Source organism: Chanodichthys erythropterus, chromosome 4, assembly GCF_024489055.1.
Source record: "Chanodichthys erythropterus isolate Z2021 chromosome 4, ASM2448905v1, whole genome shotgun sequence".
Classification (NCBI taxonomy): Eukaryota; Metazoa; Chordata; class Actinopteri; order Cypriniformes; family Xenocyprididae; genus Chanodichthys; species Chanodichthys erythropterus.
The window spans coordinates 19,803,690-19,875,778 of NC_090224.1; the positions used below are offsets into that span (position 1 = coordinate 19,803,690).

The 72,089-nt window shown below is 36.1% G+C and overlaps 3 protein-coding genes across 3 annotated transcripts; 2 read left to right on the plus strand and 1 right to left on the minus strand.

Moving 5' to 3' along the window:
• Nucleotides 1-433: 433 nt before the first annotated feature.
• On the plus strand, nucleotides 434-1,854 carry nkx2.2b (NK2 homeobox 2b). Its single transcript, XM_067383295.1, has 2 exons — nucleotides 434-623; nucleotides 1,346-1,854. Exons 1-2 carry the CDS (start codon nucleotides 434-436, stop codon nucleotides 1,852-1,854), a joined length of 699 nt encoding a protein of 232 aa, XP_067239396.1.
• A 10,775-nt stretch (nucleotides 1,855-12,629) lies between these two features.
• On the plus strand, nucleotides 12,630-14,311 carry nkx2.4b (NK2 homeobox 4b). The gene is made up of 2 exons (XM_067383296.1): nucleotides 12,630-12,972; nucleotides 13,731-14,311. The coding sequence occupies exons 1-2, from the start codon at nucleotides 12,630-12,632 to the stop codon at nucleotides 14,309-14,311; spliced, it is 924 nt and encodes a 307-aa protein (XP_067239397.1).
• A 1,306-nt stretch (nucleotides 14,312-15,617) lies between these two features.
• Nucleotides 15,618-45,067, minus strand: xrn2 (5'-3' exoribonuclease 2). The gene is made up of 31 exons (XM_067384430.1): nucleotides 44,859-45,067; nucleotides 44,148-44,275; nucleotides 43,198-43,309; nucleotides 42,492-42,603; nucleotides 42,277-42,335; nucleotides 41,992-42,081; nucleotides 41,819-41,891; nucleotides 41,557-41,607; nucleotides 40,117-40,274; nucleotides 39,962-40,036; nucleotides 39,256-39,389; nucleotides 39,125-39,182; nucleotides 38,830-38,937; nucleotides 38,649-38,693; nucleotides 37,433-37,570; nucleotides 36,389-36,430; nucleotides 36,161-36,255; nucleotides 35,159-35,294; nucleotides 31,634-31,741; nucleotides 31,413-31,502; nucleotides 29,221-29,293; nucleotides 29,049-29,132; nucleotides 28,791-28,888; nucleotides 27,940-28,019; nucleotides 27,757-27,813; nucleotides 27,228-27,296; nucleotides 26,967-27,095; nucleotides 25,912-26,072; nucleotides 18,154-18,193; nucleotides 15,783-15,900; nucleotides 15,618-15,703 (listed from the first exon to the last, which is right to left on the minus strand). Exons 1-31 carry the CDS (start codon nucleotides 44,931-44,933, stop codon nucleotides 15,641-15,643), a joined length of 2,859 nt encoding a protein of 952 aa, XP_067240531.1. The 5' UTR covers nucleotides 44,934-45,067; the 3' UTR covers nucleotides 15,618-15,640.
• Nucleotides 45,068-72,089: the final 27,022 nt, after the last annotated feature.

Here is a 72,089-nt window from a genome sequence, read left to right on the forward strand (position 1 = left end):
AATGTAGTTAAAATGCGTGCGTTTTTAAAGATAATTAGCCTATAACGGAGGGTTTCCATTTGTGCCACGGACGCTTCTGATATGTAAATGAGTTTGGGGGGGAAGGATCTCTCCCATTTTAGTCGTGTCACCTCATCCCACTCATGCATTTCTGCTGTTCCGCTGATAGAAGCTCGACTCACTATTTCACACCCGCACTTGACTCCAGAGATCCGCCCTCGATCGTCAAGGCCTTTTTTCTGCAGGTCCAACACTCACCTGCGACCTTAAATGGACCAGACTAATGGATTGGTTGGGTCAAGCACTGTAGCATCCGAAGAGCATCTGTGATCTGGGTCCGTGCGCGCGCTGCCCAATCCGACGGATCTTCTCTTCGTTTATAACTTAGCAGAACGCTTTTAGAGAGACTTGTCACGGTATATTGGCTTGGAAAATGTCCCAAAAGAATTCCAAGGCAGGATTCTCTGTCCGTGATATTTTAGAGCTCTCGGACACGAACGATGAAGGATCAGTGACTGAAGACACTGAAGATGAGGCGGATGAAGGACTCTCTGGAAATCAGCAGCGCGCGTCCTCCAGAGATGCGCTCTGGCTCGGATCTCCATGTGGCCACAAATATCCAAGTACGTTTATGCATTTTAGAGAAATGCTTCAAGCTATTTCAGTATCTTAAAACTTATTTTATAGACTCGAATCAAATAAAACAATAAAAAAATGCACGGAATTCAAAGAAATGCATTCATAGTGGTCACAGTTTTACGCATTTACGCAGTTATATTCTTAAAAAAAAACTTTATTTTACAGTCCTTTTCCCCATACTTTGTACTTATTTTAATTACAATAACTGAGTAATATGCTACCCCTAAACCTAACCTTAACCCATGTACTTACCACACACAACATTGATGTCAAATCAACTTAGATATTTAATGTAGTTCAGATAACATAATATTTTGAGTTTGTTTATTAAACCAATCGCCTTTTTTAATTTCAATTAACTCAACATTTTAAGGCAAGCAGGTAAGTTACTTTTTTTTTTAAGTTAAACTAACAATTCTTTTGTACAGTGTTCTTCATTGGGTAAGTAAATAAAGTGCAACCAAAAAAATTAAAAACCTTATGGTTCCATATAGAACCTTTAACATTTAAATATTCTTCACATTAAGACAAAAGGGTTCTTTTAAGAATTGTTTACTGAAAAGTTCTTCTGTATCGCTACGAACCCCCCGTTTGGATCTTTATTTTTTTTATGGACTATCAATATTGATTATTTATTTTATCTAATTCGATGACGCATAAAGGTTATTAATTTACATTAATGATGGTATTTCATTATTTTCAGCAGTGCCATCAGCATCTCCAGGGGACTTGAATCCAGAACTGTCCGCGGATGAGTCTGTTGATCGGGACAGGGAGAGTTCGGAGGACTCGGGGAAAAAGCGCAAACGGAGAATCCTGTTTTCAAAGACGCAAACGTTTGAATTGGAGAGACGCTTCAGGCAACAGAGATACTTATCTGCCCCTGAGAGGGAACATCTAGCTAAGGTCTTACATTTAACTCCAACGCAAGTGAAGATTTGGTTCCAGAACCATCGGTACAAAGTGAAAAGGGCCCGGGCTGAGAAAGGAATGGACCCATATCTGCTCTCTCCACGGCGGGTTTCTTTCCCGGTTCTAGTGAGGGACGGCAGACCGTGTCATGTTCTCAGTCCTCAGGACGTCACTGCAGCGGCACCATTTTCTGCTTTTAACATCAAGCAATTCCCGCAAATTCATCACAGTCAAAACATCTGCCCCAGCATCATGATGACACATCTGACACCTGTCAGTCACCTGCAGCCGTGGTCCTGGTGAAGAGACGGAACTTTGAAAATATAAAGTTGTTTTCGTCACATGTCGCCTCATTAATTTTATTTCTGCAATGTGGAAATGTCTTTTTTTACGAGTTTTAATGTTCTAATGTTTTCCTCCCGTTGGTTTGTTTAATTTTCGTTGAAACTGAAATACTTACACAATGGGACATCATCAACATCATCATCATCATCATCATCTCGTGCTGTTTGTAGATATATTTATGTTGGCAATTTTACATTGATGAGTACATTTCATTTATATTCAACAGTCAAATGTTACTTTTCGTTACATTTAGAAAGAGTACGATAAGTATAGGTTGGTTACTGACAATTTGATAACGTTTAAGAAATTAATTGGAAATGTTTCTGTTGTTTTCTATTTTATTTTGTATTATTATGACTAACATGTAATAAACTTTTTTTCTCCTGAACACCGCGCTAAAGCGATATTATTGATTTTGTTGTGTTGTGATAAGATTGAACGCTGATATATAATGCAGTAGTTAAAAAAAAGAAAAAATATATTTATGTAAATAACCACGCGTGTCCTCACTATTCGTTTGTGACTAAATGTGCATTTTGTTTGCAAAAAAAAAAAAAAAAAAATCATTTAAAATCTTTTTGAATGTTGTGAAAGTTCAGGAAAAAATTAGAACTACGTACGTATAATCATTCATACAGTCAGTGTAAGAAAGTAACTTTTTCACTAATGTACTTGACACCCAGAAGTGATTTTCAGTGTATTTTTCTTATCGCTTCAAAAATGTTAATTAACAAAAATGTAAATTCGAATGTTTTCTGTTCGCTGACTGTTTTCAGAGCTGATTTGCTGCTTCACAAACAGATATCCGGCACTACAGGGGCGTCTAAACCACTAAACAAACAACGAAATAGACAGAAAAGACACATAATGGAATATGTTGAAGTATATCAATGTTTAAACGTGAAATCTATTTTTTTGTTTCCACACATTTAATGTGGGGTATTTTATTAAGTTGGTTTTATTGTGCCATGTAGCCAAACGTGATATCGAAAGAAAAAGAGGTCACTAAAAAGTCACTTTTTGACGAATATGATCTGTAACTGACAAGCTGGTAAATGTGCATATTACGAGGCGCGCACGCGCTGCCTTCTCTTCAATGACCACTTGGCGGCAGCATTGTCTTATTATAACGATTTAAATGAGAAACACTGGGTTACACTGTTATTAGTGCATCTAGAGAAAGGCTGCCCTTCTGGAGGGCCACTGTCCTGCAGAGATCACATGTTTCCCAATTAGACACACCTGAACAACTAATCAAGGTCCAGACATGTTGAGACTAAACTCTGCAGGATAGTGGCCCTCCAGGAACAAGTTTGAACACTCATGATCTAAAACAAATAATAAAAATCCAGGATCAATATCTGCTTGCATCTCTCAGATTTCAACTCAGTTTCTCCTGAAAACCACACCTGATTAGTTCTGCCCATACTAACAGAAAAGTAAACAACTTTTTCTCACACAAACTGAGGCTTATTGCAGTGGTTCCCAAAGCTGTCCTGGAGGACCCCCTGCCCTGCACAGTATGTCTCCCTCATCTGTCACACCTGATTCATCGCATGTGTTCATTAGTACAGACAGCAAGACCTGAAATGGGTGTGACAGATATAGGGAGACATACACAAACTGTGTCAGGACAGCTTTGGGAACCATTGGCCTATTGCAACTTTGTATTTGATCATGCTAATAAGTGCACTGGACTCTCTTGCTGTTGGGAATAGAGACACATCGATTATAGATCAAAGTTCCCCTTCTGGACTAAATTAATAAAAAAAGATGATCAATTTGATGGAATCTTTAAATGTACAGTGTAATCTTACATATTTGAATTCAAAGATGGGGTTTGCAAAGTTTCTATGGGAAAGTTCTACTTTTAAATTAAAACTTCAAAGACTTCAGGTTCAGATTTTTAACGTGAGAGAGAACTGACTGAACTCAGCTGAGCTCTCCGTGTGCGCATGTTTTTTCATCTCGACCATTTTCACCTGTCATCACACACAGATATCCTCTGGATTCATAATTCATTATTTGCGTTTGTTTGTATTTTAAAAGAGCTCAAGGTTTGGGAATTATGGGAATATTATGACATCACAACACTAAGATTCCTTTATGGAGAAACTATTTTTTCAAAATCCATGTATTTAGATGTTTTCCTATAGTGTATCTATGATAATGTATGACTACAATAGTAGTTTCTGTGTCTCTGTCTCTGGTGTTGGTTGTTAAATGTTTTCTTTAATTCTTTCTATTTCTGTTATTCTTAATAATTATTGATATGTTCTAATTTTGTAAACCGAATGCTCAAATAATGCATTTATTTTAAAAATGTTTTTTGTATAACTTTTATCCCATTGCAATGCCATCCTTAAGGTTTGCTTTTCCTTTCTCCATTCTTTCTCTTTAATGTTGTTTAATATTTTTTTGAACTATTCTAAATTTTTTGTAAGATGTGTTAATAATGTAGAATGTGTTAATTATGTTTTGTGTATTTGTATGTAATCCCTTTTATGTAATTGTTATTTATGCATTAATAATAAAAAAAATATCAAATACATATTTTTATTTCCTGTCCAAAATAGATATACCTTAGGTTTAAAAAAAATCGTTTAAATTATAAAGTTTCTTTGAAAGCAAATGGAATGTTGAAGATTATTAAACGCTCTATTCTCTTTGGCCTGGAGGTGGCGACATTCCAGAACAGATCCTCAGTTTTGTGTTCACAGTGATCCAAACTGAGAGAGATCATCATTTGAAACGTTGAATCAACTTTCAGTTATTTACCGCGTCCAGGTGTGTCTCTTTTTTATCTTAAAATTGGTTATAGTTGCTCTTTAATCACAGGGTACAATAATATGAATCTATAGATTTTATATTCTACTGAACATCTGACATTAAACTCAGATCTCACATGAGACGTTTTTGGCTGGTTCCCCTTTCTGAGTCATGTGTTTTGAAGTGATTTCAGAGGGAGAGATGTTGTAATTCTGCTGATCCAGAACGTCTTTCTGTGTGGTTGTGTTCTGAACCTGAACGTCTCCACGTAAAGTCAGATGTCATTTAGTTGTGTGTGGACGCACCTGAGTGCTCTAAGCTTTCTCGAGGGCTCTTCTGTAGACAAACATCTTCACAAAACATCTGCTTACCTCAGCAATATTACGAAAGAAGCGAATTCAACTTCGTCCTGACATCCTTTAAAGGGTTAGTTCACCCAGAAATAAAAATTCTGTTATTAATTACTGACCCTCGTGTTGTTCCACACCCATAAGACCTTCAGAACACAAATTAAGATATTTTTTGATGAAATCCGATATATGACTCGTCCATAGGCAGCAATATAATAACCACTTTCAAGGTCCAGAAAGCCACTAAAGACATTGTTAAAATTGTCCAGTTGACTGCAGTGGTTCAACTTTAATTTTATGAAGTAAAAACAAAACAAAACAAAATTTAAAAAAATAATGACTTTACTCAACAATATCTTCTCTTCTGTGTAATTCTCATGCGTTGTTTATGTTCAGCGCATCCAGGTTCTCATTATTGATTATTTGATTGACAATGACAATTTGACAATTTGATTGATAATGCCGAATCCGCCATTTTGTCGGACAAAGCAGTCAGGGGAGTTTGTAGATTAATGTCAGCAGACTTGAACTTGAAAAATGGTTGAAACAACAAAACTTCTGATGTTAATTCATGTTTATTTGATGCTATAAATGAGATGTTCAGTTCATGTGCCACTTGAGCTGAGGCGCTACAGCAATCTGACGCGACACATTAAAGGTGCAATATGTACGATTTTTGCAGTAAAATATCCAAAAACCACTACGTCAGTGTTATATATTTTGTTCACTTGAGTAGCCTACTTAAAATATCCCAAATGTTTCCAACTATTTGTAAATCGTGAGAAAATTGCAATTTTAACCAAGGCTCCGGGATGTATTAGCTACATTTTATTTTGTAAAAAACATGGAAACATCAAAGATGCTTTAATATATTACATTTTTTATTAGTCAAGGGAACAACTGTTTGGTTACATTTATAGACAGAAAACTAATTATTGTTATATAGCTCAACACGTTTAGTCTTATTGTTTAAATCTAATTTTCTTGAGTACTATGCTTTACCATGCCTCAGAGAAAAACACTATTTTGTCAAGTAGCTAACAGCATAATCAAATACAGCTTTATTTTTAGTAACAGTAATACAGCATTTTCTCCATCATACAATACATTTAAAATTAATTTCATGCCATTTATCAACACAAGCCATCCAGCATTTAATATCATATTGTAAAACCGATCTTACTGCAGTGTGTAACAGTGTCTCACAGCAGCCGCCGAGCGAACGCACAGAGTAACGTTATAACATCATTTTCAACACTCTCAAATGTATCTAATATGATAAACAGAGCTGCGTTACCTCATACTCATGACCGGGAAAGTGGAAGCGGCACCGGCGACTGTGTCATAATAAAAGTCCCGCTGCTCGTGAGGCGTGTGTTGATCAATCGCTCCAGCTCCTCGTTCAGCTCCACAACACTCGCTCCTGCTCTGCTCCATACTACAGTAACGTTAATAATCTCATCCATGAACATGATTTCTTCCCGAGTCCTATCCCGATTGTTTCCACCGGCTGTGATGTGAAGACCACATGTCCCAAGAATCCACGCTCAAACTTGGCATCATCAAGCTACGCCTTTGTTTTGAATAGGCCTCAAGTGACCTCTAGCAGACAGAAATCTTACATATTACACCTTTAAAGAGCCACAAATTGGTATTTATTGTTTAAATTTATTTAAAAATGACTTTTAACATTAAAAGTAACCTGCTCTGTCTTGTCTGTTGACGCGTCGTCAGTGTCCACTTTGCTCTGCGATGTATATTTCACTGATTTTTGTGTGAGATCAGCATGGCTTGTGGGACATAGCAACAGTAACTAAAGGGGGCGGGTCTTTGCGAATGGTCAGTTACACAGAAGAGAAGATATTGTTGGATAAGGTTGTTATTTATTTATTTTTTAATCTTTTTTTTTGCGCAAAAATGTATTATAGTTGCTTCAGAAATTTAAGGTTGAACCACTGTAGACACATGGACTATTTTAACAATGTCTTTAATATAGGGCTTTCAAATGATTAATCGTGATTAATCGCATACAAAATAAAAGTTTGAGTTTGCCTAATATATGTGTGAGTACTGTGTGTAATTATTATATATATATATATAAATACACACAAATTAATGTATATATTTAAGAGAAATATGTTATTTATGTGCAAAATATTTTTATTTATATATAATATAAATTATATAAAAATATAAATAAATACATATACTTGTAAATATTTCTCAAATATATACATGAATATGTTTGTATTTATATATACATAATAATTATACACAGTACACCCACATATATTAGGCAAACTCAAACTTTTATTTTGTATGCGATTAATCATGATTAATCGTTTGACAGCCCTACTTTAATACCTTTCTGGACATTGAAAGTGGTGGTTAAATTGCTCCCAGATTTCATCAAAAATATCTTAATTTGTGTTGTGAAGATGAACGAATGTCTTACGGGTGTGGAACGATATGAGTGTGAGTAATTAATGACATTCTTTTCAATTTTGGGTGAACTAACCCTTTAATTGCAGTGGAGTGTTGACATATAAATAGGCCTTATCATTAAAAACGGCCATTTATGCAAAAATTGAAATAAAAATATAACCCAAATGAAGCAAATAACTTATGAAGTGAAATAAATGTTAGCTGCCTCTATCTATTTATCTATCTATCTATTGGATTAGGATCTGGGGAATTTGGAGGCCAGGGCAACACCTTGAACTGTTCCTCAAACCATTCCTGATCAATGTGTGCAGTGTGACAGGGTGCATTATCCTGCTGAAAGAGTCCACTTCCACCAGGAACACCATTGTCATGAAGGGCTGTACCTGGTCTGCAACAATGTTAGGTGGCATATGTCAAATATACGTCCACATGGATGGCCGGACCCAGAGTTTCCCAGCAGAACATTGTCCAGAGGCTTGCTTGTTGTCATCCCAACTGATCCTGGCACCATCACTTCCCCAGGTAAACGGCACACACGTACACTGCCGTCCATGTGATGTAAAAGAAAATGGGACTCATGCTCGTGAGCTTATCGACGGTGGACAAGGGATGGTCATCATAGGCATTCTGATTGGTCTACAGCTCTACTGCACCATACGCAGCAGATACACTGTGTGTTGTGACACATTCCTCTCATAAACATCATTCAAATTTGTTGGCTCGGTCCAGACGGGATAGTCTTCACTGCCCTTGTGCATCGATGAGCCTTGAGTGCCCAACACCCTTTCGCCGGTTTGTGGTTTGTCCCTCCTTGGACACTGTTGGTATATTCTCAGCACTGCTGACTGGGAGAAACGCACATGCGTTGCCGTTTCAGAGATACTCTGACCCAGTCACCTTGCCATAACAATTTGTCCCTTTTCATGGTTTGTTTACCATCTAATCTATCCAGACCTTAATATGTGGCCGATGATCAGTGATATTCACTTCACCTGCTGGTCATGATGTTGTGGCTCATCAGTGTATATACACTAATTCAAAACTTCTAAACATAAACACTGTAGACTATAGCTATCTAAATGAGGACATGCAATAGACATCCACTGTTTTTAATTCAATTTAATATAGATTAAAGTAAACCCAGACAGCAAACTTTAAAAAGGGGACTGGTTTGATGGGGTGATATGGGTCCGCTGTGGGGAAGCCAGGTGGTCTGAACCAAGTCTTTAAAGTGGGCAGAGTGGGTCGCCTCTTCAAACGCTGCAGGAGCTCAGCTGCCTGGCCTACTGCTCTTCTCATTTAAACCCAAGAGAGAGAGAAAGAGAGATTTGCTGCTTTAGGTGAGGGGGAAGAGGCAGGACAAAGAGAGAGAGAGAGAGAGAAGGTGGGTAGGTATGTGAGAAAGAACCGATGCAAAGCTCAGCTGAAGAGGGGGAGGAGATTAGAGGTCAGATGTGAATTCAACAGAGAACATGGCCTAAAAACCCCATGTTTTGTCTTGGATATATTTGGACTGGGGGAAAAATGTGCGCTACTGTGCTTTGAATCATTTATAGTATACATATATTCTATATATATTGGCAGATAAGAAAAGATGAACATATATATGTTCATATACATGCTATATATATTGGACATAACCTTATAGCTCAATTTACTTTGACAAAATACAGTTATTTGACATAAAATACACGTTGCTACAATGCAGAGAAATACAATTCAATGAAAGCGTTGTAAAAATCACAATTATCACAAATGAATTCATCAGCACAATGATTCTTTTTTTCTTTTATATGAAAACCTGCAAATCGTCGATATGTTTTCGCTGTTGTTTATAGTGTTTATGTGCAGGTCACTTGATACCTTCTGGCACAGAAAAGGTTTCATGAAATGTTCGTTTCTAATTCACGTGACAAGCTTAAAGGGGCAATGATCACAGCTTTTTTTTTTTTTTTTATTATTATTGAAAAAGCTAATAATCATCCAAAAAATATCATATCATGTATTATTTGATTGAAGCATAAATATTTTCTCTTCCATGAATAATATATATTTTACAGTGCTTAAAAAACTAATATATATATGTATATATATATATATATATGGATTTTATGTATTCTTTCGTGTCAGAAAATTCTTAATTGCTATGCATTTTAAACAGTATGTTGCCTCATAACGCATATGGTGTGTCTTGAGTTTTACTACGTCACTGTGGATATTATTAAAAATAAATAATTAGGCTAATTTGTAAAGATATATTGGTAATGTCGAGATGTCGAGGAAAAAACACGTTCAGGGGATATATTTGGTTATATTAAACATGTAAACTTTATTTTTATATAAGTTGTGCATATTATAATATGTAATTAACCTAAATATGACATATTTAAGATTTATGTGTATTTTATAAGGAAAGAAAAACACGAACAAACGTAATAAACATGCATTGTGCACATGCACAAGCAAATCTTTGGAGTTTTGTAGCAAAACAAAATCGATCTTCTTTTAAATTTCCTTTAGTTTTTGGAAAGACATTACCAGTATTTGGTAAATATAGCCTACATTTAGCGATAAAGGGAAAAAAGAATAAAATAAAAAAAAAAAGAATGTTTACATGAGAACTTTGGCCTCTTCCCCAAACTGAAGCTGAAATTGATAGGATAAAAGTCCTCTGTCTTTACGTATTCTTGATTCCCAATCACCTCAGATAAAATAATAGAAAAGAGAAGTTTGATATATTGTTTTTCATTTCTATTTCGTTAGATTTTTGTTTGAAAGCGTTTGAGTCGTTTAATTTTGTTTACGCAAATGATGATGAACAGTTTAGAAATAAAAATAAGTATCTTTAAAGTATATACTTTTTTATAATTAATGAGACATGAAAAATAAAATAAGCATAGGCCTATACAATTCAGTTCGAATCTTTATTAAGTCAAATCTGTTCGTGGAGCTCATGAAGAAATATGTAAAGGTACAGTTAGGCTGATGATTTTTATCATCATTCATTCAGACCTCACCTCATTTCACATCACTGCAGGGAATTTTTCAGATTATCTTTTTAACTTACACATTTTCAAATGCAACGGCAAACTGATTAGATACATGTATTTCCACACAGCCAGAGGCTTTCTGTCTAACTATTAGCATCATTTCAGTCCTTCAATAACATTAATTGCGGGAGACTGCAGAAGAAAGGCTGTTTAAGTGCTCTGTCACTTGCGTTGGACCTTTCACCTCATCACAGGCTGGAATGCGTCCTCGACAGCGCCACGGTGCCACATGTACACCTGGAGATTCACCAGGACAAAATAAAGAAGATTAAACAAAGAAGGTCTCGTGGTTGCGTGCTTTCCGATTGGACCTCTGAGCCACAAACATCCAACAACTGTTTAATGAGTTCATGAAACCTTTAATACAGGTGGTTTAACATATTTTAAATACTAAAGCTTATCAACATAAACAAAGTAATAATATAGGCAATAAAATAATGTCTGCATGCTTGTATTTTACGCAATCGATTAAAATCTGTTCTTTGTTGTTTTGGAAGGTCTGCTAAATTCCAGTTCGCTTTTTCCACATTAAAGTCATCTAATGAACTCGCTGTATCCCTATGCTGCACAAGTTTAAATGTAGAAAACTCGTATGATTTATTTGCATCATTGCATTGCACTGCGCGCCACGCGCCACGCGCTCCTCTCACCCGTTCCAAACGTTTCATGACATTTTTTTTTGGAAATAATGCAACTGTTTCAAGACTTGTATTTTCAGTTGCGTTATAAACATGAATTGTTTTGCATTTTCCTTCCCTGTGGACGACTAAATAAAATATCCCCTTCAGTTCTTTATCTTGCCTGACGCGGCCAGAGAAAAATCCGTTTTTCGAAAAAACATTTTCAGTGTTTAATTGTCTCTTCCATATGGACTCATTTGAATCACAAGAACGCGCCAAAGTTAAGACCTTATCAAACAAAAACAGACGGAATTTAAATGATCAAGAAGGAACTCGAATAAACGCTTTTGTGGATCCTGTAAAACATGCTTTGATTTTATGATTTCACAGACAATTTCTTATTTCATTATAAAACACTAAACTAGCACATATCGATTGATTACCTGGCATATTTTGTGCGCTTTCATTTCCAACTTCTGCCTTTGACTCCTCAGGCAAAAAAAAAAAAAAAAAAATGCAGGAAATATAGGAATATTCACAACTTAGAAACTTTCCTTCACTCGCTCTTTTTTACACAAAAACACAAATTGCACGTTTCTCTCTGCGGACTGTGGAGCTGGAAACACACGGCTGTGTTTTGTGCTGTTGGCCATGCCCTCTGACTTCATATTCTACAGGGGTAAGGGGTCCTCAATTTGCATACTGAAAAATACCACACTTATAGGCACGAATTTGAAATATACTACGACATCTTCTTGTAAGTAACGCAAATAGGCCTACGCGTAAGCAATAATGTACTAAACCGGTAGTTTAAGATTAGTTTTAAGAGTTTATAAAGTTTTATACTTGTGTATAGATTAAAAAGAAACAATTTAGACTTTTTCGCCAATTCGGTTTTGCTTCGGTTTAATTAGAACGCACAGAGTTGCAGTTCATATTGATGGTTTTCATTATTTCAAACCAAATGAATATCACATTCTTCTGATTTTTAGCACAAACCGTGAAAGTGAAATTGTAGAATAAGCTTTGACATCATACATGTCAAACTGAGCTCTCAAGTTTGTATAAAGAGAAATCTCCGATCATGTTTGGAGGAGAATTCAGATTGTGAGCGCCACTTATCATAATGCGAAAGCTCGGATAGATTGATGTAAAAAAAAAAAAAAAAAAAGCTGACGCCACTTGGAAGCTCAAAATGATACAAATTTGCTTTCTGCTGGCATTCTTTGTGTATCTTTTGCTCCGCGAGTATTTTCTTCAATTACTAGGATGTCAATGGCTCGTTTGGCTCGTTGCTCCGCCCCTCGCGTTTGTCGTAAAGCAGCAGTCTGACGGGAATAAGGCAGAAATAAGAGCGTCCAGGACTCGCCTCTTTCTCCAGGGCGCACACTCGGACCTCAGAGAACGCGGTTACGCACGGAGGACACTTGGCGTCTGGCGGTTGCGCGCACATCCACGGGCTTGTGGCAGCTTCAGCATACTCGCTCGCGGGCTGAACCATGTCCTTTAGCCCCAAACATTCAACTCCTTTCTCAGTGAGCGATATTTTGAGCCCGATCGAGGAGACCTTCAAGAAGTTTGCAGCTATGGAGAGCAGCGCGAGCCTGGCGTCTCCTCTGTACAGACAGACTCAGGTGTCTCAGGCGAACCTGCAGCAGCACAGCATGAGCCATAACACCTACCACATGCCGCACTCTCAGTTCTCGCACAGCGCCATGGGAGGATACTGCAACGGGACTCTCGGCGCCATGGGAGACCTGCCGTCCTACCAGGAGAGCATGAGGAACGGCGCGACGGCGACGGCTTGGTACGGCTCGAACCCGGAGCCGAGATACCCGACAAGTGAGTCAGATGAAAAGGATAATTCATTCTATATCTTAACTGATGAAATGGACTATTTATTCTGTAAATCTTAACTGGTAAATATCAATGAAAACTGGCATGTTTTGAAGGTTTTTTGCCGTTTAGAATTAGCGTCTCTTTAATTCTCAAAGAGAAAAAAAACAACATTATTTGTTTACATTCTGTCAAGCTGTCAGATTAATGAGGCTTATGGAAATGTCTTGTATTTCATTCAAGTTATATATAATGCATTGCATGCAGAAACCTTGAAATAAAAATAGATAGATAGATAGTAAACATGATATTTCGGAGCTGTAAATAAATTATTAGAGTAGGGAATAATATTTCACGTTTAATTCTAGCCGCTTCTTTCTAATCATTTGTGGAATTTAGAGCCATTTCTGAGTAAAAAATCCTATAGCATTTTTTCCAATGTAAATAGAAATACATATACAATTTCCTTTCATTCCTTTCTCTTTTCGGCTTTGCACTTTTAAATCTCTTTAATTCAAATTTTTATTTCCAATCTGTTGATTTAATTTATAATAGGCCTACATATGTGGACGTATATTTCCCGTAAAACACTAATTAAAAAAAAAAAAAAATGCTAGGCCTATATGCTATAGAATATAATGATTTGTTTTTATAGCCTATCAATTATGAATTAAAATAGCCTAATTTTAGTTTCATAGTAAATAATAGGCTTTTATGAGTTGACTACGCCTCAATACTAATATTAATCTGCTTGTTCTCTCAAGTCTCCAGGTTTATGGGTCCCTCAGCGGGCATGAACATGGGAACATTACCGGGCATGGATGCAAGTAAATCTATGGTGACTTTACACGCGGCGCCGCGGAGGAAACGGCGCGTGCTCTTCTCTCAAGCGCAGGTGTACGAGCTGGAGCGGCGATTTAAGCAGCAGAAATATCTCTCGGCACCGGAGAGGGAACATTTGGCCAGCATGATTCACCTGACCCCGACCCAGGTCAAGATCTGGTTCCAGAATCACAGATATAAAATGAAGCGCCAGGCGAAGGATAAAGCGTCCCAACAGCCGGACACCGGAAACCTGTGCGCGCAACAGTCGCCGAGGCGCGTGGCAGTGCCCGTGCTCGTTAAGGACGGTAAACCGTGTCAGAACGGGTCCAGCACGCCGACGCCCGTCCATCAGCAGGTGCAGAACGTGATGGGCAGTGAGACTTTAGCTTCAGCCGAGGATCTGGAGGAAATGTCGCCCAGTCCTCCTCTGATGAACAGCCTCTCTCAGACTGACGCCGCGCTCATCGAGTACACGAGCAGCATGGTGAGCTCCAACCTGCTGTACGGCAGAACATGGTGACATCTCACCCAGCAATCACCAGAGAAACGGATCAATATGTGAATTTCCACAGACTTTTTTTTTTTTTAAATCATTTTTAAACAGTACTCGTCTGATGCAGGACCCTCATGTGAATTGTATGGATTGTAACTCTAAATCATTATTGAATGAAAAGCTTCACGCGGATGAGTGCGCGCGCGTGCGAGTGTGTGTGATGAAGACTAGTTTAGTGTGATGCCATTAATCCGACATCGTTTTTGTTGCTTTGTAAAATACAAGCTGTAGATGAAATGTTTTGTGTAAATATCTAACACTGGACAAAGAATGCTTTCTTGAAGTCTTTTGTAAGTTTAAAAGGAAAACAATAAATATGAGTGCTGCAAATATGAAAGAAACCACTGGAAGTGTAAAACCTTTTCTTTTTTTGGTTCCTCAAAAAGCAAATCAAGAGACAATTATCCGCATTATTTTTATTTAAAATACTAGTAAAAAAAAAAAAAAACTGATAACATTTGCAAATTAGACCAATGAAATCTCATTGATTACACTAAATATAATTGCAGAAATAAGATTTAGATTTAAAATACACATTTTTAATACGAATTAGCACGAATTCGTATTTTAGTTTGCGATCAATCTTGCGACATCAAAATAATTTCTCAATCTACAGCAAGATTTTTTTTTTTTACCGTTCATTTTATTAAACATTTAAGAAACAAAGTACATAAAATTAAAAGTTTTAAATTGTGTATTGACCTTTGTGTTTTGCGTTGTTAAATCAAATCTGATTTCTCGATTCAAAAGAAATAATAATCAAAAATTAAAACAGAAAGTGCAGCTTTTTATTAAAATAGGAGCAGATTTACTCGTCACTGTCATATATTCCATTCGACTCGGTTTTATTCATGTTTAATCAATTAATTCAATTTAAACAGACTCAAAATGTCGATCTGCATCTATAACTGCCAAGAGATGAGCTATGAATATTAATTTAAAGATTAAAATGCTCTACAAAAACTGACTCTGCTCACCACAGATATGAATTAGGAGTTTATAAATAGATCTACATTAAAATAAACAATTAAAATTGAGAATCTAATGAATGCCTAATAAAACACACACAAACACACACACACAAAACAGATCAAACTCAGCAGTCTTGTCTCTTATGTGTATTTCACAAGTTTTACAGGCGTATTCTTAAAAATCAGTACATGAGAATATTTTGTCAGTAAAACAAGAAAAAAAAAACAGAAAACCTTTACAAATCAATAGCCCAAAAAAGACAATGTTTGCTTGGAATAGAAAATAAGAAGCCCCCCCCCCCCCCCCCCTCATATAAGACAGAGTTCAGTTCCAGGTGTAGCGGTTTGGTGGTAGAGGAAACGCATTACCCCGTCCAGAATTATAACCCTGAAAGACAAGAGGTTTCCATGAGCACGGAGACCAATGTATGAGGTTTCATCATCAAGTGATCAGGAGTTGTTCAGACCTGCCGTTGTTGTCCACCTCTCCAGCCTCCTCCTCCTCCTCCTCGTCCTCTCTGCTGGTTCTGCTGGTACGCAGCACCCTGAGACTGCATAGACTGATCCCAACTGCTATCCTGGAACCTGTGGAGGACAAAAAAAAAAAAAAAAAAAGGGCACATTAAACACTCTCACGGAAGAAATGAAAATAAAATACACTAGAATAAAAAACTACAACCTGAGTAATAATAAAAAAAAAACAACAACAAAAAAACCCCTGAAACACCCTGATAAATACAGGTATTTTTTTGTAAAAAGAAATTAACACTTTTATTCAGCAAGAATGCATGAAACTGATTAAAGTAACAGTAATTATAATTACTCAACATTATAAATGTTACTAGTGCTGTCAAATGATTAATCATCCAAAATAAAAGTTTGTTTAAATAATGTGTGTACTGTGTATATTTACTATGTATACATTTAACAAAACACAAAATTATATATTTTTGAGTAAACAAATATATACATGTATGAGTGTGTATTTTTATAAAAACAAATACACACAGTACACACACATTTAAACTAGGGATGCACAATATATCGGTATTGGCCGATATGTGTTCATTTTTTAATATTATCTTTATCGGCCCGATAAGAAAATTTGGCCGATATATTAAAGCTGATAAATAATGGATTATTTCCTTCAGCTGAGACGCTTCAGATGCACACGGTTCACGGTTGTTTTGAATTGCTTGAAATATGATTGAAAATTACTTCAAAAAAGTGCAACAAGTGCAGCGCAAGTCTGTCATATAGGCTGCATAAACTATAATTGTGTGCTTGGGACATGGTGAAACTTTTTGTAATCAGGCTCTCAAATTATATAAAAATTTGGATTGAGTTTTATCTGCAAATATCGGTTATCAGCTTTCAAATGTAAAGAATTATCGGTATCACATGAAAATTTCATTTTGGTGCATTCCTCATTTAAAACTTATTTTGGATGCAATTAATCGTTTGACAGCACTAAATTTGACAAAACAACAACAACAACAACAAAAAAAAAAAAAATCAAATAGATGCTGTTTTTTTTTTTTTTAGCTTTCTATTAAATCAAAGAATCCTGAAAAATAAAATGCATCATTTCCACAAAATATGAAGCAGCACAACTGTTTAACATTGATAATAATCAGAAATGTTTCTTGAACAGCAAAATCAGCATATTAGAATGATTTCTGAAGGATCATGTGACACTGAAGAAATTGATGCTGAATGATGATGAAATTTCAGCTTTGATCACAGGAATAAGTTACATTTTACAATATATTCAAACCGAAAACAGTTCTTTTAAATCGCTATATTAAAAAGAGATTTAAAAATAATTTAATCGCTTATAAATTCGTTTTTTTTACTGTATTTTTGATCAAATAAATGCAGGCATGGTAAGCAGAAGAGACTTAGAAAGTCTCCAAATATTGAAAGACAGTGTACTAGTTTAACTATATTATAGATATTTCTACAGTTTCCTTAAAGGCTCAGATAATCATATTTTCTGTGTTTTTTCCCTCTAGACATCAGAAAAACCTAATCTTTCATTGTATCATTTGAAACTACAAGAAGCCCAAGCAGTACAAATAAAGAGATTTCAGCTCAAGGCGTTCAAGCAGCATTTTGAAATGCAAAGTCCAGTTCATTCTTTGATTTCCACTTCACTCCTCCGCATCAAAACTAAAGTCTCCTGAATTCTACGAATAACACGGCAGTAACCAGCGCTCGACCACAAAACCGGCTCACCTACCCACGCCTCCCAAACATCTATCGGTCTCTAAAGCAGCGATGGGGAAAGACCAGCATCCCTCATTACTGACGCAGGTCACAATCTTCCTGAGGAATCCATAATCCCTCCTCCAGGTTCATTCGGCTCCGTCCCGGACGGTTAAAGAAACTCTGCTCTAATAACTACTGACCTAAGGTGACACAGGGCCACAATGGGCTGCCGGGCCTAAAAAGTTGAACCAAAAGAAGCTGATTAGTCCCTGAAGTGGTCTGGAGCCAGAATCAATGGCGGCTCTGTGCGGCCCCTGCGCACAAGAGACAGAGAACTGCAACCGCATTAGTGCAGCCTCATTAAGCCCTGCAAACCTCTTTACGAGAACATTTGTTTAGTGCGCAGAGAAACTAATTCCAATCCGGCCCCCCCAGGAAGAACATCAATAACTCGTATCCTACACAGGAAGGGAGGAAAAGGTAACTGGAGTCTGTTTGGTTGTTTCGGATTCTTGTATTCATGAAGGCACGTATAACGCAGACCGTCACGGGTGCATTGTGGGAACACCTTGCAATAACCTTCAGGACTGAAAATATGTGGCCATGAGTAAAGAGAAAACATCTTACCTGTTATGCATTGTGGTCATCGCTGGAGGCTGTCTGGAATCTGTGAAGATGAAAACAGGTGATCAGAGTTTTATTTGTGGCAGTCCCAGTACAGAACACGTGTGCATCTGCGATCCAGACATGAAGCAGTCCTCAAATCATGCGTCTTGAGGTGTGGTTTTTCTTTTTCAAATGGCCAGACAATTTTCACCCCAGATATTTAGGACACAGCCTATAGAACCCCATAGCAACCACTAGAATACCTTAGCAACTGCATAGCACCTTAGAAACACCCTGGCAACCACATGGAACTCCCCAACAACCAATAGAATACCTTAGCAACTGCATAGCAATGCTTAAAACAACAAAAAAACAAAAACAAAAAAAAAAACACTGAAAAACAGTAATACTTTACAATAAGGTTCTATTAGTTAATATTAAAAAATGTATTGCTCATTGTTAACGCATTAAAGTATTTATCTCAATTAATATAACAAACAAAGAACACTTTTATTGTTAATGTTTGCGCAGATCCATTAAACAAAGTTTAAGGAACACCCTGGCAAGCAACCAATAGAACACCTCAGCAAATGCATAACAAAAACACCTTAGCAACATCCTAGTAACCACTATAAAACTCTGCTAAATGAAAGCAGCAATAAATGAAAGCAGCAACCACTGTACCACCTTAGTAACGCCCTAGCAACCACTAAAATTCCATAGCCATCACATAGCAGCACCAACAACCACTGAAACACCTTAGTAACATCCTAGCAACCACTAAAATACCATAGCTATCACATAGCAGCACCAACAACCACCGAAACACCTTAGTAAGGCCCTAGCAACCACTAAAATACCATAGCTACCACAGGGCAGCATTAAAGACCACTGAAACACCTTAGTGAATGCTTATTTTATTTAACAGTTTTATAGTGGTTTCTATGGTGTTTCCGTGGTTGTTAGTGAATGTTTAATTAGCACAGTTTTATTGTGGTTTCTAAGGCGTTACTAACAACCACTGAAACACCTTAGTAACACCCTAGCAACCACTAAAATTCCATGGCTATCACATAGCAGCACCAACAACCACTGAAACACCTTAGTAACACCCACTAAAATACCATAGCTATCACACTGCAGCACTAACAACCACTGAAACACCTTAGTAACACCCTAGCAACCACTAAAATACCATAGCTATCACACTGCAGCACTAACAACCATTGAAACACCTTAGTAAGGCCCTAGCAACCACTAAAATACCATAGCTATCACAGAGCAGCACTAAAGACCACTGAAACACCTTAGTGAATGCTTATTTTATTGAACAGTTTTATAGTGGTTTCTATGGTGTTTCCGTGGTTGTTAGTGAATGTTTAATTAGCACAGTTTTATTGTGGTTCCTAAGGCTTTACTAACAACCACTGAAACACCTTAGTAACACCCTAGCAACCACTAAAATACCATAGCTATCACACTGCAGCACTAACAACCACTGACACAACCTAGCAACCACTAGGCATACCATAGAAACCACTTAACACTCAAAACACCTTAGAAACATCCTGGCAACCAACTGGAACACCTTAGAAACCACATAGTGGCACTAAAACACCTTAGGACACCCTGGTAAGCACCCATAAAACCCTTACATTCTTGTATCAATTTTGGACGGGCAAGTACCACTCACAATATAATAAATCTAGTTTCAATTCAATTTGTGCTTTAATGTGGAACCTTGAATCTAAAACTACAATGATTTTCTGAAGGAGGTGCCACAACTGACTAAACAGGATAATATTTCAAATGCTACAAAAACACTTTTGAATGGGAAGTTATTAAAATGAAACTGATCAAATTCACTGACATTAAGCAGCATTTTCAGGAAGGAAAACACACAAACCAAAACAACTACCACCAAAAACCAAGCTACAGTGAACAAATAAATGAATTGAATAGAATTCATTAACCTAATTTGTATCAGCTTCTAACTTCAGGGGAAACAGTTTCAGAGATGAAGTGAATCGTGTTGTTCGGTAATATGAACAAGATTTAGTGTTGGGGGGTGGGGGACGTCAAAAGTGGCACATTTGCATTTCTTCCCGTGCTAAATGAAATAAGCATTCATCAGCCGGCGCTGCGGCGAGCTCAAGTGCTCTAGTTCCAGCGCTGCAGGTCCTTCACAAAGACAGACTTTAAAAAAAGTAGCAAGCAGCTTCTTTCCTGATCCGCCGTTGCCAAGGCGATCACCAGCTGCGGGGCTCCGAGCTGTTTGTTTTATAGGGGCAGGAGCAGAGATGAGTGCGTGTGTGCGTGTGTGTGTGTGTGTGTGTGTGTGTGAGTGTGTGTGAGTGTGTATGTATAATATATATATATAAATATATAAGAGAGGGACAAAGACAAGAACTTCAGCCCAAAAGAAAAAGCTGTCATTTACAAATGTAGGCTTGAAGGTGGAGCAAAGACGGAAAGAAAAAAAATTATTCCCCGTTTGGAAGCCAACAGGATTTTACGGATTTAAAAATAATGACCTAGGTGAATGACCTGGAATATAACAACTGCATTTATAGTAAACGTGCTTACAAAGAAAGTCTATGGATGTGGCAAGAACAGAGAGGGCTTTAAAGGGTCGTGAAACCCTAAAACATTTTGAGATGTTAACAGATATGTACAGGTTTGCACATCAATTAAAACAATAGCATTTATTATTTATTTTTCAGCGCTATTTCGTTCTTCCAAACAGTGTGTGTTTGTGTGTGTGTGTGTTAATTCGGAGTGATGATTGGCTGCCGTGGCTGGAGAGCACGCGTCTACGTCATCAGTTTCTGAGCTTTTATTCATGAGGATGAACTCATAATCAGGGCTTGGCATTATCTTTTTTGCTTAGTCACTGTGGCTAGTGGTTTTCCAAAGTTACTAGCCACTCAGCAATTTCACTGGCTACAATTTTGACAGATACCATGGGGAAAAACTGCTGTATAGATATTTTTATTTGGCAGCATGTATATTAGGCTGCTGTCACTTTAAGGCCTGATGCACGGATCCATTATACTGTTATACATGTTTTCTTTTCTCTAATCTTTACATTCATTTAAAGCAACTGACTGTGTTTATGTGAATACTCGCCAAGACTGGCATTTTGAAATTATTTTGTGTGTATTTGACTGTTTAAGTGCAAAAAGCACCAAAAAATAACTATTTAGTATTGAGAGGCAGCCTTATGTGTGCGCACTTTGGGTGTGAGAACAAAATCGATTTGACACTACACTGCACGTTTTTTAAAAAATTTCAGATGCCTTTTTAAAAGACAACAATTGAAAAATGTATATATATTATATATAAAATTCAACCCACCAAAGTGTCTAGTAGGAGTGACTGCATTACACGCCACTGCTGAAATACACCCGCATTTTGAGGGTTGGCGGGTGTTAATGTCAAGCCCTGCTTATAATCCAATCACTGTATTAGGCATGAGATTGCATTGCAGCAGAGAATTCAAATGTCACGAAAGACTGTTTCAGCGCCGTTCGTTCAGATACATGTCATAAGCAGTTATAATGTTTAAGTTGTATAATTCATCATTTGAGCAAGTAAACTTTATTAACCCCCTGGAGTCATATGGATTACTTTTATGATGGCTAGATGCACTTTTTTGGATTTAAAAATCAGGATCACCATTCACTACCATTATAAAGCTGGAAGAGCAAGGATATATATATATATTTTTAATATAACTCCAATTGTGTTTATCTGAAAGAAGAAAGGCATACACTTAGGAAGGCTTGAGGGTGATTAAATCATGGGATAATTTTCAGTTTTGGGTGAACTATCCCTTTAAATGCATAAATACAAGCTACATGGTAAACACAGTACAAGTGCTTGAATTGGTCGTAATGGAGATGTAAAGTTGGAAATGACTTCACAGAGAATGTTACCAAACATTTATAAATGACATAAGTCTTAAATGACCATAATATTGCTATACTTTTGCATATTTCAGCTGCAATGTCTTGTCCTGTTTTTTTATAGTAATGCATATACAGTAGGTATCAATGGGGCGAGACCAAAATTTTCTGTGGTGATCAACAGCATGCAACAGATGCTGTCAGATGTCCTAGACATTTAATTTGGCAGGCAATAAACACCTCCAAAAATCCAGTGTGAGATCTAATGACCAAAGAGAGAGAGAGAGAGAGAGAGAGAGAGAGAGAAGCCAGACCACCCACTTACACCTCCATTATCAAGAACTAATTCATCCCAGCTCATCTCACAACCAGTCAAACGAAAGACAAAATTACAGCCAATTCATCCTGCTCTCAATAAACACTGACTGCAGTCCACACACTGAATGTTGGGAAGTTAAAGCCAGTTGACACAAAGCCCAAATAGGATTACGCATTAAAAACACAACAGTAAACGGTGTTCTCATTAACTTAACACAGGGATTACATCGTCCCAGAGCGCAGACGTACACACAGATGGACCCTGATCTCTGTAATGAGCCTGTAATGAACCTCTACAATACAGCTTATCAATATCCATAGAATGAAGACCACAGGACTGTAATACACTAGTTGGTCCTTTAGCACCAGCTGTTTTGATTAGGGTTAACAAAAGGCTTCGGAGCGTCTCGGGAACTCTGCATTGAGCAGACACCGCAGGAGGGAGAGGGAGAAGGACAGCGAGCTGGGAAAAGTTAACGAGGATTTGCGCTCTGGCAGACAGACACACTCCACTAGAGAAACAAATCACCAGCAATGCGACTACCCGACTGACAAAACTGTTAAATTTCAGAAAAGTCTCATTTTTAGGTGAAACACAAAAGGAGATGTTTGGGGAAATGCTCATGCTGCTCTATTCAATGAAAGTGAATAGAGACTGTGGCTGTTTTAGCTCCAAAGACAAATTAAAGCACCATACACAGGGCCCTATAATTTCCGCGATCACGGAATCGCGGAATCCAGTCACAAAAACGGAATTGACAAATTCCGTGACATTCCGCGTTATATAGTAAAATTTTTGATGAATGAATTTAAAATCAGGTCAGTACACAAATTAAATTGCGATATAGACTAGTGACTGAAAATTAAACCGCAAAAAGACTATTTAAACATGAATCCTGCATGCCTGTGTGACTCTGAAATGAATGATGCGGAAGCGCAGTGTTTTCGTCCTCTGTCGCCTCACTATATGAACGCACAAATTCATCTCCAGAGTTGCTCTGAAAGTCACTTCAGCATTTAACCGCTTCGTTTGAGAAAACTACCGTCATAAACACAGAGAAACTCAAAGCTCTAGGCAAACCATTAAAATAAAAATTAATACACAACAGAACTTCTGAAGAAAAAAAAAAATTCATAAAAATATATTTTTTAATTAATTAGTATAGTTGTTTTTAAGAATTCAATTAATTAGACATGCTTTTTGATTATTAAAATGGAATTAAATCAATAAAAATGGAAACCGGAAAACAATTTTACTAAAAATTAAATTTGAGGGAAAAGAATAAAACGTAGGGCCCTAAAAAAAAAAAAAAAAAATTGTTAAACTTTTATTAAATTGTTGGTTAATTGGACAAGATTCATTATTTCAATAAATTAGACATGCTTTTTGATTACTAAAAATTTAACTTAACCATTAAAGTGGAGTCAAAAAAATAAATAAAAACGGAAAAAATTGAATTTGGGAAAAAATAAAACGGATTTTATAGGGCCCTACATACAAACTATACTTAACCATAAAAGCTAAACTTGACTTGTACACTACATACTGAAGTTGTATGGCTGCTCAACTATAGCAAATATCATAATCACGATTATTTTTGGTTAATACTGAAATCACGATTATTTAATACAATTATTGTTGGGTGATATGATCAAAGTCTGATCGTACACGATACGAGTCATTTTAAGTAGTGAAATGTAACAATTAGGCCACGTGTTCTCTAAAGCGTTTTTAGCTAGCTGAAAATGGCTAGCTATGGCCGCTTGAGAGCGCTTTGGCAGCACAGCATTTTTTTTTTTGCTTGCTATGATATGAAATATCCGTGAAATTGTTACTAGGATCTCATTTCACAGATAGTTTGTTCCTGTATATTTTATTTATTATATATATATATATATATATATATATATATATATATATATATATATATATATATATATATATATATATATATATATATATATATATATATATATATATAAAAAATACATTTATACACATTTACATACAGTTGATACAATATAAAGTATTTGCTCTGGCTTTTGTTTTAAGTTCATTTGTTTAATAATTATGCTTGTCGTCATCAGATGACGTTGTGCAAGCAGAATGTGGTGGTTAGCCGGTGTTGCATTTGTCCCGCCCCTACTCCACTGTGATTGGACGGCTGGCTACAAAGTGACCGTGATGGTGCAGCGTTTTACCCAAAGTTGAACCTTCCTCAACTCTCGGCAACCGGTAAAAAATGCCAACGCATAGGCACGCAAATAATAAAAAAAAATAAGCTAGCAGCGGGAAAAACGCTTTGGTGGAGCGAATTAAATATCAAAAACAACAGGAGATGCAGGCAAAAATCCTGAATCTTTATTAGTCAGGTGCACACTGTATGATTTATAAAAGTCTAGTTGTCAGACTGTACAAACCTGATCCTCATGTCACACTGTGGGATCTCAGTTGCCATTCATGTCAGTCAAGACGCATTAAAAAGATGCAGGAAAGAAGACTCGTCTGGAGTTTTACCTCATAAATCTGTGACATGTTCTGTGACTGAGCTGCCTTACATGCAGGATAGAAATGGTGGCTAGCCAGCAAAAACGATGTGTGTCAAGCAAGTGATGGTTTGTTTTTGTCTCACTAATTCCGTCATCAGGTTCGGCACTCCTATTGGTTTCTGATTTGACGGTTGTCGTAGGAGAAGCCACACTGCAGGACTGTGTGTTAAATTTTCTGACACCGGGAGAATTTTGTCTGAGGCAAAATTTGATTGCAATGGTCATTAATCAGCTGTCGGTGAACAAGTCAAACTAACGATGAAAGACTTCAGATTTTGGCCTAGGATCAGAGGAATCATTTAGGATTCTCAACATTCATCTCAGATGGCCAAATTGTACAGCGTGAACCCAGCTTTATCCATAGTAACATGAATGGCATACGGGACGGTTAATGTGCAGTATGTTTAACTGAAGGGTTTTGCATCAGGGCTGGAGTCCACAGGCCACTGAAGAGCAGCAGTGATCAGCAAAAACCCCCAAACCTCTATTTGCATCAAGTGGCAGCAGGGCGGCTTCCATTCGCCCACAGATGCGATTATTCATCAGCTTGCAAATTGGCACATCAAAGTGACGGCGGAGGAGAGCAGCACAGGAGCTGCTCACGAGCACAGGTCACTGTACACATCAAGAGCGACTCCTGTCCCCTGGTGTCACCAAACTACTGTATTAAATGCTGCTCAGACACAAAGGCCTGTTTCTGGACCATTGAAACAAAAGTGGACTGTATGAAAAAGCCTTATATCATAGTATGAGAAATTGCGTATCGTATTAAGTTAAATTTGACAGCCAAATGATCTTGGTTGTGTGTGGAAAACAAAAACGTGCGCAAAAAGAGGGAACTGCATGCTCATGTTGCCATGATGATGCAAAAAATTAAGCTTAGCGGTACATCAGCAATTATTATATAATTATAGCCATCAGTTTTTGGGAAATATTTTCTAATTTGTGGTAATTTTTCAATTATCTAAAAAGATGATTTTACTCTAGGAAAGTTTAAACTCACACTGGCTTTGAGGGTAATGGTCTCTCTGGGGTGGACGGTAGTTTCCTTGGTGATAGTTTCTGGGGGGCGGGGCACTGCTGTACTGACCGCCCCTATGCTGACCCTCGAGAGGAGGGCCGTGGCCAAAATGACCCGCCCCTTGACTTCTGCCCACATGGTGACTGAAAAGAGAAGAAAGAAATATGTTGATATTCAGGGTTTTTAGCCTCTGGAGGGTACTGTAAGGATTTCAAAATTTTAATATAATATTTTTCAAAATTTATTTCTAAATGTCCATAATTGGTTGGTTGTCCCCAAGTTGGCTGAGGGGGTCTTTTGGTTAGTGTTGCTATCGTTAAGTATAACTAAAAGTATTAAAAAATGGTTTATGTTAAGTGAAATAAAGCAAAAAAAAGGAAATAACTTTATATATATATATAATTAGTTCATACATTTATATAGCTATTTATATAGATACACGTGATGAAAAACTAAAAATGAAATGTTGCCTTGGGAAATAACTGAAATCAGTACTAAAATTACTAAAACCGAAATAAGAGCTAAAATAAAATATTTCAAAGCAATTAAAACTAATAAAAATGGGGGGGGGGGGGGGGGCATATATAAATACATATAGTATATAAATACATAATACTGCTTTGGGTGGGAAAAATTGATAACCCCTGATCTAAAATATGTAACTATACCTTAAATGCCAAATATTCTGACAAAGAAACAAGGATTGAAAAATAGAGGTTTCAAAGTGTAAACGTAGATTACAGAACTACTTAAAGTCCAAGAACACCTGTCTGCACCATCCAATCAAACCCAAAAACAGCTTTCATTAAGAAATTAAGTCTTTGGTGGGCTTTCATCTGCATACGTCTCCCCTAAACACCATGCATAATTCATCTCTTGTTATTGAAGCCTGAATTCACCAGATGTTTAATTAGCCCATTTTATACAAACTATTGCACTAATTTTATTTTTTTTTATACGCCGCCACTAAAAAAACATTAAAAGGCAAGGATTCAACCAAATAAACTGATGGATTCTGTGGGATTTTCATGATTTACTTGAGCTTTCTGAAACCCGATTGGTCCAGATGGGCTTGTTGGCGGTTTGGGTTGAATCCCAACTGAGGTCTCCATGGGCCGCGGTTACTCTGTTCCCAATCACCTGGTTTCAGAACCTTGTTAGGGATCCTGGAGAGAGAAATTGTAATACATAAATATAAAATATTCAACATCAATGCATCACTGAAAAGGCCATCCATTTTGTGCAGATATTCAATAGGTCTTTATTTATGCATTTTCATTAAATAGTGCAGCACTTACTTTGCTCCTGATAGGACAACAGCCTTGAAAACAAAACCATCACCAAACTGTGGATCCTTGAATTTGATTCTGCCAACCAGAAACAATCAGTATTTAAGTACAAATTTTAAGTGGATATACCTCATTTCAGAGCCATTCAGATGAACGGCATCAGTCCAGAGTTTGGAGGAGCTTCATATAAAGTTTTTGTTTAACGTCTGTGGGTTTTATGCAGTGTCTGACCTCTAGAGGAACCAGTAAATATCGGCAGGACAAGGCCAATGTTTCAATGCCTGACACTACAATTCTACAACCACGCTTCTTTGAGATGGTCATGTCTGTCTCTGGAAGGACACAAATACGAGTCCTTGAGTAGCCAATGGCTTAAAAATATCAGACTGATACATGAACTAATAAACCAAATCAAAATAGCAACAGGTTGAAAGATGCAAACGATTAGCAATAAATCAATATGGTTCAGGCCTATGAATCAGATGATATTTGCTGCACATTAGTAGATAATTGGTTGAGGCATAAAACAAACTATTACCCAATAGCGCAGCTGCTGCGGATGTCTCTCAGCGTTGGGATGGGCGACTCCACTGGTCTGAGGAAAACAAAAATGATGTTTCACAGGATTTGCAAAGCTTTAGTCTCAAGTGTCTCAACAGACTTTGCCCAGGTAATGACACAACAAAGCATCAAGAAACAAGATAAAGTGTTGTCTCCTTACTTATCTGGTAGAATAGGGTCTTCATCTAGATTTAATGTACCTTGGATTCCATGGCAAAACTCTGCAGGGATCTCAGTGCCCTTGAAGAGAGAAGATAGGAAATTACAGACTGAGACAACAAACTAAGGATCATTCACACTAAAGATTTTGGTTAAGATTGATTGCTTTTAATATAGGGATGTTCTACAATGGCAAAAATCATAATCACAATTATTTTGGTCAACACTGAGATCATGATCATTTAAAAAATTACCCATTTATTTCATGCTTTTATTGAACCTATTTAAAAAAGTCTTTAAAAAGTGGATTTTTGTTTTTTGAAAAAAAAAAAATAAAATAAGATTATTAAATAAAATAAGTAAAAATCTCTATTTCTCTTCTGCAGTCACACATTTGATATATTATGCTTAACATTTAGTTAAGATGTACTAATAAAAATGTATTAATCTTTAAACTAATTAGACGGATACATTTGGATTTAAATAATCTATTAAAGGACAAATGTGAACTAACAATGAACAGCTTTATTTTCATTAATGATTAAAAAGTACTGTACTAAAGGTATTGCTCATTGTTAATGTTACTGTTAACAAATGGAACCTTACTGTAAAGTGTTACCATTATCATTCATATATTATAGTTTGCTTATTTGTTGGTGCTTTTAGGGAGCGGTAAAAGCACACAAAGAAAATCAGCATGCTGGATTAATGATACTACACAAAATGAGAACATTTTCATTTTAACTCATTTTAATCACAATCATTGGCAGCCAAAATCATGATTAACTCATCAAAAACTTTAAATTATGGCTGGATGAGTAGTTTGGGTTAAGATTACAGGAAGACCAGTACCTCATGAGATTCTGCACGGTAGAGTTCCAGGATGAAATCACACAGGGGGTGGGACTTCCCAACAAACATGACATCACTTCCCAGACTGTTCCTTCTCACTGAAAACAACCATCAGATGGAACAGTTAGATTACAACACCACTTCAAAGCAAAAAAATATTTTAAAAGGACAGAACAAGAATTGCCAAGTATTTTCACTCGACTTCATTTAGACATTCAGTAATATACTGCTTATTGGCTATGAAGGTATATGCCTTACTCTCATCTGGGGTCAAATCAGAGTAGACCTCTGCTAACGCTGCCCGTAACCTCCGCTCATCCACAAACGGTAACAAAGCAACACCTGTTGTGAGGAAGAGAGCAAAATCACAATGACTGAAAACAACACAGCACTCGTTGTTACTATTCGGAGCTCAAAATGAAGCGCTGACCCTGCCAGGCGTACTTCTTCCCATTCAAATCAATGGCAAAGTCATCGGGGTAGAAATCAATGATTGAGGATTCCTGTTAAAGACAGATGAAGACAATTACAAAGAGAAAGAAAATTTCAAAGTGAATACAATTTACACTCTCAAATGTACCTGGTGTTACTTTGCATGACTATGGATGGCTAGGCATCAAAACAAATATTAAAATAATTGTATTAATTTTTAAGAGATACTTAAAGCTACTTAAATTATTCAAATCAACAGCAGCAAGTGATTGGTTTTTTTTTTTTGGATTCATATTAACAACATGCATGCAGCAGTAAGTACAGTATATTATGCTGCTTTCATTTTAATACACAGATCTAATATACAAGTGCAATTTCTTTTCCTGCCGTTTGTGTTCACAGACAAAAATCGATTTTGTTTGTGAATTTATGTTTTTGACATATATTGTGTGTCTAAGACAGTTTAAGCACAATATGATGTGATTGAGAACTTAGTTTAATACTCACAGGACGTGCCGTCTGAGCCAGCTTTCTGTGCGCATGCTTTAGATGTGTGCGCACAGAAAACCATATATCAGAAGTTTAGACGGATGTGGCTTTAAAATGCATGCAGACTATAAACTTTCATGGTGACGAAGAACTGTAATGTCACGTGAGCGAGGTCGCGATAGAGATGATTGCCAAAAACTAACAAAATATCTGTTTGGTTTGATGAGTATCCGAGGCACGAGCTGTACAGGCAGAGCCCTCTTCTGGAAAACAGGGCGGGGAGCAGCAGCTCATTTGCATTTAAAAGACACATACACAAAAACAGCATGTTTTTCCTTTCATTCAAAAATTGGGCATTTACAAAACGGTACAATAAATAATCTGAGGTATTTTGAGCTGAAACTTCACAGACCTATACTAGGGACACCAGAGACTTGTATTTCATCTTTTAAAGGTGCCCAAGAATGCTTTTTCACAAGATGTAATATAAGTCTAAGGTGTCTCCTGAATGTGTCTGTGCAGTTTCTGCTCAAAATACCGCATAGATTTTTTTAAATAATTTTTTTTAACTGCCTATTTGGGGGCATCATTAACTATACACTGATTTTGGCAGCACCGCCCCTTTAAATGGCGTGCTCCCTGCCACACGAGCTCTCGACTATATTACAGTGCATTTACAAAGTTCACACAGCTAATATAGCTCTCAAATGGATGTTTACAAGATGTTCGTCATGCATGCTGCATGCATGTTTCGAATTATGTGAGTAAAGTATTTATTTTGATGTTTACGTTTGATTCTGTATGAGTTTGAGGCTATGCTCTGTGGCTAACGGCTAATGCTACACTGTTGGAGAGATTTATAAAGAATGAAGTTGTGTTTATGAATTATACAGACTGCAAGTGTGTAAAAAATGAAAATAGCAACGGCTCTTGTCTCCGTGAATACAGTAAGAAACGATGGTAACTTTAACCACATTTAACAGTACATTAGCAACATGCTAACGAAACATTTAGAAAGACAATTTACAAATATCACTAAAACATCATGTAATCATGGATCATGTCAGTTATTATTGCTCCATCTGCCGTTAATACTGCCTTTCCTTGTGTAATGCCTTGAACATGGGCTGGCATATATGCAAATATTGGGGGCGTACATATTAATGATCCCAACTGTTATGTAACAGTCGGTGTTATGTTGAGATCTGCGTGTTTTCCGGAAGTCTTTTAAACAAATGAAATTTATATAAGGAGGAGGAAGCAATGGGGTTTGAAACTCAATGTATGTCTTTTCTATGTACTGAACTCTTGTTATTTAACTATGCCAATATAAATTCAATTTTTGATTCTAGGGCCTCTTTAAAAAAAAAAGGGCATATCTTAATAAATAAATAAAATGAATACGTTTGGGTACATTTGAATAAATCTGCCTATCAATGCCTCTTTCAAATCAAATTCCCAATAGACAAAATCAAATAGTTTCACTTGAAAATTCACTGCAAAAAATGATGGGAGTACGTTTTACAAGAAAATACCATTTCAGTCTTTCTACTTGAAAATGTCCTGTTTGTTATAATGCGTTACTTGCTATTTCTTTGTAATTGTTTGTGAAATTTAATAGCAATTTGAGTGAAACTTTTTCCCCAAGCATTGTGAATGCAGTTTCATGTATAAGAAGTCAGAGGTAAATCTCCCACTCACTGGGTCCGTCATCAGGGCTCTCCATGTCGTCGGCAGGAAGTTTCCACTGGCAGCAGGAAATACACTCATGAGCTGCTCCAGAGGTTTGAACTGCAGATGAAAAATTATTATGACATTGAGTAAATCAATAGTCAACACATCAGGAACAACATTGCAACACTGAGTCAAAACAAATCGTGCATAACAGAGTTTGTCTGCCAATGCAATGAGTTTCAAATTACCGGTTTGGTCCCTTTCTCGAAATCACTGAACATGCCCTTGATGTCTTTGAAGTCGGAGGCAAACGGAGCATAATGAAAGGGAAAATACCACTTCCAGGATGCGCAGCCCTGTCACACACACACACAAAAAAAAAAAAAAAACACTTGACTGTCATACCACACAAAAACAAGTTAAATACATCTTCAATTACTTCAAAAAGAAATCCTCAATTTTGAAAGACCTTCAATCCAAGTCATTTTTAAGACGTCTTCTATTAGCCCGTCACACTTACACTGTCAATGGGAGACCTTGATACACCATCAAATTTACAGCTCAATTAACACTCAGGAGGGCATTTAAACCAGACAGTTTAAGAAAAAGCCAAAAGGGCTACAACAAAAGACACACACACTCATGAAAACACCAAAATTTGTGGATTTAGTCCATGTTTGTAACCTTTCATGCTAGCATACTCTTGAACATTTACAATTATTATTATTTTTTTTAAGAGATACACTTTTAAAATGTACAACCCCCCAAAACGGATCCAAATACAACCAGAAAAATGCATTAAAGAGGGACAATTTTGTCAGTGTCAGACTCCTGCATTTTCTTTTTTTACTGAGGTTTACAGTACTGAAAATCATTTTTTGTTTTTCAAATGGTACATTACAATGAATCTGCTCTAAATATTCAAGGATTCATTTGAGTCGCTACTCAGTGTCCATGTTTGGCATTTTACATTCTGTAAAACAACATGTAGGTAAATATTGTTTATTATTAATTACATTTTACTTGTTTAGAACTTTTCACAAAAAAGTTTCAAAAGCTTAATATCTTCGTGCCTTTGTCGCATTTAGCAGATTAGAGATGGATGTTAATGTAGTTTACATTTTGTGATATAAAAAAAAAAAAAAAAAAAAAAAACCAAGCAGTTGAGATTTGCTGTATAGTATATACTTTATATGTGCAGATAAATCCAACTTTAAATATATTGCTGTGCGATAATATAGCTTATTACTACATTTTTTTTTTTTTTTTTTTTTTTTTTTTTTTACACAAAATATACACAAATTAGATCACATCAAAAATCACTAACAATTTTTACATTCTAAAACAAAACATTACAGATGCTTTGGATTTATGAGTGAGAACATCTGACAATCTCTTCGGTGCGCCAGTAACGGCAGAGGCAGCTTCCTGCTTTATAGAGTCAACCAATCTATTAATTTCCCCTATTTAAACTGACATTGTCAAGTGGCAAAAAGCAAAAAGGTGCAAGAAAATCCATGCAATAGAAATTATACTTGTGACCCCTCAAATGAAAAAATAGACACCCTAATGTGGGTAAATAAAAGCCATGTTGAGATCTGCCCCTGAACATCTACCATTTGGCAGCGTCTGTGTGTATCCGTGTGTGTGCGCAAATCAGCGAATATGTGGCAGAAGGGAGCAAATGCATCTCACACAGCAGCGAGACTCCATAACGAATCTGTTCAGCGGTTCCCGTGGGACGGCTCTCATCCGCCGAGCACATGGAGTAAGTGCAGGCCGCGCATATATATAGAGCTCCAATTACTGTGGACAAATCCCTGCACACAGAACTCTAATCAACCGGAGATCTACTGGAGAGAACGGAGCTCTAATGACTGAATTTAAAGCTAAAGATCAAGACCCTGCATTAAAACTCAACTAGGTAACACTAACTGGCTCAAGGAGCAGCGCAAACACAGCACAAAGCTGTTTGATCCTAGATTTGATGAACAAACAGATGAAGCAGAGGATATTCTGTAACATTTCCTGGATCTACTTTAAAACAGAATGTGGAAACTTCATTTCTGACTTGTAAGTGAAAAAGATAAAAGAATGAAAAGTAGGAAATAAGTAATGCACCAATCATGAATTTTCATTGCTGATTGTGTTTTGTTTTTTCCCCCAAGCTAATTGGCCAGTTCCGACAGTGATAGTTTGAATCCCGTTTTTAAATCCCAGCTAGCGCGCTTCCCATAATGTTTATATGTTAGGTCAGTAGGCGGTCTTTTGCGGTTGTCCGAACACATTTGATCACGAGCGTTTACTAGGGCTGCAACAACTATTTGATAAAATCAACAACGATTCTGATTATCGATTAGTTGCGTCTGCCCACCATGCACTGAAAACATGACAGCTGCATCAAATTACAGCACTGACAAAAACGCATCTAAACATATTGAAGGAAATGAGTGAGCTGCTGCAGGAAAGGTACGTGATCCAAACTGCCCAAAACATGAGAATCCTTTATTTTAAGCTTCAAAGCTAATGCATTAGTGTAATGGCTTGCCCGTCAGGCGCTTTGACAGATGCATGCGTTTCCTCAGCACATTCTACTGCTGTATCCTTATCTATAAATGTTACAAATTCATGCAAACATTTCCATTTTGCATAAAGGCTCGTCCTGACAGTCTGTGTTAAACTTCAAACTTTACTGAATGAGCGCCGGCGCGCAGACCTGCGTCAGACAGCAGTAGAGAGGGAGACAATATTCAGCGCAAAAAAAATATTAATTTTGCTGAAATATCTGTTTAAAGTTAAATTTAGATTTAAAAATCAACATGTCATTCAAGTATCTTAAGAGAGTAGTAACTGTAAAGGGATAAGAACATGTAATTTAAACAAGACGTTTCTTACACTTACAGGATAAAGAAATGACAGTAAGAGGTGATTGTGTCCAGAGTGAATGTGTATGCTCCTGCAGAACATTTATCTTGCCTGTTTGTTAACACAGAGTGTGTTTTTATTATATTTATTACTATATTGGTTTGTAATGTAGAGATTTACACTATATTCACAATATATAGTGCTTAAATTTATTAGACCTCTGCTACCCAATTTACCACCAGTATGTGTTCTTTAGTCACAGCAGCATTTCTAATGCTACAATATAATAATTGTTATCCATGAATTTTCGATTTTACTGTTTTAAAAGAAAGGCAGAACAAAAAGTAAAGCACTTTATAGGTTTTTTTTTTTCAGATGTTATGTGTGAATAACGACTTTAGTTGCTTCAGTTTGTTATTTGCCTAGCAATAGGCAATAACATGTTTAGCTTTAAATGTTTTTGATAGATTCATAAAATATTTATGTTCTTTCTTTATTATGACAGGTAGTCTAATACATTAAGCACTATGTTTTCATAGCATTCATTAGGCACATTTGTTTGAAGTACATTGGGCAGGACGCGCAATGTGTTTTTTGTACAAAAAAAAAAGAAAATGTATCCGATTAATCAAATTTTTAAAAAATAAGCCAACTAATCAAAATCGTTAGTTGCAGCTCTAGTGTTTACACTATGAAAGCAAAAAGAGTATGGTTCACAATTGCATGAACACTGGGCCTCTTTATTTGTATTTGAATCCATTTTTACACAAAAATTTATTTTACACAGTGTTTGAAGGAGAACGAAGTGGAATATCCAATTAATGGAAGAAATAATGAGGATAGCTATAATAACTGGTCAACTTTAAAGGCTATAAACCTTCAGGTTCAGGTGTGTACCAGTGACTTACCTGATAGTAGTATCTGAGCACCCAGCACAGGCCCTCCACGTACGACTTCACCACTTTCTTACGAAACTCATCGTCCGTCGCATCCACATCAAATTTGGTTTTATAGTAACGCTGTTTCCAGCCGTCCTCCCATAACCTGAGAAACATTTATAACACCATCACAGATACATAAACCTCTCACAGTTTGTCATCTTCTCCAAAGGCCTGAATTCATTAAACCCAAACCAGCCTCTCCTGTGCCAAATCGAGCGGGTTCACTTTTATGCATATGCACGCCTATGAGAATTTCCCACTTTGACGGGCTCCATTAAGGGGCGATGGGAAACTTGTTTTCCACCTTAGCGCTGGTCAGGATATTTTGACATGCTCTGGAAATGCAGCTCACATAATCAAGGATGAGCTGCATCTGTCTAGTGTAACCTCTACAGCATCCCACCGGGGACACAGAAAACCTCCATGAATACCAATTGAACTCAATCGATTTAGAATGCGTTAGAAAGCTAATCACTGAAACATTCGCTGTATTAATCACTGGCGGCACGGACACGCATCAGCGTCAGACTCCTGCATGACTCATGCAGACATTTGAGTAGGCATGTGCAACTAGTCGACTAGTTTGTGGAAGTCAAGTCACCTTTATTTCTTATAGAGATTTATAAAATGTATTGTTACGAGGCAGCTTCACTGTAATAAACAGGAAAATAACAGAATGGATACAAACTTAATCAAATATGAGAAATTCAAATTTTGCAGTTCTAAAAAGACAATAGTGTCATTGATGATTAGTCAAAAAAAAAAGCAGTCTTAAGGAAGGCTGGTATAATTAAGCTAGTTTCAGGCTCACCAAACCAGAACTGAAAGGGTTTAGTTGGCATTTACATGATATGCTCTTGTATTTTAAAACAGAAAAACAAAGAGCAATGAAACAGCATTATGATGCATGCTACAAAGGAGGACTATTTCTAACGATGTTGAATTGAATTCCTAGAGTTGTGTTGTTACCTGACATTATCTTCCGGTTCTGGTTCGCTGTCACTGTCCTCTGCTTTACGTTTCACACCACGAGTCTCCATGTTGTCACTGGCTCCAGCAGCACCCTGAGAGGAAGGACAGTGATGCTGTTATACACTATATCAATGACAGTCATGTTCTGAGCTCATAGACTTTGTCAAAGCTAAGCCCTTTCAAAAACTTGTACAAAGAGCAGGAGTGAGAGAAAAAGATACATGCCTTTCCATTTTTGATCATGGCTCTCAAGGACTGAGCTGCTTCCTGAAAATACAGAAACAGCTGATTAAACCAAGATGACAAAATAAGCATGAACAATAAGCAAGTTATGTGACCAAAACTTTATGAAATCGTATCTAATTGCCGGAACACCCAAAATCCTACACTTATTGAAAATCTCAGGAATTCATGGCAAAAGAGCTCAAAAACCTTATATAATTATGCGCAAAAGTCTGGGGTTGTTCAGATTTTTGATGTTTTTAAAAGCTCACCAAGGCTGCATTTATTTGATGCAAAAATGAAAAACCACAGTAAATAGTCATATTGTGATCTATTATTACAATTTAAAATAACTTTTCTATTAAATTATGTTTTAAAATTAAATTACATTTTAAAATGTAATTTATTCCTGTGATCAAAGCTGAATTTTCAGCATCATTACTCCAGTCTTCAGTGTCACATGATCCTTCAGAAATCATTATAATAAGCTGATTTAAACCATGATACATTTTGTCCTGTATTATTTGATGAATAGAAACAACAAAAAAACAAAACAAAAAAAAGAAACAGCATTTATTTGAAATGGCAATCTTTTGTAACATTATAAATGTCTTTACTCTCACTTTTGATCAATTTGAAGAGTTAGTTTACCCCAAAACTAACTTTGTCATCAATAACTCACCCTCATGTCGTTCCACACCCGTAAGACCTTCGTTGCATTATAACCACCACTTTCAAGGTCCGAAAAGGTACTAAAGTCATTGTTAAAATGGTCGACAAAACAAGAAAAAAAAAAAAAAAAAAAAAAGACTTTGAACCAATGTAGTCACATGGACTATTTTAACAATGACTTTAGTACCTTTCTGGACCTCAGAGGGTGCAATAACATTGCTGCCTATGCACGAAAACCTTGGATGCGTTCAGAAGATGAATGAAGGTCTAACAGGTTTGGAACGACATGAAAGTAAATACTTATTGACAGAAATTTTATTTTTGGGTGAACTAACCCTTTGAGCTACTGAAGCCCTTATTGACAATCTTGCAGACCTGATTGCGCTGGTTGCCCTGCATCCTCATTTCATATGCGGAATGTCTGGCGTTCTGCACTACCATGGGTCCGTCTCTGCCGCCCAGGGCCCGAGGGGCAAACTGACCACCAGGGATGAATGATGGACCTTGCTGTGACTAGGAAGAGAGCAATTCAATTCATTAGGTAGTCGTGGCCTAATGGTTACAGAGCCAGACTGGTAACCCAAAGGTTGCCGTTTGGATTCTCAATACTGGCAGGAAATCAAAAATGACTGCCAACTGTTCTGGGTGTGTGTCCATGGTTTGCTGTGTGTGTGTGTGTTCCCTACGCACTTCTCCTAATGTGTGTACACTAACTTGGATGGGTTAAATGCAGAGAACAAATTCTGAATGGGTTACCATACTTGGCCTTCATGTCACTTTCACTTTCAATTACCAAGAAATTGATGATTTACAAACTTCTGCATAGTCTGTATAATAAATATACACAAACATAATTATGATTTTACTGGGAAAATTAAATTAAGTATAATGATTAAGAGTAAAATCATGATTTTTAAGCAACTTAACATGAAGTATGTTAGTATATATTGCTGGTTATTAGAATATTTTATGTTTTGATATATTGGCACAAAAGTTATTGGTAACACTTTACAATAATTTGTTTACATTAGTTAACATGAAGTAACAGTGAACAATACTTGTACAGCATTTATTAATCTAAATGATAATGTTAATCTTACTAATCAATTTTTTTTTAAAATCAGAAGTTGTATCTGTTAACATTAATGCATTGTGAACTAACAAGAACATTTTATTAACTAACATTAACAAAGATTAATGTGCTATAAGAATATTTTATTCTTAGTTTGTTCACGTTAACCAATGCATTAACTAATGTTAACACAAGATATTGTAAAGCATTTCCAAATTGTTTTATAAAAAAAAAACTATATTAAAAACAGTCCTACTGATCACTGCCATAGTCTGTTATTTGTATGATATAAATGCAAATTGAATGTGAGTGAATGCATGATTTTGCAGGGTCAAGATACAAACTATTCAGGCACAGTCAGCTGAATTAAATGACCTTGTGAATGGATTCAACTCACTGGCTTTCAAAGGAACTGTGGGTGTATGCATGTTAACATTGCGAAAGGAATTATTGCAAAACCTCTCAACATTTTTTTTAATTACAACAAAACTTTAGAATGAAGAGCACATTTTCACTCACTTTCATCCGCTTCTTCTTTTCCTTCATTCTCCGCTTAAAACTCTCCTGCAGGTTATAAAAGCCCATGATGAGACAATAAAGAGCACATTTCTGTATTATAATCATTAGTGTAATGTGTCAGAGGTCACAAGCCCTCTGTTGCACAGCGTTGACAGCAATCAACATTTATTGAGTGTCTCACATCGTCGTCTTTGCGCTTTTTGAAGATGTTGTCCTCGGCCACCCCTACGGCTTGCATTATGAGCTCCACACGCTCGAGATTGACAAAGCCGTTTTCTGTTAAGTAGCCCTATAGAGAGAGAGAGAGAGAGAAAAGGGAAAAAAAAAAAAAAACATTCATATAGCGTATTTATACATCTCCCTTCAATCAGTTCCAGATGAATAATAATCAAGGTCACACCATTGTATATAATATTAAATGAATGCAATTTCATGTTGCCTTCAAGCACGGGATATATGGACATGAAAATACTCACCCCGGTTCTATGAACAACATCTTTGTAGATGCCAACCAGACGATCGATGGCGCCCTCTCTGTTTGAACACAAACTAGAGTCAGAACTCACTGCTGAGCACAGCGAAACAAAAGTGGTTTCTTTGAGCGCACCTGATCTCAAGAGACGGTAAGTGGGGCAAGAAGTCATTTCCCACAAAGAAACACATGAACACCCAGTCATCGACGCTCCGTTCAAAGTCAAATGGGAACGGCAGGCTGGCCATCGTTAACTCCCTCTCCAGATACTGCGGAGCAAAAAACACATTATATACAGACAAACCTGTTTAAATAGACATACATGATCTGTTTTTCTACCAAACATCTTAGTATCCATTCACAATTCCCAAGCTTCACGGCAACAAATTTTGCATTTGCAAACACATCACATTTTCCTTATAAAGCATAAAAATCTAGTTTAAAGTCAACATGAATTCAAATATTGCAGTATTTATTGTAAATTATTTATCCTGGCACTTAAATTGATGTGCCCTCGTAATCTTTAAATCGAAATATCTTCCTCTGCCTCTTGCAGCAACATCTCTTCTCTGATGATGCATTTAATAGTGCAAGGGAGGAGCAACCTGTCACTGTCACGAGATCGACCAATAGCAACCATTCAATCAATTTCCGAAGAACCAAATCAAGCCCCGCCCTACATTTGTTCTTGTTCCAGAAGCCTTTTGACTCAGATCAATAAGGAAGAAAAGACAAGTGCAACTTCAGTTTCATGCAGACTTTAAATTAGCAAAATAATTTAATAATCCGACAAATTTAAACAATGTTAAAAGCATAAAACACTTTCAAAAACAGAACAAACCTCTCGTAACACAGCCAGACGGATGAATATGAACTCCTGCTCTGATGCTGGAATAGTGTCTGCAAATTCATCATGCTAAAAGAGAAAACAAAACAAGTTCACACAAAGTTGAGGTAAAGTTCTGGGCAGATGGATGGAGAGGATGAGTCCATTACCTCGCCCTGTTTTTCTCGGGGCAGTCCCTGGCAGTCTTTGATCTCGTGGCCGATCTGACCACACAGGGCGCAGGGTCTGGGTTTGTTGGGTTTGAACTCTTCTCTTATAATGGTAAAGTTGGGTTCATGTGTCGCCAAACCCAACATTATCAAATCAGCTGGACAGAAAAAAAAAAGATAAAATTAAACAATTATAATGTTTACAAAGAGAATTCTTCTAAAATGTTTTATTACAGACAGTTCATAATCCTTTTCAGTCAGAAAAGTTTCAGAGAATGACAACCCCAGAAAATACAAAGACAAAATTGTTAAATAACAGAAACATGTAGTCGATGTTCTTCATAAAAATGTTAATAACGCCAGCTTTCAGTCAGATTGATGTTTTGAAGTATCTTCTCTCCAGACTAATCAGATGCAATATAGGTTTCCTCATTCGTCTGCTTAGTGCATTAATACTACAGATAGGTTTTGCGTCAAGTCCCTTTATACATACTAATAAAAGCAGACAGATTTAATAAACCCTCTCATGATCTCAATCATGTTTTGTAGCTTAAAAGTCAGCATGAAATGGAAGTTGCAACCAAACTTACTACCATATTTTTCTAAACAATCAAATTTTTTTTCCAAGCAGTAATTGTATCCATTGGTTGTTGACTGCATCATGAAAATGAGCACTGTATACTGGAATGGAGGCAGATCTGAATGTGACTCGCTAACTGTAGTACGGAGGTCTATGATGTCAAGTGAGCATATCACAGGAAGAGCAAGTTAATGCATGGATGAATTTACAATTTCATGCAGATGTTACAATAGCCATGTTTCCATCCAAAGTTGAAAATTTAACTTGTGTGCATATTTGGAATATTGCACAAAACATTTGCGAATAAAGCACTGTTTCCATCCAGTCCAAGAGAACAAATCTTCACTTCCTGATAAAATGGCGCTAAATATCAATAAGAAAATTGGAAGTTGCTGCAGTAGAAGGCACTATATATATAATAATTTTCACATATAATAAATTATTGCACATCAAAGTGTGCAAATAAAACGCAATTTACGCTGTCATGCTATCTTGCATGCAGATGCCTGGTGTTTGTAAACACAATCTTGTGATGCGCTTCTGGGAGGGATACGGTCGCATCGCAAAGTCACGTCTTTAATGCGCATGAAGGAATTTATTCAGTACAAATGTTTCCATCGTATGCATGTTTGTTTTCGTATTGCATAAATTTATCCGACTCAGTTGAGTGCATGTGTTTTTAGAATTTGTGTGCATCTTGGCGTTTCCATCCAGCATTTTTTTAATGCAATTTCTCAAAATGCGCATATAATTAGGTTGGAAACAGCTGGAATATGAAAACAAGTACTCAAGGATTCACTAAACTACATGGCCAAATTCACTTTAATATTGCTGAAAAAAAAACAAAAAAAACACTTTACCATCAGCTCCACAGAGACAGTGATGCGTGTTTGGGTCGTGATTTGGCTGAGCTGGAAAAGAAAATGACCCAAATTACATTAGACCTCTTTGCGAACCAAATTTTAGACATTTTTAGGCTTATTCTAAAGCATTTGTGGGATAGGAAAATATTAAGTTGTTTATTTAAAACAGAACACCAGATGAAAATACTTCAACTAACAGAATCATACCACAAATCAATATTTCAAAAGACCTTCACAAAATCTGAGTTCTCGGCTCTACCTCTCTGTCTCCTGATGAAATCCATAATTTTATGTTCTCCTTCACCAGGAACACTGGCGTCTGACAAGAAAACCTGCAGGACAAAATATTTATTTATTGATTATATCCCACAACAACATAAAAACTCAATAAAAGGATTAATTACATTTTATTTGAGGAGTCGTATGACTTACCGTGATATTGCGCCATCCAGGATCATTGGTGAGTCTGTCGGCGACGTAATATCGCAAACATTTGGCCAAATTATCCATGAACTCGGTTCCCTAAACGCAACACAGGAAAACTACTAATTACATTTGACAAGAACATAAAATCACGTATTGAGATTCTCAAATCCTTAAATTGTGAACGTGAAGTAATAGAGCGGAGGAAATGTACGTCAATAGGGATAAACAATCAGAATGACGTGCTAATCAGAGGAAACAACATTAAACTATCCAAAAAGTATGACCACTTACAGGTGTGATGCAATTACTGTCAAAACGTTCTTTAATTCCCTCAGGTGGAAGGTAACCACCTAAAAAGAGAAGCATGAATCAAACAGGGAAACAGAAATGCATCATAAACAACAAGTTAGAATTTAGTGCTCATTTACTGCAACTTGAACATATTAGTGCAAGAATTCCCAAACTGTTTGTCAGCCAAAACTCAGACAAGGTGTAATGTCTCTCACCTCTCTCAATAACTTCTTCTCTCATCTTCTGTTTCTCCTCTGCAAGCTCCACTCCTTCCTTAGATGCCCGGAAGCGTCTTGATCTCTGCTGGTTCATTTTGGCACGAGGAGCCTACAAATAATACCGAAAAGCAGCACAAGAAATGCTTACTGAAGTTGTTGACCACAGTGTGCATGATTCATGGATGCACTGATATTTTATTTTCAGTGCATTAAAGAAATTATTACTTTAAACTTTTTTTAGTTTTGGAAAACTCCGTAAGAATGAGTTGACCAACAACATATTAATATTTTTAACTGAACGTCCTTTTCTTATTAGTTTGTGCATTTGTTTCGTCATGCCAACTTCTATATTTATTTTCCATCATCTTCCAGCAAAACGTTTAGCTATCATGGAATCACATTATAGCTGTATAATTTCCAGCTAGTTTAAAGAATCTTCACATTTAATATATAAATATTAATTTCTAACACTTAAAAATGTAACTGATTTCACCACAAAGTTTGTAATAATTCCCAGTGGCTCACTTCTGAATTTATGTGCATTATTAAAGGAAACACTCAATACAATGACTTCATTTTCTCTACAGAGCTGCAGCTCCGTTATGCAGCAGAAACACTGAAAGCATAAGTTTTGCTGGTGCATGTAGTGTCAACCTGGCCTAATAGAGAAGATATGAAGATGATTTTGAAGAATGATACATACCACACCATCAATTGCCATGTACAGAACCCGTCTCGGTCGAACAATGTTAAAGAGACGGTCAATGTATTCGAAAATGGCAACCATCATTTCATCCTCATTCTTAGGTGCTGGCCTGCGAATGGTTAAAATAATGTTTTAATAAATAAGTCACTTAAAGGGTTAGTTCGCCCAAAGATGAATATAATTTCATTTATTATTCGTCCTCATGCCGTTCCACACCTGTAAGACCTTTGTTCATCTTCAGAACACAAATTAAGATATTTTTGTTGAAATCCGATGGCTCAGTGAGGCTTGCATAGCCATCTTCCTCTCTCAAGATCCATTAATGTACTAAAAACATATTTAAATCAGTTCATGTGAGTACTGTGGTTCAATATTAATATTATAAAGCGACGAGAATATTTTCGGTGCGCCAAAAAAACAGAATAACGACTTATTTAGTGACGGCCGATTTCAAAACACTGCTTCAGGAAGCTTCAGAGCATAATGAATCAGTGTATCGAATCAAGATTTGAATCGCGTGTCAAACCTGAAGTCACATGACTTTGGCGCTCCGAACTGCCGATTCAACACAAAAGATTCATAATGCTCTGAAGCTTCATGAATCAGTGTTTTGAAATCGGCCATCACTAAATAAGTTGTTAGTTTTTTGGTGCACCAAAAATATTCTTGTCGCTTTATAATATTAATATTGAACCACTGTACTCACATGAACTGATTTAAATATGTTTTTAGTACATTAATGGATCTTGAGAGAGGAAATGTCATTGCTGGCTATGGAGGCCTCACTGAGCCATCGGATTTCATCAAAAATATCTTAATTTGTGTTCTGAAGATCAACAGGTCTTACGGGTGTGGAACGGCATGAGGGTGAATACTAAATGACATTATTTTCATTTTTGGGTGAACTAACAATTTAAATACATTAAAACAACATGAGAGAATCTCACTTGTCCTCAGGATGTGTGCATGGATGAATAATTCCATTCATGTCTAGATACAGGTTGTCAAACTCCACTTCATTTGGGTTTGGTTTGCTGGTATCAACTGGGATTTTAATGCCATTGTACTCCTTGGCCTGAAAATAAAAAATGTAGACAAATCTATACATATATATATATATATATATATATATATATATATATATATATATATATATATATATATATATATATATATACACATATACATAAACCTAATATATACCTAGTAGACATCAGTCTAAAAACCTAGAAAACTGTCAATCTATATTCATTAACATGGCATCAGAGCTGCGTTCTGAAGCGAAATGTGGGTACTTGAAGCACGATCGGCTGAAAATTTGCATACTTCTCTGTGATTGGTTGGTCGTTCGAGCGATCTCACGTATCTAAGCACCCTAACATGCGGTCTAGATAATAACCATTCAAGGTGTTTGAGACACAACCAGACAGTCGGATCTATAATTCAACTACGGTGAACTTCTATTCAGCCAAAAATAATTAATTGGGAAAAAAATATTAAAATCGCATAAACTCAGACACAAAAACAAACTGAAACGAACACAACCACATGTGAGCGTCAGGACTGCAAATCATGTGTCATTATAACCATTTTAAGCATAACTAAATGTTTAATTACATAATTAATTAAATAATCATTCAGATGGTGTTGTGTCTCACCTTCTCCTCCAGACAATGTACTATTATCGACGGATACTTCCGACTCAGCCAACGGAAAAAAGCGGGGACTCCCATCTCCCGTAAAATACAGCACTTTAAACGAAAGAGCAACTTTAAAAACGGTTAAAAACAGCTAAACACGCAGAAGGATGAAAACAGTCACCAAACACAGCGCACGCAGTTGATTTACCCCAGCACACTGTGAGTAATTTCCGGGTCATCAGGAAATGATGCAGGAGGCGCCACGCGCTGGCTAAAAGGAGAATTGCACCTCCAAATCAACAATCAAAACCAGCAATAAAGGCGTACAAATAAGACATTTTAACAAATAAATAATAACAAAACGAAAAACACTTTTTATTTATATTCATTTTTTTTTTATCAAGGCCTCAAGCTACAGAGTGTTTGAAAAAAAACTGTTTTAACCACTGATCTATATAAATGATCATTTATTAAAATAATATTATAATACTATGTATATATATATATATATATATATATATATATATATATATATATATATATATATATATATATATATACACACACACACATTCTGGGTTAAAAACGGACAAACCCAGCGGTTGGGTTAAATGTTTGTCCAACCTTCTGGGTAATTTTATTTAACTCAATTATTGTTTAAAAATTACTGTATTGCTTGCTTAAAATGAATCCAACGTATGTTAGAAATGAACCTTTATTAATATGTTTAATAAATAATAATTAAAACAATAATATATTTTTTTAAATTGCTTATTAATGCATGTTATTTTTTATTATTATTGTTGCCTCTAGTGATTATGTGTCTGATTTTTAATTTCCAACCTATTTTAGGTTCATTTTAAGCCAGACATATAGTAATTTTTAAACAATAGTTGGGTTAAATAAAACTATACCCAGCAGGTTGGGCGAGACACCCCAGGTGAATAGGTTAAAAAAATTAACTAATAGATATCACCATACTTCCCCAGCTGATTGATTACATTAAAAATGGCAAACATTTTTTGTTTTACAAGTTTTCTAAAATGTTATGTTTAAATATGCAAATGAGGTATTATCTAATGAAATATGTGCTAATTTGCATACATTTCTAGAACAAAAATCTGAATATTGGATGACATCAGGTTCAAAATTCTCATTACTTTTTTTGAACATATTAAATTCAAAGGTTTTTACAGAGGGAATTTTGGATATCTCTTTTTATTACTCCATAAATCAGAAAATACTACCAATCAATACTACCAATCATAATTTTCATCATTTTTTTAGGAATAAAATGTATAAAATCAGGCAAATTATATATCAACAAATCCCTCTGTAAAAACCTTCAGAATATAGGAATAAAACTGTAAAGTTTGGCTTTTAAAGATATTTACCATAGGCCTAATTGAAATCTATAGACGCAAAAAGATAAAGTGCTATAAAACATACACTTAAAAGTGTATTTTGGATGTTTTTTTTTCCCACCAGTCTGAAAAAAAAAAAAAAAAACTTTGTGAAAAGCCAAAAAGTGCAAAATCTCAAAATTGACAGTTGCCTGAAAAAAGTTTTTGCCCTTAACCCAACTGCTGGGTTAAAACAACCCAGTCACTGGGTTTGTCCATTTTCAACCCAACTTGGGTTGTTTTTAACCCAGCATTTTTTAGAGATTATCAGGGCTGGACTGAGGCTAAAATTCGGCCTGGACAAACCCAGCCCATGCGGCCCACGAGTTCCCCTGTGAATGTTTTTGCTGGGGTTAGGGCCTTAAATTGGAATAAATGAATAAATAAAACAAGCATTGACAAATAATGATGGATATTATTGAATTTAATATTGCACTTTTGTCACATAGAAATTCACTTTGGCAGTAAATTAAGTGAATTTAATGCTATTAAATCCTGTCACCATTTACTCACTCTCATGTCGTTCCAAACCTATATGACTTTCTCTCTTCTGCAAAACACAAAAGAAGATATTCTGAAGAATGTTGTCAACCAAACCATTTTGGTTAAGCTACCCTTGACTCCAATTATTTTCTTTTTTATGTTACACAGAAAGTAATTCATGTTTGTAATGACATTAGGGTGAGTAAATGATGACATTTTGGGTTGAACTACTCTTTTAAAACAATAACATTTTTAAAGAGTTATGAATTTATGTAAGACACTGATATCTATCTTTCATGATGCTTTCATTGAAATAACATTTTACTTCAATTAAAATTCATAAGAACTATTAAAAAGTTATAAAACATATTTAAAGAAATAAAAAATAAAGCTTTGCCCTTATTCCATGGGATACAGGCTTTAAAGCTGTTTTGTTAAATTATCCTTTAATTTACCATGGTTTAACTGTAAGATCATGTAAAACCATGCTTCTTATTACCTTGGGTATATGGTTTCTAAAATAAATATTAAACTATAGATTGTGTAATAAAATATTGTAAGCATAGAAAAAACAGTCTTTATGAAAGAAAGTGATTTATATTCTGCAATATTAAACATAAGTAGGCCTAATAATAGCAGCATTTTTAATAAATACATTTCTGCCAAAACAACATTTTTCTTCACTGTTAGCAGCTGCAAGGTAAATTGCTATAAAGGTGGTGCTTGTAGTTGTGTGTATTTTGTGTGCATTTTCCAATTTACCTCGTCATGTCTTTACAGTCCAGCCCTGGAGATTATATATATATATAATTAAAATCAAATAATCATTAAATCATTTATCAGCACAATGAAAAAAAGAAAGAAAAGTAAACAACAAAGACTTCTTGTAATACTAAAGTGATTTTAAATGTTTGCATTGACAACTCATAATGATATAAACATAATTTAGTAACAGTATCTGTTTATGTCTTTAAATTGCATTTATTTTTACTACACAGTGGCAGATTTCTGTAGCTCCTTTCCAATGCAAATGAGCATCATATGACAATCTATGGAGACTTGAAGTATTCAGCTGATTTCTGTGAAGAGCTGTTTGATCTTTGGTGATGCAAATTCAGTAGTTTGTCCTTGTCTTCATTTGCTCTTGAGTCTTCACATTATGTCCACGAATCCAGCGGCTCGATCATTGATGAAGCCTCTTGTCACACAAACACACACACACACACACACACACACACACACACATTTATGCAATTGTGGGTGAAATCACATATAGCACAGCCCTCCATACAACCAGAGTAATAAGCAAACGTTTACTTAAACCAAAAAACACATTAAATGTACATGCATTGGATCTCTTGAGCACTGCAGTGCAATCTTGAAGTAGCCATGATGATGTCAATCAAATCATGTTAACCGTCTCTGTAACTACATATTTCATGCAGAAAACAATGTTTCCTATAGAAAAATCCATCAGCTCCTCATCAGCTCTTCAGAAAGCAAATAACCATCATATAAGTCATTTTAGTCTGAGCTAGATGTGGCATATTTACTTTCAATCATATAATTCTCCAGAAACATAAACCAAATCATGTCTAATCTGCATGGAAAGCATCCATTTTGTAGAAAGCAATGCTTGAAGCTTAATATCTCAGCAATCCAATAGGCTATACATTTTTTTATCAATCAAATGTAAATTTATGTTCCAGTTACACTTAAAGTTGTCACATATTTCTGGTTCAATAAACATTACATCAAAAAAAAAGGGGAAAAGGAAACCAAATACAATTCTATAGGAGATCCGAATAACTGATTTGATTCATAAAGCTCCGAAGCAGTGTTTTGAAATCAGCCATCACAATATTGTTGAAAAGTCGGCATTTTTTTTTTTTTTTGGCGCACAAAATGTATTCTTGTCGCTTTATGATATTAAGATAGAACCACTGAACTCACATGAACTGTTTTAAATGTGTTTTTAGTACATTAAAGGGTTAGTTCACCCAAAAATGAAAATTCTGTCATTTATTAGCTACTTACCCTCATGCCGTTTCACACCCGTAAGACCTTCGTTCATCTTCAGAACACAAATTAAGATATTTTAGTTGAAATCCGTTAGCTTCGTGAGGCCTTCATAAGTAGCAATGACACTTCCTCTCTTAAGATCCATAAAGGTACTAAAAACACATTTAAAACAGTTCATAACGACTTATTTAGTGATGGCCGATTTCAAAACACTGCTTCATGAAGATTCGGAGCACAAATGAATCAGTGTATCGATCATTCAAATCACGTGACTTTGGCGTTCGAATCAGCAGATTCGATACACATTCATTTATGATCCGAATCTTCCTGAAGCAGTGTTTTGAAATCGGCCATCACTATAAGTCGTTATTTTGTTTTTTGGCGCACCAAAAATATTCTCGTCGTTTTATAATATTAATATTGAACCACTGTACTCACATGAACTGATTTAAATATGTTTTTAGTACCTTTATGGATCTTGAGAGAGGAAATGTTATTGCTCCCTATGAAGGCCTCACGGAGCCATCGGATTTCAACTAAAATATTAATTATTAATTTGTGTTCCGAAGATGAACGAAGGTCTTACGGGTGTGGAACGACATGAGGGTGAGTAATTAATTACATTATTTTCATTTTTGGTTGAACTAACCCTTTAAAGCAGGATTCTGATTGGCTGTCAATGTTTTTATCGTTCACCAGCTGAAAAAAAAGTGATTCCTTTTAACTTTCAGTTCTGAAAGTGATTCCAACCATAGGCATCCAACCATCTTTTCTCTGTGCTGTTATTGTATAGCTGTGGTGTGGACTCTGCTATTATTGTATATTTAAAACGATTTGGTGCGAACAGGCATTATAAATCTCGCTGCATTGGCAGTTAAACGTATCAAAAGCAAATTATATAAAATAGTGTATTCTTATTTTCATCTCATTAAACAGGCATTCCTGATATAAACCTCTCCTACACATGTGTTTTGTGTTGAAGTTCCTGCATTGCCTTTCGTAGTCTTACTGCCCCCTTGTGGTGGATTGTGGTACTTCAGATGCCTTTCGGTTGTTGTTGAGACTCTTTACTCAATATTGGTAACACTTTACAATAAAGCCTCATGTGTTGACATTAGTTAATGCATTAACTAACAGAAACTAACAATACCATACCATAATAACTTTATTTGTTAAGCACTTTACAACAACCAAAGTTGCCCAAAGTGCTGTGACCAATAACAATGAACAATACATTTTTACAGCACATTTTTACAGTCTTAAAATTATTATTAGGGCCTGTACTGACTTATCTTTTGCTACACTTATCAATTTCAGAAATTGTATTGCATGAAAAGTTACTCTTTTAAGAAAAAAAAGAAGAAAAGAAAAGTAGGACATGTGAATTTGCTTGCCATGAACACATGAAGGGGAGAAAACCAGCTTCAACTCGCTGACCTTATTTATGTTAAGCTGTTCTCCAGCTGACAAGTGCACCAAATCCCTGTAAAACCAGCAAATCAAACATGTTTTAGGTTTAATTTAGTTTTTCTGCAAGGTTTTCTTGAGGAGGGACCTGAATATTTTTCTGTATTCACTCTCTATTTCAAGCATTTTTAATCAATACAATAATCAATACAATGGCAACGTAAAGAAATATTAAAACACATAAAATATATAAAAACATATTAAAATAAATAATATGTTCACTACACTCATTTGTTGTCAGTTCTGACTCAAGATGTGTGGTGATTTGAAGAGCTAAATATTACACCTTGAAGAACAGCGTCCTCTGCTGGACAGCACTTTTCTTTACTTGATTTGATGTCCTATGTAAAGTTTGTTGGTATATGTTTGCTCACGTGTTTATGTGCCTTTTTATGTCTAATGTATTTTTATTGCACATATTTGTCCATGTATTGTTTTTTTGCCAGTGTCAAAGACAAAATTCCATTCATAGACAAACCATATGTAACCCTGTAATAGATCACAACATTTGTTCTCTGTTTGATCAAGCCCATGTATAGCAATAAAAAGTAAATAAACCAAACAAAACACATTTATAATGTATATAAAGGAAATTTTCTGAATTCAAATTCAAGTCATTTAACTCTGCAAAATGTGCCACATTTGGATTTACAATAGTTTTAAGAGTGCTTTTCCATTTCCGTTGAGCATCAAATTACAATTCTTTGTACCAATGAAATACAATAAAATATGTCAATGGCAAATGTGCAAACAGTTGCTCTTTAGTGGAGGACCCAGTAAATTATTCCTCATGTTTTATTGGCATTATTCCCATTATTATCATTCAGGGCATGCAAAGTGTTTTGGCCTTTCAGTGTAGTACCGGGTTTGACCAATACAATTCACCCGCTCATCTCATTCTGGATTCATAACATGAACCCTGACAACAATACATCTCTCAAAGGCTCCTGAATGGACAGCCTTAACACTCACATAAACAACCACAGACCAGTTACTTAATGAACACATAATGAGGTTCCTTACATACGAGCATATAGATGCGTTTAGGCAGGATCAGTTGCACAAACGTGTTTCTCTGGTTTAGATATAGAAAATCATAACATTATAAAATAACTTTTTGATCAATTCAACATGTATACCTTTAATATGCAAAAAAATGTCATGCAAAAAATTATTTAATATTTCATTATTTGATTTTGGAGTGAAATATCCCTTGTAACTGGTAGAAATTACATGATTGCAATAAACAAACACAGTTTAAGTGAGTGAGAATGACTTCTTATTTCTCAAATATACTCTTTTTTTCACATTTACAAGTTGGAATGCAAACACATGAAAAGCTCAATCTCAATTCACATGCTACAAAGGATCATTTTACACACCCAAGGCTGAGAGCGGGCCTTGAACCGTGGGCCTTGTTCAGAATGCCTCAGAAAAGAAGCCCACTCAAGATGGTTTTGTTTAAAAAAAGGAACCGAAACAAAAAGCAATCCTACCCAACACCCAACTGACATTCATATTCCATCACAATTAGCATCCTCTAACAGGATTTTGCTTTAGTACAATACATGTTAAAGTAATGAGGAATGATCAGTTAACAGAAAAAAAAACATTGCAATTGTAACTTCTCCAAAAGAGCAAAATGTCCAAAAATCTAATAATCTCATAATTTTCCAACAAATCTGCAGCTGACCTAAATTTCAAGCATCTACTAATGGACTTCTAAGGAGAAACATACAGAAATAGCAGCAACATTTTTGGCTTAATTGCCAGACTAAAGGAAATTTCTTATTTATTTATAAAAGTGGTCATTTTGACCCACGCCAATTAAAGCATACTTTTCTGTTCATAATTTTCAGCCAAAAAATACTTTTGATAAAATCATCATGGAAGTTCAGTGGAGTACAGTTACAGACATAAACGGCAACAGCATACGCAAACTTTAAATCAAGGATCACGATGTGTTAATTAAAGCCAAAGGACCTTTGAGCAAATAAAATGATCCAAATTATGTGAATTTAGCAAGACAGTGGATAGTGTTTCGATGTAAACATTTGCTCTAATATGTATTTCCTAACTTTTTAAACTTTGTTTAATGTTCAAACTCCTAAAACAAAGAGAAGATGTGACAAGTAAACTTTATCACCAATTATCATTCAAACTAAGAATCAGCATATATTTTATTAAGTAAAAATAACACATATTACATAAGCTAAAAAAATATAAAATTCAGCTAGTCATTGTTGCAAAACAAAATAGGCCTATAGGACAGTGCAAAGGGTCACTAAATTATCCCGCTAGTACCATAGACTGTATAAAGGCTAGTACATGTCAGATAGATAGATAGATGATAGATAGATAGATAGATAGATAGATAGATAGATAGATAGATAGATAGATAGATAGATAGATGATAGATAGATAGATAGATAGATAGATAGATAGATGATAGATAGATAGATAGATAGATAGATAGATAGATAGATAGATAGATAGATAGATAGATAGATAATTAGATAGATGATTAGATGGATGAAAGTCTTTTGAAAGTCTTTTTTCACTTGCTCCATGCTCGTTCGAAGAGAAACCCAAGTTCGGTAAGAAAAAGGAATAGAAAACCTGGAATGGATCTGGAGCCGAGTGATTATAAAACGCTTTGAGATTGGAGGTGGCATCTTTAACGCTCCGATCCACTCATATCAATGTTCCAGTCTGACTTTCCTTCTTTGCATTGTGTGGAGACGCACTCAATGCGGAGAATATACTACGAAGAGGCCAATTTTTGTTGGAAACGTTAGTTTTGTATTAATAACTTATAATACAGAAAAGTGAATTCAGTTGATGAGAACAGGTGTCTTTCCTGTATTGACATATTTCCTATTGAAACAGGATGTTTGGGCCTGTTTCCCTCCCTTTTTCACATCGCTTGATTTGCTAAATGTTAGCTAGTGAGCATTTGATCGTTATTTGAGCGTTTTTTTTAAATCTGTTGTTCGTAAGAGAAAGAATAAATTTGATCAAGTTTTTAATTTTTTTTTTTTAATGAATAGTCAATGTTTAGAAGTACACTAGATAACGATTTCATCAATGTGATGCTTTGAAAGTTTCAGCAGTGTTTCAGCAATTGGTTATTCATGTTATGATTGTGTATATTGTCTTTAGCCAATGGTGCATGTAATGTTAATGTTTTTCAAGTATGCAATAGTGTGACTTAAAGCATTGAATGCTGACTCTTTTTTTAGTGTGCCGACCTCGAGGTAGGGTATTGAACAGAAAGTAGGCATAGAAACGGCAGTGCATTTCAATGCATCAGTGAAACCTGGATCTTTATCTTTTAGCTTAATTGAAAAGAGTGGGTTTGTAACAGGGCTCTAAAATGCTCTTCGTGCAGGCAGAGCGCTTTAATTGGGCTAAATTGATGAGAATTGAAAGCACTCAGTTGAAAGCAAGACACCGCATTGGCAGGCGGCCTGTTGTGCCCAGTAACACAAAAGCACAAGGGCTCTTACCTGCGCATTAGCATAGAGATGCCAAGGGTGAGGATCCGCCCGTACACGATTTTAATAATAAACACATTTTCCCGTTAGCCTCCAGCACAAGAGGGAGTCAAACATTTTCAGAGGCCGTTTGTCATGCATAGACTACTTCAGCTCATTTTAGCTGTAATCCTGAACTAAAACACAGTTTTAATCATTGTGGCTTCAGCATGAACCCGATAAAAACTGAGTGTTGATCGTAAAGATTTCATGCTAGATATAAAGACTCAAACCATGAACAGGGTCACACAGAATTCATTAATATACAGTGGCATGCAGAATCTGTGAAAATGAGAATTATTTTAATAAAATAAGAGGGATAATAAAAAATGCATGTTATTTTTTGTTTAGTACTGTCCTGAGTAAGATATTTTACATAAAAGATGTTTTCATTTAGTTCACAAGACGAAACAATAGCTGAATTTATTAAAATAACCCCATTCATAAGTATGTGAAACATTGATTCTCAATACTGTGAGTGGTTACCTGATGATCCACGACTGTTTTTGTGTTTTGTGATGGTTGTTCATGAGTCTCTTGTTTGTTCTGAGCAGTTAAACTGAGCTCTGTTCTTCAGAAAAATCCTCCAGCTCCTGCAGATTCTTCAGTTTTCAAGCATTTTTGCATATTTGAACCCTTTCCAGCAGTGACTATGATTTTGAGATTCATCTTTTCACACTGAGGACAACTGAGGGACTCAAACTCAACTATTAAAAAAGGTTCAAACATTCACTGATGCTCCAGAAGGAAACACGATGCATTAAGAGTCGGGGGGTGAAAACTTTTGAATTCAAATATCAAGGTAAATTGTACTTAATCTTTCTGCCGGGAAACATGCAAGTATCTTCTGTTGGTTCTGAAGGGCAGTACTAAATGAAAAACAATGATATTTAAACAAAATAAGAAAAATTGTGACATCTTCATCCTGTTCAAAAGTTTTCACCCCCCGACTCTTAATGCATCGTGTTTCCTTCTGGAGCATCAGTGAATGTTTGAACCTTTTTTAATAGTTGAGTTTGAGTCCCTCAGTTGTCCTCAGTGTGAAAAGATGAATCTCAAAATCCTACAGTCACTGCTGGAAAGGGTTCAAATATGCAAAAATGCTTAAACTGAAGAATCTGCAGGAGCTGGAGGATTTTTCTGAAGAACAGAGCTCAGTTTAACTGCTCAGGACAAACAAAAGACTCATGAACAACCATCACAAAACACAAAAACAGTCGTGGATCATCAGGTAACCACTCACAGTATTGAGAATCAATGCTTCACATACTTATGAATGGGGTTATTTTAATAAATTCAGCGATTGCTTTGTCTTGTGAACTAAATGTAAACATCTTTTATGTAAAATATCTTACTCAGGACAGTACTAAACAAAAAATAACATGCATTTTTTATTATCCCTCTTATTTTATGAAAATAATTCCCATTTTCACAGATTCTGCAAGGGGTTCACATACTTTTTCATGCCACTGTAACACATTGTTAGGTATAGTTGTCACTATTTAGCTTTCCAGTGACAAATGGAATTATATTTGAATTCCTTGTTAAAATGTTTAGGGGCTGTTAAACAGAAGTCTGCCTTGCTTTGCACGGTTGTGTTCTTAGAGCCTGAAGGCCACTACAAACAATGAGATACAAGGATTTAGGATGAACTTCCTACTCATCTGAATGAGATTCTGAGCTGCAGTCGAGTCAAGCTCTGTCATTTACAGTGGAAACAGATGTGGATCATACGCTTAACGGCTGCCATTGCTATGTAAACATTTTAAAAAAGTTTGTCCTCATTGCATTTCTATTCATTATGTCGTTTTGCACTGTTGAATGGATTAGATCTCTCTGATCTTGTCCAGCTGAGCTCTGGTGCTGTAATAATGTCTATGTCCTTCAGTAGTCCCGGTGTCTTGTGTCTCTACCTGCCGACCTTCAGTAACAGTGGTCACATCCGAAACATTCTTACCTCCTCAACCAGAGCAAATGTGTTGACCTTGTGTGGTTAGCATTTCTCATTCAGTATTGTTCATCATAGTTTTCCCATATGTAGAGCCTGAGTACCAATGGTGCGAGGAGGACCCTCTTGGAATTGCTCCTTTTATTTACCTATTGGGTCATTCTGTGATAAATCAACCACATTTCGGAAACTTCCTGGCTCAAATTTTGTTAATATTTTTTCTGTTGAAAGACAAACATAAATAGCGATGAAAGGCAAGATATTAAATGTCACAGATGTATATTTACAGAGTAATCCACTGTTTTGTAGAGGGGGGTCAAAATGACCATTTTCACCTTAGATTTGGAGCCAAATTAGAGGGTTGTAAAAATGACATTAGAAATATGGCTGTGTTATAATTTTATTTTTACACAGAGATTGGTAGATCTATTAGTAAAATCTGTTGACTTTAGTAATATTTGTGGCATTATATGCCAACGGTGACCATTCAAAAATGGCGAAAAGCACATCTTGTGTTTTTTTGCCTCAAGTTTGCATGCCTGTAACTCAAGAAATATTAAAGATATCTTAATATCTTTTTAGATTCTGGTTCATAACTAACTGTCCTTTTGGTGTCTTCATTTTAAAGGCCCTCGATTGTTCAATCCCAGAGATATGGAGATCCTAATGTGGCTCCATGTGTAAATTGTTAAATTGTACACATTTTCAGTGATAAAAAACAAACAAATGTGGGACACTTTGCATACAGCTAATACTTTTTTCTTTTAAAGAGGAATATCTAGAGACCAAATAATGTTGAAACTAGAAATGTATCAAAATTATGACATTAGCTATGTTTCCACCTGTTTTTATGTGCATTTTGGGATATCGCATGAAAAAACACTGGATGGAAATGTCAACATAAATTCTAAAAATACACATTAAAACTAGTGTGATCAATTGAGGCAGATACATTTTTAATCCAGTATGAAGACATGCACATAAACTAAGATAGAAACACATTTACTACAGTATAAATCCCTCGATGCACAACAAAAAACCTCTTGTGATTTTCCCTCAACAGTGGATGTGATTCAAGTTCAAGTTTTGTTTATTTCTGGAGCACATTTAAAAGCAGAGAAATATACACACTGTATATACATATACATACACACACAATTTGATTGGATAACTGGACTAAACAGGGGTGACCAATCGTATTGCACAGCATCTCAAATGTTGGTTTGATCATTCTGAAATGCCTCAGCCAAAGTCTGTCATCGGTTCAAGGGGGCGGCTTAGAGTCTCCCCCGCCACGCCCGTGTAACCAGCTTTGGCCCGGACTGAATGGTCGAGCATTCTGACGTGTATGCAAATTTTCTAGAGTTGTTGAGCATATTAAGGACACCAAAAGTCCCCGAAACCTTGATGAAAAATGAGAAATATAGCTGCAAGCAGCGATGATGGGCCCATACCCCGGCGCCATCAGAGTGATTTGGTTTAATTCCTTCCCAGAAGCATCTGATTGCGTTCCCAAACATCAGGCATCCGAATGCAAGATAAAATAACAGCATTTATTGTGTTTCGTCTGTGCGTTCTGAGACACAAACCATTTAAGACGTAGGAAAAAAGCCACAGTGGCTTCCCCGATTGCAGCAAATTTTTAATACAGATATTTGTCACCAATTTCCCAGGAAGTGATGATTTTGTTCTCTTGAACACATGAAATGGAAACACTGCTTTATTCACAAATGTTTTATGAGATATTCCAATTATGTGCATAAGCTAAATTTGCAACTTTGTTTGGATGAATGTTTTTTTTTATTGCAGAATTGAAGGTCAAAAGTTGGGACATGCCATAAACACCATACCTTTGATTTGTCTAAAACAAACTTCTTCTTCCTTCATTGATTTTATGTTGAGTAACAATTTATCTGACATATTTGATAATTCTCTTTCCATAAAACATTGGTTTTGTATTGGATTTTGTAGATCGTTACCAGGGTGTTGCTATAGGGTGTTGTGGGTGGATGTTTTCTACATATATTTAGCTGATAATAGTAGGCTGCTTTTTGTCTTGTTGTTGGTTTGATCTCAAGGGCTGTCACATTGTTTTGCTTTGAAAATTAATGCAATCATAATATGTTTGAGAAGTGTTCTTGAGAGGAAGATAAGTACATCTAAATGCTGCAGAGGTGGGCGAATCGCTGTTTCTCTTCATGGTCATAATTCTCTCCTACGCTTCATGATCTGGCCAACGATTACAGATTTGATAGACAGCTGGTCTATGAAGAAATGTTCCATTACATCAAAAATATTTGGACACTGAAGCCACACTTAGTATTGTCTGATGTCAAGTGTCTGTATCTGCCTGTCTCTAATGCTGCAGGATTTTTTCTTCATCACTTTTGAAGTCTCAATGTCTTTTAATCAACTGGTGTTTGGTGATTTTTAGTGGATTTATGAAGTCAGTTCTCCTCAAGTTCACACAGGTGTCGTTCATGGATTACTCACAGAAAAATTAAAATCCTGCCTCATTTTCTCACCCTTTCTCACCCTCTTTCCAGACCTGTATGCATTTCATTTTTCTGTTTTTTTTTTCTTCCAAACAATGAAAGAAAAAATGAAGTGGAAGTATGTTTCAAATTTCTTCTTCTAAATGATGACAGAGTTTTCATTTTTGGGTGAATTTGCACCATCCCTTTGCCACGTTCAACTAATGTTTGACAAGCACAAAGTGGCACAATACTTTTTGCCTTGATTTGTTAGAAATTGAGCTTGTGCTGTCTTTCTTTAAAATAAAGTCATTTGGATGCACTCAGTAATTTAGTTATTAATTATTATAGCCCTATGAGCCCTCTGGAGGCGTCTGTAGTTATTTGTTGTCAACTTCTGTCAGTTGATTGTATTATTGTTTGTCTATTGGTTGTATTAATTTTGTGAAGCGACCTTGGGTTCTTGAAATGCGCTAAAAAATAAACATTATTATTATTATTGTCATGTGCATATATCATCATATCACCTGATGACCCTAATGAAGCTATGTATCTCCCTCCCTCTATCCCTATCACCACCATATTGCTCCATATTTGTTCCCCACTCATCTCAGGAGGATGGTGCAATAATAGCAAGGGATATTACCATCTAGTCATAAAATATAACCATCAAAGCTGATTGTGAGTAATGCATTTCCATGATGGTGTCAGTAACTGAAAACCTTGGCTTTTGTGTGATGCTGCATCCACGTTAAGTGTCAGTATAAACAAAATGTCTTGTTTAACATGCACAATATAATTAAAAAAATACTGAGTGTGCTACAGTAAGTGACTTAAAGGGATAGTTCACCCAAAAATGAAAATTCTGTCATTAATTACTCACCCTCATGTTGTTCCAATCCCGAAAGACATTCGTTTATCTCAGGAACATGAATGAATGATTTTTTAATTAAATCAGAGAGCTTTCTGTCCCTCCACTGACAGCCTACGCAACTACCACTTTCAAGCCCCAGATAAGTAGTAAAAACATCATTAAAGTAATCCATGTGACTCCAGTTGTTTTAACCTCAATTTTATGAAGCGACACAAGTGCTTTCTTTGTGCAAAAAAACCCAAACATAATTTAACACTTTATTTACAAAATATTAATCTCTGTCTAAAACTCTGACGCTCTTGTACAGAAGAGGATTAGAGCCAAGCAATAATAAAAAAAATAAAAACATCTTGAGATTAAAGTTGTTAAATTACGAGAAAAAACTCGTTAAATTTTGAGAAAAAAGTCAAGATAAAATGTTAAGAATAAAGTCATTAAATTACAAGAAAAAAGTCGTTAAATTACGAGAACAAATTCGTTAAATTATGAGAAAAATGTTATTAAATTTAGAGAAAAAAAGTCGAGATAAAATGTTGAGAATAAACTCGTTAAATTACGAGAAAAAAATTGTTAAATTTAGAGAAAAAGGTCACGATAAAATGTTGAGAATAAACTCAATAAATTAAGAGAAAAAACTCGTTAAATTTCAAGAAAAAAGTTACGAGAATTACGAGAACAAATTCGTTAAATTATGAGAAAAATGTTATTAAATTTTGAGAAAAAAAGTCAAGATAAAATGTTGAGAATAAACTTGTTAAATTACGAGAAAAAGGTTGAGATAAAATGTTGAGAATAAACTCGTTAAATTACGAGAAAAAACTTGTTAAATTTTGAGAAAAAAGTCGAGATAAAATGTTGAGAATAAAGTCATTAAATTACGAGAAAAAAGTCGTTAAATTTCGAGAAAAAAGTCGAGAATAAAGTCATTAAATTACGAGAAAAAAGTCGTTAAATTACGAGAACAAATTTGTTAAATTATGAGAAAAATGTCATTAAATTTAGAGAAAAAAAGTCGAGATAAAATGTTGAGAATAAACTCGTTAAATTACGAGAAAAAACTCGTTACATTTTGAGAAAAAGGTCGAGATAAAATGTTTAGAATAAACTCGTTAAATTACGAGAAAAAACTTGTTAAATTTCGAGAAAAAGTCGAGATAAAATGTTGAGAATAAAGTCATTAAATTACGAGAAAAAAGTCGTTAAATTACGAGAATTTAATTTAACGACTTTTTTCTCGTAATTTAATGACTTTTTTCTCATAATTTAATTAGTTTATTCTCAACATTTTATCTAGGCTGTTTTCTCGAAATTTAACAACTTTTTTCTCATAATTTAATGAGTTGATTCTCAATATTTTATCTCGACATTTTTCTTGAAATTTAACAACTTTAATCTCGAGATGGTTTTATTTTTTTATTATTGCTTGGCCCTAATTCTCTTCCGTACTCTTGTGAATGCGCATTGGAGATAAAGTAAGTAAAGTGGTAAATTGTAAACTAAGCACCTGCGTCACATTATAATATTGAAGTTAAACAACTGGAGTCACATTGATTGCTTCTTTAATGATGTCTTTACTAACTTTCTGGGGCTTGAAAGTGGTAATTGTGTCACTGGAGAGACAGAAAGCTCTCAGATTTCATTAAAAAGATCTTTATTTGTGTCCTGAAGATGAATGAAAGTCTTATGGGTTTGGAACAACATGAGGGTGAGTACATTTTTTTGGTTGAAGTATCTAAATACTTTTAGGGACACTGACTGTATCCAACAGTCTTACATGTTCGTTCTGTTTGCTTCTGCTCAGAATAACTAGATCATTGCAGGCTAAATCTAACAAAAGTGCTGTCAATGACTCAATTTAGACCATGTTATATACTTTACATATCTCTAAATACCCCTTTCTTCTAAATAAATTGAGGCAACGTAACTCAATTACAGCAGAATCTCCATGAACAATAGATCTAATCATTCTTCATCTTTTCTGTTTTTGTCACACATACATATTCTTAATTCTTGGATTGGCACGTAATGCATTCAGCACACAAATGACGCATTTATGGGACACAATAGCGCAGGTAGACCTCATTAGAGCGGCATGCATGTGAGATGGAGCCCGATCCATCAGACCGGGGCTAATGGAGCTGTTCAGAAATCCTCTAAAGTGTTTAGCGCTCTTGCCTGCGTGCTCTCTATTGTATGGGTCAAGTTCTGTCTGTCTGTTCTCTCGGTAAGGACCAACAGTGGGCTCGTTTTATGTTCTCTCTCCAACCATGAAAAAAAATATAGTGACAAATTGCAGAAATTGGATTGAGCAAAATATTGACTAAACTTGTATTGTAATGCCCAGATATGGACCACATATACAAGCAAAACATTTTTGTATGTGCATTTGTTGTAACACAAAATGCATGAATGACTTCATTAGATGATAAATCATCAAATCAAGTGGCATTTATTTTAAAGAATAATGACATTTTTGGCATATCTCCCACCTCTACCTTGAATGCAATGTAAATTGCTTTGGGTAAAGCACCAGACAAATGCATAAATGGAAATGTTGATGGGTTTGAAATGCTACTAACAATAGATCCAGTGTTGATCTGTTTGATCTGTTTGTTGGTGTTGATAGTGAATCTGTGTGAACTTGAGAAGAATTGGCTTATTACATTCACTAAAAATGACCAGAGACATTGAGACTTCAAAAGTGATGTTAGTGTAGAGATGCAGCAGCATTCGAGAGCAGATGCTATTTTCTTTATTATTTTGTTATCTAATGCAGCAACATTCAATATGTCTTAAGTGTCCAAATACATTTTAAGGCCACCGTTATACATATCATCAAAAATAATGACAGTGAAAATGACAGTGTTTGAACTAATAGACAAGCAAGTAAACACGATTCATTCTTCTACTCTATCAAAACGTCTCACTGAGAAAATAGCCACATATATCTGTCCGATAACTGCACATATGAGCATCAGCAGATTCATTATGTTGGTTGGAGGATATCACACATAATGATTGTTTTGTCACACGTAGAAGAGACAGAAGTTATTACCAGAATCATTACGTGAGAGAGAGAGAGGTGGAGAGAGATCACTGGAGTTGCAGTGCTTGAAATAATTATGCATGCAATTTTTCCAACACACACACACACACTCATGACAATTCATAACTATTTTACATTTTGGTGGATTAGTGGCTATGAATTTGTACAATCTCATTTGTACACTTTTGCACAATCTGCATATGTTTTTTCTAAAAATTGTACATTTCCATACAAATCACATAGATGGAATTCATGCAAAATGGCAAACCCATGAAATAGTTAGATTTTCTCATGATTGGGTTGGATTTATCTCTCTTTACTAATGTAGAAAGTAGTTCATCATCTGTTCATGCAGTTAGCATACTCTATGCGAGTGTGAACACAAATGCTTCTTTGCATTTTGTAATGTGTCACAAGGCAGTTCATGCATTCTCAGCATTGCAAGCAGTAGTGTAAACTCTTCTACTGCGGTCAGTTTTCTCTTTCAGGTCAGCAACTGGCATGGCAGAGGAAAAGTTTGAGGAAAATCCCGCTAGTTAAAGTTGGTTTAAAGTTAAAGGGATAGATCATACAAAACTGAAATGTACTTCTTTCTGTTGAACGCAAATGTATTTTGAATAATGTCTGTGTTTTTTGTCTGCAATGAAAGTCAACAATGTTTAGTCCCAGTGCTGTTTGGACTCCAATGTTCTTCAAAATATCATTTTTTGAGATTTGTAACGATGATAGAATTTCCAGTTTTTGGGAGAACTATCACTTTAAGGATAACTCAATTTTATTTTTTAAAAATTGCATTTTTAAAGATCATCTTTTGCGTTTTTCAAAATAATTAAATGCATAGAGATTTATAACAATGACCATTTTATGGGTGAACTATCAGTTTAACCCCCGGGTGCTCATGCGGTTGTCAAAAATGACAGAAATGAATGTACTATATTTTAGTTCAATAATGTTTTCTATTTATTATTTTGTATTTTTAGGGGCTTTTATGGTTCCACATTATATTTATGGTGTAGTTATGATCCATTTATTACTGTCACTTTGAGCGTAGACCTGAAAATGAAATATCCAACTTAAACTTTCATAAATCTTGAATGCTTTGGAGCACAGACTTAAGTTTGGTATCTTTTTAAAGAAGAGACTTGGCAGATTATTAACGTAAAAAAAAAAGTTAAAGTGAAACTAAAAGAAGTTATAGAAGTTAGTTTATTGTATTATTGTATGTTTATTTGTTATGGAAAATGCATAAAAACCATTTTTAAATTTTATAATGAAATATATATTTTCTAACATGTTTTACTCTAAAACTGTGAGAAAATCAAATAAATAAATCTAAACAATTTATGTTCCAAATTTGAGGTTGATATCTCAAAAAAATTAGCTTTCAAGTAAGATTTTGTTTGGTTGCAGTACCAAACGTGTCCACTAGATGAAATTCGCTTCCAATTCGTTTCCAATGCGCTCATTTTTGACCGTGAATAGTACAAGCGTGACTATTTTTTTCAGGACCATTTAACCTTTTTAAATCATGTTCATTATTTAAAAACCTTTACCAAGTGTCGTACCATTTTAATGAAGTATAAAATTCCAAAAAACCTAAATGTAAAAATTTTTGGACAAAGAAAATAAGGTATAACAATAAGGTATAGTAAACAGTAAGGTTAGACTCAAGTTTTAACAGAGACAAAGATTATCAGTGAATGGCTCAAATTGTACATTACTGCAAACACACACACTCCATCTCTTGTCATGAACACACATCACTCTCCTCTTGAAATGGCATTCAGAACCAAACCCAAATACCTGCGGATGTTCGTGCACAGCGCCTCTCACCCCAGCCGGTGAGTGTGTGCCCTCTCATTTATCACAATAGATCCCTCTGAGCCGTGTGCGAGTGTAAAACCGTCCCCAGGGGGCCATGACAGGGCAGACCACCAACACTCCCGGCCGGCAGACAGGGTAAACAAACCCAAACAAAAGCGCAAAGGCACCCGAAGAGGAGTCTTTGTACCATCCGACTCGAGGGATTTCCATTTAGCCCAGCAGCATTAGTCTGTTTCCTGTTGGCCTTCTTCCACAAACCCAGAGCTGCCCCCTTAACAAGACACTGGGCTCATTAGAGATAGATACCCTCACCCCTGAGCCCCCGTGTGCTGGGGTTATTGTGTGTCACAGGACTGCATGTGAAAACATATGTTTGAAGACGGACAGTAATGGAGGGCAGGTGCTGAGGGGGTGCCGATGGTTTCTATAGTGGCGTTGAGCTCATCCGTAAACCCAATGAAAGGAACCAGCTGTGGGAGAGACACACATTAAGGGACACTTTTCTGTTTAATGATGCATTGCTGTACTTTACATCTGGTGTTATTAAAAACCAATTTAATTAGCGGCCAAATTGCTGCTGCTCATACTTGGGTTTAGCAATGTAATCAAACCTCTAACACTAAATATTAAACTTTGAGTCAGGGTTAGGACCGTTCTGCACTGTTTTGCTATACTTGAAATCCATAAAAAATGCCACCAAAAATGCCATTAATTGTCTGATCATGGTTATTCTATCTAGTCACAATTATGAGATAACTGCAATAATAATAATTGTGTAACAAAAAAAATTTCAGTCACATTTTGCCATCAAATAAGGGAAATTTAAGAAATGTAAGAAATATCATTAAATGCACAATATTGTGGCTCCTTTCCCTGTGTTGCTTGAAAGCTTGTGCAGGTTTAATCAAACTGCATTTATATTATATTATATTATATTATATTATATTATATTATATTATATTATATTATATTATATTATATTATATTATATTATATTATATTATATTATATTATATTATATTATATTATATTATATTATATTATAAATATACATTATCAAAGCATTAAAGTAAATCATATGGGCCTATTAATATAATATAATATAATATAATATAATATAATATAATATAATATAATATAATATAATATAATATAATATAATATAATATAATATAATATAATATAATATAATATAATATAATTGTCACGATCACCATCTGTTCCTGTCATGTTCCTGTCACATCCCGGACTACATTTCCCATGATCCTCCATTGCTCATCACCTGCACTCACTTCACAATCACTCCACACTATCACCACACCCAGCTGCAGCTCATTATCAGGACTATAAAGGACTTTCACTCACACCACCTCACCGCGAAGTCTTGATTTCCTTGTGTGTCATTTCTGAGCGTTTATTCCCTGTCTGTTCTGCCTGTTACCGTTTGGACTGTTACCCTGTTTATCCCTGTCTGCCGCCTGCCTCGACCTCTTGCTTGTATACCGACCTGTGAGTGATATCTACCTGTCCTGATCATTGCCTGTTCCTTGACCACGATTCTGCCTGTTCCTTGCTGTTCCTGTTCGCTCCTGATTGACCCTGCCTGTACGACCACTCTTACTTGTAAATAAATGCTGCACTTGGATCTCCTGCCTGAGTCTCCATTCGTAACAGAAGACTTCGCCGCCACCAAGATCCAGCAGCTTTCCCGGAGGATCTCATTACGGTATGGACATTAATCTATTGCTATTGTGGAGTTCGCAAGGCACGCGATCGTTGGAGGAATATGTGCAGGAGTATCTAAACATTGCTTACCTCTCTGATCTTCCGGACTGTGCACTGATTGACTTTTTTTGTGATGGCGTCAACCAACCTCTCCAGAATAAATTAAGTCGAGAGGGACCACGTTCATCACTTAGCAGCTTTATGGACTATGCATTGTTGACTGTTGGCTCTCCATTTACTGTGGGTGTCGCGGAGGAATGCGACACCATGGTGAGTCCCGTAATGGCCGCCGCGCCAGGTAACACGCACAAGATGGCGGCTACCATCACAACAGCAACAGTTCACGTCTCCGCTGATCGCCCAGAGTCACGTCACGTCTCCGCTGATCGCCCAGAGTCACGTCACGTCTCCGCTGATCGCCCAGAGTCACGTCACGTCTCCGCTGATCGCCCAGAGTCACGTCACGTCTCCGCTGATCGCCCAGAGTCACGTCACGTCTCCGCTGATCGCCCAGAGTCACGTCACGTCTCCGCTGATCGCCCAGAGTCACGTCACGTCTCCGCTGATCGCCCAGAGTCACGTCACGTCTCCGCTGATCGCCCAGAGTCACGTCACGTCTCCGCTGATCGCCCAGAGTCACGTCACGTCTCCGCTGATCGCCCAGAGTCACGTCACGTCTCCGCTGATCGCCCAGAGTCACGTCACGTCTCCGCTGATCGCCCAGAGTCACGTCACGTCTCCGCTGATCGCCCAGAGTCACGTCACGTCTCCGCTGATCGCCCAGAGTCACGTCACGTCTCCGCTGATCGCCCAGAGTCACGTCACGTCTCCGCTGATCGCCCAGAGTCACGTCACGTCTCCGCTGATCGCCCAGAGTCACGTCACGACCTGCCGTGGCCGCCCAGAGTCACGTCACGACCTGCCGTGGCCGCCCAGAGTCACGTCACGACCTGCCGTGGCCGCCCAGAGTCACGTCACGACCTGCCGTGGCCGCCCAGAGTCACGTCACGACCTGCCGTGGCCGCCCTTGCCACCTGACCTGCCGTGGCCGCCCTTGCCACCTGACCTGCCGTGGCCGCCCTTGCCACCTGACCTGCCGTGGCCGCCTGAGCCACCTGACCCGCCGTGGCCGCCTGAGCCACCTGACCCGCCGTGGCCGCCTGAGCCACCTGACCCGCCATGGTGGTCGAGTTCCTGGAACCTGCATTGGGGACCCTGTTCATGTCCGCATACCAGTCCCCAATGCACCCACCCCCCCTCCCTAGCTGTTCCATTTACGTCGCGAGGACGCGCCTTCCGGGAGGGGGGCGTTATGTCACGATCACCATCTGTTCCTGTCATGTTCCTGTCACATCCCGGACTACATTTCCCATGATCCTCCATTGCTCATCACCTGCACTCACTTCACAATCACTCCACACTATCACCACACCCAGCTGCAGCTCATTATCAGGACTATAAAGGACTTTCACTCACACCACCTCACCGCGAAGTCTTGATTTCCTTGTGTGTCATTTCTGAGCGTTTATTCCCTGTCTGTTCTGCCTGTTACCGTTTGGACTGTTACCCTGTTTATCCCTGTCTGCCGCCTGCCTCGACCTCTTGCTTGTATACCGACCTGTGAGTGATATCTGCCTGTCCTGATCATTGCCTGTTCCTTGACCACGATTCTGCCTGTTCCTTGCTGTTCCTGTTCGCTCCTGATTGACCCTGCCTGTACGACCACTCTTACTTGTAAATAAATGCTGCACTTGGATCTCCTGCCTGAGTCTCCATTCGTAACAATAATATAATACAATATAATATAATATAATATAATATAATATAATATAATATAATATAATATATAACCTACTAGACTTAATTACAGAACAGAATTCCAACACGAATTCCGGAAATGTTGGGGCATTTTTAAAATTTGAATAAAATGAAAACTAAAAGACTTTCAAATCACATGAGCCAATATTTTAATCACAATAGAACATAGATAGATCTCATAGACATAGAACATAGACATAGATCTCATCATCTACAGTGCATAACATCATCAAAAGATTCAGAGAAACTGGAGAAATCTCTGTGCGTAAGGGACAAGGCTGAAGACCTTTATTGGATGCCCGTGGTCTTCGGGCCCTCAGACGACACTGCATATGTCATCGGCATGATTGTGTCAATGACATTACTAAATGGGCCCAGAAATACTTCCAAAAACTACTGTCGGTAAACACAATCCGCCGTGCCATCTGCAGATGCCAACTAAAGCTCTATCATGCAAAAAGGAAGCCATGTGTGAACATGGTCCAGAAGCGCCGTCGTGTCCTGTGGGCCAAGGATCATTTAAAATAAACTGTTTCAAAGTGGAAAGTGTTCTATGGTCAGACGAGTCCAAATTTGACATTCTTGTTGGAAATCACGGACGCAGTGTCCTCTGGGCTAAAGAAGAGGGAGACCTTCCAGCGTGTTATCAGCGTTCAGTTCAAAAGCCAGCATCTCTGATGGTATGGGGGTGCATAAGTGAATACGGTATGGGCAGCTTGCATGTTTTGGAAGGCACTATGAATGCTGAAAGGTATATAAAGGTTTCCAGACGACGTCTATATCAGGGAAGGCCATGTGTATTTCAGCAGGACAATGCAGAACCACATAATGCAGCTATTACAATAGCATGGCTTCATCGTAGAAGAGTCCAGGTGCTGAATTGGCCTGCCTGCAGTCCAGATCTTTCACCAAAAGAGAAAAATACGTCAAAGACAACCATGAACTCTTCAGCAGCTGGAAACCTATATCAGGCAAGAATGGGACCAAATTCCAACACCAAAACTTCAGAAACTCATAACCTCAATGCCCAGACATCTTCAAACTGTTTTGAAAAGAAGAGGAGATGCTACACCATGGTAAACATGTCCCCGTCCCAACTATTTTGAGACCTGTAGCAGGCATCAAAATAGAAATGAGCTCATTTTGTACATATAATTGTAAAATTTCTCAGTTTAAACATTTATGTTATCTATGTTCTATTGTGAATAAAATATTGATTCATGTCATTTGGAAGTCTTTTAGTTTTCATTTTATTCAAATTTAAAAAACGTCCCAACATTTCTGGAATACGGGTTGTAAATCAATCACAATTAATCATCAGCATAAAATTCATGATCACTGCAGCTCTGCATAAGCATCACATGAAAGTCTTGTTGATTAATGATATTTAAGTTGTGAAGTGTTAATGCAAAAAATAGCTTTTTTTATAGTACAGATAAATTATAAATGACAATTTTTTTTTTTTAAATAATTAATTGTTTTGGCTTTATTTTTGCCATCCTTGCAATGATTTGTAATGCCCTGTCAGCATTTGTTTGTGCAGTCACTTTCACAAACAATTCTGTATTAAATTAAGTGAAACAATCTTAAAAAAAAAAATTAATAATAATAATTTTTCATCCAGCCTGAAAAAGGCACTATAAGGACTACATCTGGTTGTCTGTGCCAAGTACATGGGTAAATTATGACGAAATGCATTATTGCAATATACATTTTTAAATAGTTGTACCATTACATTTTTTCCCCAAGACCGAATACTGGTTTCATGGTCCAGTATTGATCATATGCCTTTAGAATTCTCAGTCAATTGCTTGTTTTCTATGGTGCATTATCTTGGGATTGTGTTCATTTCCGGTCACATTGTCAGCAGCGCTCAGCCCAATATAGTTCCACATGCCCAAAGCTTTTTCTGCCCCTCAAAAGATCATTACTAAAACTATTTGTAAGTAAAAACATGTCACCCATTCCTCTTGTAATGGAGTTGTGCATCCTCTCGCATGGCTGTGGGCTCCTGCACACCATGAACAGATGGCCAACATTGGAAAAAAAAATCAATATTAAAAGATGTGTGCAATCTTAATTAGGGAGTTAGTTCAGATACAGTTAGTTCAGATACGGTAAAAGCCTTTTATTTTCTAACAATGTTTGCAATCAAGCAGGTATTTATCAGGATAAATGTAACACACATAATAAGCTGGGTAATCAAGTCTTTCTGTATCTTCTAGACATCTAGAGTATGTATTAAAATTTGTGTTTATACTGATCTCAGAGCAGTTTGTGAATTACCGGACGGTGCCAGCAGTAATGATCTTCTACTCAAAGAATGTTATGCGTGAAGTATAAGGAAATCTTTAGTAGATAATATTTTCTTTAATATTCTTAGACTTCAATGTTTTGGGTTGACGTGACGTGTATATATATATATATATATATATATATATATATATATATATATATATATATACACACACACACACACACACACACACACACACATACACAACAGCAAAAACATTTTATTGATTTTTTTATTAGTTGGAAAATGTATATGTTGTCTGCCTGTGTAAAACTCACTGTTGCAATGTTGGTGTGTTCTAATTCCCTGTGATATTCTTGTCTCCAGTATCAGTCAGTGAAAAAAGAAACAAACAGGGTAGGCATTTTTACAACATAATTGTGATAACCAGCTAGCAAATATAATGCAGAAAATGCCACAGTTCTCACATAATAAGTAACAACAGCAACTGTAACAGTAGAAAGCCTAAAATAGACTGAAGCATGAAGAGAGAGACACACACACACAGAGTGAGAGAGAAATGTGTGTATGTGAAATGGATGGATAGATGGACAACGAGTGAAAGAGTGTTTGTGTGTGTGTGAGAGAGAGCTTCACTGTTGTGTCCTGTAAGTGTTCAGGTGTAAGTGATGCTAGAGCTTATTTTAATGGCCACTTATAGGGTTTGCTCTTTTCCACACACCTGTAAATGCATCTCTAGTGCTGTGTGTGTGTGTGTTTTGTCCAGTACAGCAGGCTGCTCACAGAAACAGGCTTTGGAAAGTAGTGTGATGTTTAATGCATACTGCAATATACTCTATCATGTGAAAGTTTAAATAGTCATGAGATGAAAGATATAGCTTGTCATGGTCAATGTCAGTATTACTAATTGGACACATAATGTTTAAGTTTTGTTGTGGCCATAAATGTGTATCATTTTAATATTTTTATTGTTTTGTTTTTAATGTTTACATCAGTGCTGTACAGATTCTGTTTTTATCCAGGGTTATCATAACTAAAACTAAAATGATAAAAAACATTTTTGTTATTTGAAATAAACGTTAACTGAAAATAAAATAAAATATACAAAACATACTTATTTTTCATTTAGTTCTCGTTTATATCAACTTGATGCACTAAAATAACTAAACTGAAATAAAAAAAAAAATTATAGACTACATAGAAATACAAAAACTAGTGCTGCCAAATTGATTAAATACGGAAGAGGATTAAAAAAATAAAACCATCTTGAGATTAAAGTTGTTAAATTTCAAGAAAAAAGTCGAAATAAAATGTTGAGAATAAACTCGTTAAATTACGAGAAAAAACTTGTTAAATTTCAAGAAAAAAGTTGAGATAAAATGTTGAGAATAAACTCATTAAATTATAAGAAAAAAGTTGTTAGATTATGAGAACAAATTCGTTAAATTATGAGAAAAAAGTCGTTAAATTTTGAGAAAAAAAGTCGATAGAATGTTGAGAATAAAGTCATTAAATTATGAGAAAAAAAGTTGTTAAATTTCGAGAAAAAAAGTTGAGATAAAATGTTGAGAATAAACTCATTAAATTACGAGAAAAAACTCATTAAATTTCAAGAAAAAAGTTGAGATAAAATGTTGAGAATAAACTCATTAAATTATGAGAAAAAAGTCGTTAGATTATGAAAACAAATTTGTTAAATTATGAGAAGAAAAGTCGTTAAATTTCGAGAAAAAAAGTCGATAGAATGTTGAGAATAAAGTCATTAAATTACGAGAAAAAAGTCGTTAAATTATGAGAACAAATTCGTAATTTAACGAGTTTATTCTCAACATTTTATTTAGACTTTTTTCTCGAAATTTAACAACTTTAATCTCGAGATGGTTTTATTTTTTTAGTATTGCTTTGCACTAATCCTCGTAATTAATCGCATATAACAACATTTTGTAAATATATAATATATTCGTACACTTAAAAAAAAGTGCAAAAATTGTTGGTTTAACAAAAAAAATTGAGAGTTCATTTAAATTAAAAATTTGAGTTAATACAATGCAGGTGATTGGTTTAATCAATAGAAACTCAAAATATTATTACAAGTATTTTTTTTATTCCATGCCACAAGAACAAGAGGTATTACATATTCACATTATCAAAATATTATTACAAGTAGTTAAAGCCTGCTCAAAGCTAGATGACATCATGCGCAATTAGCATATTTGTGATGTCATTGCGTCATATTTGCATTCAACCTATTGTCAGCACTTCACGTCTGTTTTCTCTCTTCATCCATGATCACACACTGCTTTTAATATAATACATAGCCTTATGTCCAATAAAGCTGTTCTCATTTACATATTTTCTGACACACAATAGAA

What these genes read in the sequence shown, in the direction of transcription:
- xrn2 (XM_067384430.1), bottom strand. Translation starts at nt 44,933, where the DNA reads ATGGGAGTCCCCGCTTTTTTCCGTTGGCTGAGTCGGAAGTATCCGTCG. An exon ending in GTCTGGCTGTGTTACGAGAG is followed by an intron (nt 39,390 to 39,961) that starts GTTTGTTCTGTT and finishes TTTGCTCCGCAG; the next exon opens with TATCTGGAGAGGGAGTTAAC. An exon ending in TTACCGTCTCTTGAGATCAG is followed by an intron (nt 39,183 to 39,255) that starts GTGCGCTCAAAG and finishes GTGTTCAAACAG; the next exon opens with AGAGGGCGCCATCGATCGTC.
- nkx2.4b (XM_067383296.1), top strand. Translation starts at nt 12,630, where the DNA reads ATGTCCTTTAGCCCCAAACATTCAACTCCTTTCTCAGTGAGCGATATT. An exon ending in GGAGCCGAGATACCCGACAA is followed by an intron (nt 12,973 to 13,730) that starts GTGAGTCAGATG and finishes TGTTCTCTCAAG; the next exon opens with TCTCCAGGTTTATGGGTCCC.
- nkx2.2b (XM_067383295.1), top strand. Translation starts at nt 434, where the DNA reads ATGTCCCAAAAGAATTCCAAGGCAGGATTCTCTGTCCGTGATATTTTA. An exon ending in ATGTGGCCACAAATATCCAA is followed by an intron (nt 624 to 1,345) that starts GTACGTTTATGC and finishes TATTTTCAGCAG; the next exon opens with TGCCATCAGCATCTCCAGGG.